Genomic DNA, 72089 nt, shown 5'->3' with positions numbered 1-72089 from the left:
CATTGCTGGCATACTGCACCATCACAAAAGTCATTATATCACCACCAAACTACTTATGTACCCTGCCTGAATTACCCAATTTACATTTCCTTCCCTAAACAATCTCAGCCACATTTAATTCTACAGGACAATGATAAAACAGAGGATCTGCACTTTCTCCCAGTAGTACTTGTGAATTCAAGAATCAATACCAATTCAGACCACAAAAATCCAAAATTTCAAAAAAAAAATCTTACAACACTGCAAAATCAAATAGTAAGAAGTGCAGATTCTTTAAAAGCAACAAATGATTAGGATGTCCAAAAATCTATCACTCATTGAACAATTATATTCAAACGCAAAAAAGTAAAACTACTGTAGAATGTTCAATATGCACAACAAATGGCATACAAGAAAGAAAGGGCAGAAAAGAACACGAGATACTCACAAGTTCCTGCCTTTTGACTCGGAAATATTCAATTTTCTCCCTAGCATCCAAAATTTATTTCCCCAGTTCTTCTACCTGCAAAGAACAAACAGAATCCCATCAAAAAAAGGGGATCACGTCAAAAGGTTGAACCGTTGAAGAAAGAGAAACTGAACAATTATAATGAATGCTATATCAAAAAGAATGAAAAAGGCCATGTGTTAAAAACATGTAAAAATTGCTAATATCAAAGAACTGATCGGGAACTTAAAAAAAAAAAAGTGTAACGAATGTCATGCATTCTATCAATCTAGACTGCACATTCAGACATGACTCAATTTTATAGTGTTTATGGATGTTTGTATGTCAATTGTCCGGCAAAAAATTACTCCCTATTACAAATGTTTTATATCTACAAAATACAGATGGCATAAAGTAAATTTTTACGTCAAATTACCAACACATCAAGCAAAGAATGAACATCCAGCAGCAAAGCATCTCCCAATATGCTTGATCTAGCCTTTTATGTTCAGGAATTCAAGCTAAATGCCACCAACTAAACATTGTGAGTTGGCCAGTGCCACCACCCTGAGGAGGAAAATTAAACAACTTTAACTCCGGTACAGGGATAATACAACCTTTGCAAAGATGCACCAGTTCAGTTACAAGCTAACATATAAGAGAAACAAACAAAAGAAAAAGCTTCAATAAACCACATGGCACCTGTAACTGTAAAACACAAGCCAAAAAATGAATTCAAAGAAAATAGTCCTACCTCTTGGTAGTCCCCATTTCAGAAATAGGTTGTGGGCTTCTTCACCAGTGATTTTCCCATCTCTGTCTGTATCAACTTTCACAAAGAAATTGGTGTACTTCTGAACATCAGTTCAAGTCATCCTAGGACATGTCATATGGAACTGACTAGAAGCAGAGTTCCCAGCTCCTGCTGAAACTCCAGAAGGGCTAGTCTGAGCTGAGACCAGTTGATTTGGTTTGTCAAATGGCTGGGCCTGTGGAGGCTGGCCACCAACCTGTGTACTTGGGCTAGTTGAAGACTGGATCCCAGCAGATACTGGCACAATGGCTGATGAGACTGGTACGCTGCTAGGAGGAAAATTTTGCTTTGGTTGAGATGTAGTTGCAGAAAAACATCATCTCCAAGAGATGAGTCAGGAGCAAAGCCATTCCCAGATATGTTTAATGGTTTGGAATCCTTAGCCGGTGGTCCTGATGGTCTGATTCCAAAACCTGCCTGTGGTCTAGGTGGTAGGGAAGTTGTTGGTCCTGATGTTGCGAGCCCAAATACATCCTGCATTGCAGAGGGAGTGATCCCTGTATTTACAACTTGCGAGGGAACCCCGGTCGTTGCTCCACCTCCCCTTCCACCGACCCAATTGTTTTAAATGCTCTAGTTTTGTGGATGAAGCCAACCACTGAACCTGCCCTGGGAAAGCCTTGTGAAGCAACACCCTGGTGGGTTGGGTACCAAACTTCTGTTACAAAACATAATGAGAAAATTCTTTCATTTAATCAGTATTTAATATCGTATGCCCTCGGTTATCATCTTCTACGGAAATTCCTTCAGCAAACAAATATACAGCTTCAAAAACCTACTTGTCAATATGATCATGACCCAAACAAATATCCCTTATATGCTACAATCCTAACTATTCCATAGTCGTCTTATGCTGTAGGTTTTCACTACTTCATTATTGTAATGCCATATATCACCATTCTGAAGTCTTCTTACCACCTAAGATCGACCGGATAACATAGCTCTCTTAACCCTCACTAACTGTAGTATAAATCCTTCATCTACTTATTTTATACCATTTGGTTCCATCAAACTATTAAGTTTCAACTAAATGAACATGAATTCCACATTTATAATAACACGAAATAAAAAGCCCAGCTCGGATCAGAGAATTACGACATCCCGAGCTCACATTAACCACTTCACCAACAATTAGACTTAAAATTCAAATCAATCTGATTTCGCGCACATTTCCAACAGCATCAAATCCCGATCAACCACTATATTTGCACAAATATAATCATACACACTACAATACACATACAATTATACATATATATATACAAGAACATACATATATACAGAGAGAGAGTACCTGCGCAAGGACCTGTTTGGGAAAACCGGAGCCCTGGAAGAGAGCGACGGCTTCATTGCTACTAATCCGGCCATCACGGTCCAAATCGGCTCGTCGGAATACACATCGAATAAAATTTGGGTGTAAAAAGTTAATTTAAAAACTAGTACTGGGTTTAATAAGTGTTGCCCTAAAAATTAGAATGTTTATCGGCTGAGTAAATGAACTAATTATGTTTATATTGCGAATGAGGTTGTGACAACTCGTGATCAAGCTCGGCTGGGCGAGTATAATAGATATGGCGGTGGTGGTGTGGAATGCATTACTAGCTTTTGCACTTGAGTGATTTCGGCCGAGCAAAAAACGAGTCTTGTCCTTGGATTCCAAAACTAGAAGACAGTGTTGCTTAGTTCATTGCAAAATTCAAGATCTAATACACCAGGTTCGCCCGCTACAGCACAAATATAGGTGCGCCGAATTGGTCTCAAGCTGGTGGTAAGTGGGACGGTTCGTCTCACGTTTAACGTCTAAAAATTGTGTAACAGGTTGTCCTATGGGGTGAAATTTGATTGATTTTTCGTTCCACCTTTTTCCCCTGGAACGACCCGTTTCACATCCGTGGAACACAAATTTATAATATTTTATGACAAAATTTCTCTTTATCTTTTTTAATATTTACATTATCTGTTCCGTCATATTCCGTCCCGTTCGGTTCCGTTCCGTCCCGTCTGCGTACCAAACGGTACCTAAGGGCACAAGTACTCAAACAAGATGAGCGTTTTTATGATGAACGTGGTTCAATCAGTTGAATGACAAAATGCAAAATGCACTGAGAATAACCGATTATAGAACACTTTACTTTCCCAGAAGTTAATGAAATGACTTTTTTAGGCGAAAGAGATCCTTTTGTGGGCTGAAAGCCCACCGGGTTGAGGAGTCATTATTGAGCCGAGAATTATGACTTTCAACTGTTAGCCCATTCTCTGCCCAAGCATGATTTTGAATAAAATTTATTTGGGTGTAGTGATATGAAGCATGATTTTTAATAAAGTTTTCCAAAATTTTTCTATGCACCGACTCCAAGTTAATAGTCTCAAGCCATCATTTGTCTAAGACAAGGTCCAACAAACCCATTTAATTCTTTTCTCTAGTTTTTAAAACTTTATTACAAGTTCTGTGGTATCTTGAAATTCGTATTTTATTTCATAAATTTGGACATTAATACACTAGGGTAAGGTTAAAATCTCACGATCAAGATCGATAGTTTGAGCAATTGACACAAAGAACAATGGAATAGTTTGATGGCAAATACAAATATTATCTTTCCCTCTCAAATAAAAATTTTAAATTTAGACCAAAGGCTGAAAAAAGAAAGGCACAACCCCAATTTAATAATATAATCATCAAATTTGTAACAACGAAAGAATTATGGCGGTCTTTTCTTCAAATAGGACTAGGAAAATTTCAAGAAGCAAAATAAAAATTTGTTGAGCAAAAAGCTAAAGGAAAAAAGAAGGAAGAAAAAGCGAAACATCTACACAAAATGGATGAAATATAAAAGATACATTACAATCTTCGTGATTTAACACAAGGCCCGACTCATCCACATCACGATAAAAAGGCTTTAAATTGCAACCTCCATATTTGCACGTTGCTAACGTGAAGGATATTACCAATTGGTTTGAGGCCAACCTCAAGCAGTAAATTTTTTTTGCAATCACGCGCGCGCGTAGGATGAGTGATGTTTAAGCTGCTCATCTGTGATTAGGCTGCATCCACTTATACATGCATTTCACTACGTAGGATGAATGTACACTTTAAATCAAAGAGACTTGAGACTTGACCGCCTTTTTGGTAAGCCCTCTCCTTGCTCGAAAACACGAAAGAACATATACTTACTGGGACGGGGTCAATGGTGAATCAAGAAGACACATATTTGGCCTGGTTGGTGAGATTGCACTTAGAAGGGATGCCTGCCTATGGTCACCCCAAGCGAAAGAGAGCCAACGTCATAATTTGTGCTAGCTGGGTTGGAATGTTTATGTTCCAAAACCTTAGTGAAGTATTACGTGTATGAGACAAGTCCTTATTACTGCCCGCCTGCAGCTTGTTGGAGATGGATTCTTTTATGACCTCCCATTAGCCTGGGAAAGACAAATTTCACACAAGTTTTTTTTTACTTTCAGGTCAAGTTATGGGCTCTCTTATGACCTCCCGTTAGCTTGGGAAAGACAAACTCCAAATCTTTGGCAATCTCCAGTAGTAAAGGACTATATTCTTAGCTCTTCACGATTTTGTGGTGTGAAATTCACTTGTCCTTCTCTTTTGTACAAATTTTAGAAAGGTACTCAATCGAGAGTGCTTGGAAATTTCTTGAAAGAGATTGGTCATTAAACTGGGAAAATTCAAAACTTTGTAGGTAAACATGGGTAAACATGTCAATTGAATGAGAAACAACTGTTTTTTTCCTTTTTTATAATTACAAGCAATATTCTAAACTAATTACTCTATTCTAACTCTATTCTAAAGTTGGGTTTTCAATGTCACTATTCATGTTTGGTGTGGAAAAGGGCTTCAATTTTGAGTTATTTACCATTTAGCCTTAGCATTCCGTTTTGGGCCTGTATTCACATAAAACAATTGTATTTGGGCTGAAAGTGGGGTAGGGAAATTACAATTTTCCCTGCTTAATTCCTCAGGCCACGAGTTGTGGGCATTTCTGTAATTCGCGCTTAGGATTGGGTTGTTCTGTTGGTCTCAATCAGAGTGGGCTGAGGGTATTTTTGCACAGCGTCAGGGTTTTTTATTTTTTTTGCTGAATCTTAGGAACAGGTGCTTGAGTTGGGTAATTTCATTTCTACTTTTCTTTTTCCCGAATCTGTGATGATTTTCACGGTGATTTTGTATACGCTCCAGAGCATCATAGAACTTTTGGGAACTTTGTGCAAGTCAAGTCAACTAGGACGGTTGCTGAACTCAAAACTGATAATCTCTGCGGGCAACTGCTCTCTCCTCCCTTGTTTGCTTCCCAGTTCCTGGCTCTATCTCTATCTGCCTACTGCCGAGAGAGAGAGCATCGTGACGCATCAGGAAATGTATGATGTGTTTATCAGTTTCAGAGGAGAGGACACCCGCCTTGGTATTACCAGCCATCTTCACGATGCCTTTTCCTTCTTCTGAAATCCTTAGGACATTGTCATCACGACCAGAACTACTCCGTTCAGTTCTTGCAGCTGATTTAGTTGGGTAATTATTCATTATATTATGCACCGGTATTTAATTTTCTTTGCGGTTTACGTTGCTGGATAATATAGAAATGTTGTTGCTAGACATTTGGCATATTTTTCGAAACTATCGAGCTTGGTTGTCTTCAAGGAAGAAAATATCGGAAATATCGGTAGTCCGAAAATACGGAAATATCGATGGAAATATCAGGATAATATCTATATCGATAAAAATTACATGGAAACCACGGAAATTGTAAGAAAAACTTGGAAATTTTTATTGAAACTTTGCAGGATGTTTATTTAGTCAATTATCTATTAGTTTATCACAAAAATTGGAAGGAAATACATTGCATGATGGATTTAACATTATCAAGTTGATTATATAGCGAGCTGACAAATATTGTCAGTGTAGAAAATATGTAGTAATTAATGAAAGAAGTCTAAACACACCATAATCATTTATATATAATGAATTAGTACAATATTTTACACTTTATACATTGCATGGTAAGATACATGAGTGACTTAGTACCACATAGAGTTCCTATGAGGTTCAAAATTTTGACTATCTTCATCATCTCTATGTGTAGAGTGAGTGTATTGTGAAGAGTAGTTATCAAATGATAAATCCCCAAAATAATTTTGTAAGTATTAATTACTTAAAAAAAAAATTAACATGCAAGTATTAATTACTTAAAAAAAATTAACATACGAGTCCACACAAATTTATTTGTTGTTGTATAAATTACAATAATATAAATATAAGTTTGTAAACTTACCTTAAATATGGAACCCTTTGTGTTCAAGCTTTGGAATGGATCTGGAATGGCTTTGAAAATGGTGAGGGAAATAAAATAATAAATAACATTAAACATATTAAAATTATCCTAGGGAATAATTATACAACATTATTTAATTACTTAAAAAAATTAACATGTAATTGTTAACATTACTTAATTACTTACAAAAATTAACATGCAAGTATTAATTACTTAAAAAAATTAACATACGAGTCCACACAAATTTATTTGTTGTTGTATAAATTACAATAATATAAATATAAGTTTGTAAACTTACCTTAAATATGGATCCCTTTGTGTTCAAGCTTTGGAATGGATCTGGAATGGCTTTGAAAATGGTAAGGGAAATAAAATAATAAATAACATTAAACATATTAAAATTATCCTAAGGAATAATTATACAACATTATTTAATTACTTAAAAAAATTAACATGTAATTGTTAACATTACTTAATTACTTACAAAAATTAACATGCAAGTATTAATTACTTAAAAAAATTAGCATACGAGTCCACACAAATTTATTTGTTGTTGTATAAATTACAATAATATAAATATAAGTTTGTAAACTTACCTTAAATATGGAACCCTTTGTGTTCAAGCTTTGGAATGGATCTGGAATGACTTTGAAAATGGTAAGGGAAATAAAATAATAAATAACATTAAACATATTAAAATTATCCTAGGGAATAATTATACAACATTACTTAATTACTTAAAAAAATTAACATGTAATTGTTAACATTACTTAATTACTTACAAAAACTAACATGCAAGTATTAATTACTTAAAAAAATTAACATGTAATTGTTAACATTACTTAATTACTTACAAAAACTAACCTGCAAGTATTAATTACTTAAAAAAATTAGCATACGAGTCCACACAAATTTTTTTGTTGTTGTATAAATTATAAGAATATAAATATAAGTTTGTAAACTTACTTTAAATATGGAACCCTTTGTGTTCAAGCTCTGGAATGGATCTGGAATGACTTTGAAAGGGGTAAGGGAAATAAAATAATCGAAAAGGCTCTGAATGGCTCTGATACTCCTCCTCTTGAAAGAATATCACAATGGCAGCTTTGAAAGAATATCACAATGGCTCTGATACTCCACCTTTTAAAACAATATCGGCACACGATTTTGAATGAAACCACCATCCATGGTCTGAAAAGAATACAAATTATAATTGTAAAAGTGGTCTGAAATTGTCAAAATAATTGTAATACTTGTCGGGAATACTGAGTGAGTCATGTGTCCTCCTGACAGGAGGAACCCACACACACACACACAACGCACGCAACCACACACGCACACAACGCACGCAGACACGACCTCAGTCTCTCTCTCTTCTCCCTTCTCCCAAACACACACACACACACACACAGATCTCTGATCTCTCTTCTCCCTTCTCCGATCTCTCTTCTCCCTTCTCCCAAACACACACACACAGATCTCTCGATCTCTCTTCTCCATTCTCCGATCTCTCTTCTCCCTTCTCCGATCTCTCTTCTCCCTTCTCCCCCCCCACACACACAGAGATCTCTCGATCTCTCTTCTCCCTTCTCCGATCTCTCTTCTCCCTTCTCCGACGCGCACACACACACATAGAGATCTCTCGATCTCTCTTTTCCCTTCCCCTACACACACACACCACGGCCTTCTGCTCCTCAGTCCGACAATCTCGAATCCCTCTTCCTTTTCAGAAACCAGCTTTCTGGGTGTCGCCGCCGTTGATCGTGGCTCTGGCGAAGTCGGAGTTGGCTTAGTCGTCTGTGGCGGTGCGCCGCTGAGCAAGGAGTTGGCTCAATCATCTGGTTCGTCTTCGACTCGAAGAAAACAAGTTTTCAGGTGAGATTCCATTGAAACCCTAAACCCTAAACCGACATCACATATGTTGAATCGTTTATTACCTCTTGCATACGTGAAATTTGAAGTTTATATGTGAAATTGAAGTTAAAAATCGTGTTTTTGCAAGGTTTTTGGGACGAAATCGGCTCAGGAATAGGCACACCATCTCCGGCGTTCTTCTCCGACGTTCGGCTCGGAGTCCGATTGCACCGTTCAAAAAAATATCTCGATATTTGGACGAAAACCATTCGGATACCTATTAAAATATCGTGATATTTCGCCAATATTATCGGCATTTTCTTCCATGGTTGTCTTTGCATTTATCATTGAGATAGTATTTCATGTTTTCACTGACATATGCACGCAGTATCAGGCCAAAACATATCCTTAATATATCTATACTAGTTGCTAGAAGCACTCTCTGTTCTAGATAATTAGGTCATCCATAAAAAATATCAGCAACAATTAATAACATGTTGTTCTATTCCTTGAATTCTTAAAACTATCTGGCTTTCATATGTGATGCATAATATTTATGTCTGACTGTGATATTCTGTTTCTTTTGTGCTCAAGCTATCTTCAACTGCATTAGTTTGCTGGCATGAAATGGCTTATTGTATTTCACATGGTTTAGAAATTTCAGAAATAGAAAACCCTATGTATGTTGTGTTTATACCATACTTAGGGTCTCCGTATTTAGACCTCGTATAAATACTCGGGAGACTTAAATGTAATTATGTAATAAAGGAAGAGGCAAATATGTAATAAGTGAAGAGCCCTTATTCTATAAAAGTGACTCCTTACCCTCACAATTAGAGAGGCCAATTCCTAGGATCCTAAAATGGGACTAAAATGGGACTATGGTTTTGTTGACGATGATCATGGTGCTTGAGATTTCGTTCCCCAGCTTGAAAGAAAGCTCTTCATCCTTTGGTGGGACAAGTTCCACTTGGATCATCTTAAGCCAGACGTTTTCAAGGCTAAAAGAATCTTGCCTGATAGGCAGTGTGCTATCAAACCTTCCCGATCAACCCCTAAATCATCATCATCATCAAAGATTGAAAAACTTAATTCTTTAATCGAGTCCAGCCCATCTTGCTCAAAGAAATATCTAAAAGATAAAGTTCTCAAAATCCTTGAGCTGGACGGTCTAGATGACGAAGAGACGGAATCTGAAGTTGCGTCGTCTCAGCATAACATGGATAAAGACTATGGTGATGATAATGAGGACAACTGCTATGGAATATGTCCTTCTATCCATCCAAAGAAATAAAGCATGAAATGCTTTTCTCTTAATAAAGAGAAGATTAGATGTTGTATGAAATCTAGATGTCAGTTTTTATTCCTTTTTGAATAATTGTCTTATGGTTCCTATAGCTGCTTGTTGGTGTGTGTTTCTTTTTTCAAGAATCTTTATGATGCTCCACGTGAAGCCAAGTCAGTGTCATTGCAAAAGGTGAAGATGTTGCTCATTATTGTAGGCTACTTTTTGATGCTCTGCTACCTGTGCGACACCTGGCATTTGAGTTTGCTTTTAGTTCTCTATTTATAAGGCCTCCGAGCTTAGTCATATGCTTGATGATAAAACTTTCACTTTGTAAACTATATTATTAAGCATCTTAGTGTTCGAGTGTTGTCCCTCTTTTCAACTTTGGTGCTTCCTTGTAAACCTTAAAAATTAATAAATTAATTGTTTGAGTGTTGTCTCTCTTTTCAACTTTGGTGCTTCCTTATAAACCTTGAAAATTAATGAATTAATGTAAGTTCGATTTTCACCTTATGCCTATTTTGTTGTTTTTTATTTCAATATGTACTTATCCTTTACTTCATCTTTGTTTATTTCAATTCATAATTATTGTGTTGTTATCTTTATAGGTATACTTTAGACTTAATAATAAAGTGAAGCAAGATTGAATATTTTTAGGTACATTCATCAAAACTAACCAAAAAAATATTGTACCAAAATATAGGTACATTTTTCAAAACACAAAAAAAAAAAAACAAAAAAAAATTATTAAGCTTAATAACATTATTAAATTTCTTCTATTAAACTTGACATGGATACATTCTCAAATCAAAGAAATAGAATGTACCCATGTAAGTTTAAAAAATGGATTAAAGAAAATATTGAATGAATTTTATATAAAAAAATGGGTACATTTTAGGAAGCTTTATATATAGAGACAAAAACTTTCACTATATTTCAAGTAACTTCACTAGTTTTTAAACATGTCGAGAAGAAACAAAAACATAAAAAAAACTAAAACCCAGCTCAAAAACATGAAAACAATGTTTTAGAATACCAATCATACCCCTAAGTCTTTAGGGCTGTTAATAGAACTCAACCATCACAACTCCAACAAAATTAATATACGTCATAAGCTTAACTCATCATCAACTATTTCTGCATGATCAGTTTTGAAACTATATGCAAAATCAGTTCAACTCGTCATTAACTATTTTTGCAGAATCAGTTCAACCCGTTCTCAATCACTTTTTGCATAATCAGTTCAACTCGTCCTCGACTATTTTTGCAGAATTAGTTCAACTCGTCATCGACTATATTTGTAGAAACAGTTCAACCTGCTCTCAACCATTTTGCAGAACCAGTTCAACCCGTCCTTGACTATTTTGTAGAATAAGTTCAACCCGTCCACGACGATTTTTGCATAATCCGTTCAACCCGTCCTTGATGATTTTTGCAGAATAAGTTCAACCCGTGCTTCACCATTTTTGCAGAATAAGTTCAACTCGTCCTTGACCATTTTGCAGAATCAGTTCAACCCGTTCTCGACTATTTTTGCAGAATAAGTTCAACTCGTCCTCGTCCATTTTGCAAAATTAGTTTAACCATTCCTCGAGTATTTTTGCAGAATCAATTCAACCCGTCCTTGAATATTTTGCAGAATCAGTTCAACATGTCTATAGTATTAGTTTAACCCGTCTTTGACCATTTTTGCAGAATCAGTTCAACCCATTCTCGACTATTTTTGCATAATTAGTTCAACTCGTCTTCGACCATTTTTGCAGACCAAAAGAAACACATTTAATACATTCATTTTCAAAACCAGCTCCCAATACAACCCAATGAAAATACAACAAAATTACAACACAAAGTAAGCTCTATTTCATTAATCCTTGCATACGAATCTTTATTTGTTTCATTAGTAGATATTGAACCTGAAAGCAAATAAACAGAAGAAACAAAACATAAATTATAGTGATCACTTTAAGCTCAGTAACTAGAAAACAAGCAAGCTTTTGTACAAATTAACGAAATAAAATTACATATGTTAGTTCGGAACTACAAAGATGTCACCTTATTTTTGTTACCATAATTTAATCGAAGTAAAGAAAAATGAATTTCAATGTTGTTGTTCTTGTACATATATCACCTGTTTAGTACCGACCTCCTAACTTATAGTAAAATTCAAATTAAGATCCACTTCAACATCTATAAATCTCTACAAATTAGCATACTAACTCATTTCTAAATGAAGAAATCTCTTCAAATATGGGAAGTCTCCTCTACCTTAAAGAATTTTAGTGCTTCATCAAGTGGTCAAGCTCATTGAGAAAAACATTTTTATTTTCTATATTTAAATATAAAGAATTGGTAGACAGACCTACAAGTTAACATTGCTCTATCTAGCTCCTGCAACAATTCCTCAGTTCAAATTTTTTTACTTGGACTCGTTAAATTTTTGAAGATGACCTTGCGACCAATCGTCAAGAATGGTTTGTGCTTCACCGTATCCTGTTTTCTTGATCAGGCACATGCATAAATTGTGATTTTATTAGTGTATGGATGGATATTTGTTGTTTGTTTATTGATGAAATGGGAAAAAGGAAGGGAGAGAGAAAGAAATTGAGAGAGACACACACACACAGAGGGTAGCATGAGAAAGAAAAAAAGAAAATAAAGAGTTTGTTCAAAGAAAAAAAAAAGAAAGAGATAAGGGAGGAGGAGAAAGAAGTGCGAAAAAATACAAAAGATAAAGGGTATTTTTGTAACTTAAACTTTAGAAGAAATAAAAGTAAAAGATGTCATATTTTACATGTATTAATTTTTGTCTCTCCTTGAAATATTTAAAATGTGTTGTCTCAATATAAAATTAAGTATTAAAATATACTTTATCTGTAATTTTTCCTACATTTTATATTAAAAAAGGGTACATTTTTCATATAACAAATTGATATATTTAAGAATGGGTACATATATGATTAAATAATTGAAATTTTTTTATAAAAATTTAATGGGTACAAACTTACTCTAATTTTATTTTTATATTTTGGAAATGTTTGAATTGAGACTTAATGAGGAGTTTAATAAGGGTCTGAGTATCAAAACTCTAAATCAATTACTAATTTTTATTATAAAAAATATGTAACTTACATGTAATTCATTAATATATTAATGCTAAGGATTCTGATTAAAATCTAAAAACTGATAATGTCTTAGTCAATGAACATTAAAAACTAAGGACCATATACTAATTTTTCCAAAAAACATATGAGTTTTAAATCCGATAAAAGAATTAAAAGAGTATAATTCATCTCACAACCTCATCAATGAGAATCTAAGAGTTCGCACACCCTATTCTAAGGTTTAGGTAAAAAATATTTAATTTGGGAAAATAAATAATTAAATTGTTTAATAGTTATTATGATACTTTTTTGGGAGTTTTAACGAAACACTCTCTATACTGTTCACTTTAACGAAAAATCACATTTTTACTCTAAAAAGTCAATCCTAGTAGTATTCACTTACAACCAAGGAAGAAAATATCGGTAATATCGGAAATATCGGTAGTCCGAAAACCCGGAAATATCGATGGAAATATCGGGATAATATCGATATCGATAAAAATTACATGGAAACCACGGAAATTGTAAGAAAAACTTGGAAATTTTTATTGAAACTTTGCAGGATGTTTATTTAGTCAATTATCTATTAGTTAATCACAAAAAATTGGAAGGAAATGCATTGCATAATGATTTAACATTATCAAGTTGATTATATAGCGAGCTGGCAAACATGATGGATTTAAAGGATGTTTATTTAACTGATTTGAGGTGACCCAACCACACACACACATACACGCCACCACACACGCACACATGTTCCGAATCCAGTGACAGTTACTGGGTTCACCCTTTCAACCTCTGCGAGCTTATCTTTTCTTCTCTCTTCTTCTTTTTGTTTAAAAAAAATTATAATAATTGTTCTTTTACATTGGTAACTGTAAGGTTTTAATTTCGATTCTCGTTAAAAACAAGTTTGAAGGATATTATTACTAGTCCATTGTGATGCTTAGTCCACTCCCCCACTCCTTTAATGTAGATACTACTGTTTTTTTTTATTTAAGAAAATTGTTATAACCCCTTTCACAATGAGGGGTACCCAAGAAGAAAAGAGAACCTTTCACACCTTTAAATTTAAAATTTACCAGCAAAGGTCTTAAATCCAAATACACTTTCCTCCTAAAAAATTGTTCTCAAAGAAAAAAAGGCATATGGGCATGCGGTTGCATGTGGTGTTGAATTTCTGATTAGATTACACACGCACACAACACACGCACGCACATAACGCACGCACAGAGAGACTCCTCAGTCTCTCTCGATCCTTCTTCTCTCTTCTCATTACACACGCACACAACACACGCACACACATAACAACCCACAGAGAGACTCCTCAGTCTTTCTCGATCCTTCTTCTCTCTTCTCTCCCTTCTCCCTTCTTCCACACACAGACACAGAGATCTGTCGATCTCTCTTCTCCCTTCTCCCACACACACGCACAGAGATCTGTCGATCTCTCTTCTCCCTTAGCCTCGTCGGCGTCGTCTATCTGGAAACTCTCATTTCTCTCTGCACTGAGTCCGAGACCCACATACACACACGCACACCATCGCACCTGCTTCAGGAAGACACCCATCGTCATCATCAACCTCGTTTTTCTCCCTCTCCTTCTCGTCCCTGCAACTCGGCGAACGCAGGAACTCCGGCGAGTTTCTTGAATTTCTCAAGTTAGGTAAGCTTCGATTTACCTCTTTCTGTTTCACATTGAAGCTTATGTGAAATTTAAGTTCAAAATCGTGTTTTTGCAAGGTTTTTGGGACGAAATCGGCTCGGGTTCGCATAGATCCATCTCCGGCGTTCTTCTCCGAGTGCCCAATTCCTAATCTATCGCGATAATTTCGGAAATATCGCGATATTATCACGAAAACCATTTGGATAGTTATAAAAATATCGATCCCTTTAAAAACCGATAATATCGGCAATATATCGCCGATATTATCGATTTTTTCTTCCTTGCTTACAACACATTTTTGTCATTTTCGTTAAAACTCAAAGTTTTCAAATACTTTTCATTAGTTTTCCTTTTTTTTTATTGGCAAAATTTATTATGATATTTTTTTAACAAACGATGTTATCCACACTAAGGGAGAGGGCTGGGCTAAGCCTCATAATGAGTTAGCAATAATGTGGTTCAAATTCGCCTTCGATGATAATTGTCACACCCCCGCCTGGGTCAACCACATCTCGGCCTGGGTCCGGCCTGGGTCCACCACATCCCGGCCTGGGTCCACCACAGCACGGGTCCGCTCTACCATCGTAGCACGATATTGTCCGCTTTGGGCCCTGACCACGCCCTCACGGTTTTGTTTATGGGAACTCACGAGCAACTTTCCAGTAGGTCACCCATCCTGGGAGTGCTCTGACCCCCTTCTCGCTTAACTTCGGAGTTCCTACAGAACCTAAAGCCAGTGAGCTCCCAAAAAGCCTCGTGCTAGGTAGGGATGCGAATATACATTTAAGGATCACTCCCCTGGGCGATGTGGGATGTCATAATAATCGAATCTAAGACATCTCATTTACAAGTGAAAATGAATTCTACTAAACCTTAGTATTATGATAGTTAACTGTACGTCTAAAAAATGGTAAGTGTCTTTTTACCACAGTGATGGAAATGTATTGAGCCATTCCATGATGTTGTGAATTTGAACTCCATCGATAGCTAATATAATATCTAATCTAACAAAATTTATCATTTGACAAAAAAAAAAAAAAACTATACGTCTAAATGAGCTTTGTTTCACGGAATCTAATGACCTTTTCAAATTTGATAAAAAGATTAACACATATAATGTTGTGGTCTATTTTATCTGACAGAGGGACTAGGGCCGGCGGCAGAGAGAGAGAGGAGAGAGATGTGTGTTTGTAGAATTGTAGGGGAATGTGTGTGTTGTTATCCCTCCTACATTGTGCCTTTATTTATAGTAGTAAAGGGAGAGAAGATATTCCTTCTTCTCCAAGTAATACAAGTTGTAATAGGAAAGGATAACTAGAATCAAATCTTATCTAGGATTTACACAATCATACTTAAACTAGGAATGTTTACAATACTCCCCCTTGAGTGGGTAAATACTCAAGGTAGATTCAGCATCATGCAGAAGTTGAGGAAGTCGACTCGCCAGCACTAATTCCAAGGAACAACGCTTATTCTCAATAAGGTAGGAACTTGCATAAGTAGTAAGTCTCACTAAAAACCCTAAGGCTATGGCAAAAACCCAAGTAGGGACAAAATCCATAGTCTAAGGAAAAATGCGTGAGAAATGCAAAGTCAAAAGAAACGTCTACAGGACGTCATCAGGGATATGACCAGCCCAAGGTGGGTGCCTCGTTAAAACCTAGTTAGGTAGCAAAAACCCAGTGGGAAAAATGCTCCTAATCGTAGGGAAAAAGAGTACATTAAGATCAAACAAGTATCCAGAAGATACTCCCCCTGAGTTTGACATAATTCCAAAGAGAAATAGCAAAGTTACAACTCAGAAAGTTTAAGCATACCAATTCCATGAACAAGCTTCTGAAACGTCGCCTTCGGTAGTGATTTGGTGAAGAGGTCGGCCAGATTGTCTTGTGATCGGATTTGCATGACTTCAATCTTCTGATGCTCTTGTTGTTGATGTGTAAAGAAGAACTTCGGCGCAATATGCTTGGTGTTGTCTCCTTTGATGTAACCCTTCTTGAGCTGTTCGATGCAAGCTGCGTTGTCTTCAAAAATCGTCGTCGGGGCATTAACGGCGGGATGAAGATCACATGAGCTTCGAATATGGCCCACTACTGCTTTCAACCAAAAGCATTCCCGAGTTGCTTCATGTAAGGCGAGAATTTCAGCATGGTTAGACGAAGTGGCAACTAAGGTCTGTTTAGTTGACCTCCAAGATATTGCGGTGCCTCCAACGGTAAAGACATAACCCGTTTGAGAACGCGCCTTGTGCGGATCAGATAAGTATCCAGCGTCGGCATAACCAACAAGGCGAGAATCAACCCGATGAGCACAGGGTGCGGCATCACTCGAGGATTCGTAAGGATAGAATAAGCCCAAATCCGTAGTACCCTTAAGGTAACGGAAGATGTCTTTCACGCCAGTCCAATGTTTGCGTGTTGGTGCATTGCTGTATCTTGCCAAAAGATTAACAGCGAAGGAGATGTCGGGTCTAGTGCATTGAGCTAAGTACAATAAAGCGCCTATCACACTTAGATAAGGAACTTCAGGCTCCAAAATCTCTTCATCATCCTCATTCGGACGGAAGGGATCTCGCTTTGCATCTAGCGTACGAACGACCATAGGAGTACTCGAAGACTTCGCTTTATCCTTATTAAAACGGCGCAACACCTTCTGGGTGTAGTTCGATTGATGTACTAGGATTCCATCCGAACAATGCTCTATCTCGAGACCGAGACAGTATCGAGTCTTACCTAGATCTTTCATCTCAAATTCCGACTTCAGGTGCGAAGCAGTTCTCGCGAGCTCTTCAGGAGTTCCGATGAGATTCATGTCATCGACATATACTGCAACAATCGCAAATCCGGAATGTGACTTCTTAATGAACACACAAGGGCATAGTTCGTTGTTCACATATCCCTGACTAGTCAAATACTCACTTAAACGGTTATACCACATTCTTCCGGATTGTTTCAAACCGTATAGTGAACGCCTCAGCTGAATTGAGAGCGTGTTCCGGGGTTTGGAAATATTTGAACCAGTCAATGTAAGTCCTTCGGGAACTTTCATATAAATTTCCGTATCAAGATCCCCATAGAGATACGCGGTTACTACGTCCATCAGCTGCATATCCAGTTTTTCGGAAACTACCAAACTGATAAGGTATCGAAAAGTAATCACATCCATAACGGGTGAGTAAGTTTCGTCATAGTCAATCCCGGGGCGTTGTGAGAAACCTTGTGCTACAAGACGAGCTTTGTAACGCACAATTTCGTTCTTCTCATTACGCTTCCGAACGAAAACCCACTTGTAGCCAACGGGCTTCACATGTGGAGGAGTAGGAACTACAGGTCCAAACACCTTACGTTTCGCAAGTGAATCAAGTTCGACTTGGATTGCTTGTTTCCAGTTTGACCAATCAGCTCTACGTCGACATTCATCAACGGAACGCAGTTCAATGTCATCGCTCAACATGATTTCAATAGCTACTGCAAATGCTAATGCATCGTCGACAATCATCTCATTTCTACGCCACACATCATCTAAGCTAACATAATAGACCGAAATCTCACGATTCTCGGGAGGAGGATTCGTCTCTTCAAGGACGCTTCCATAATCTAGAATTTCCTCATGAGTTGGGTAAAATGAGTAAGCGATAGTCGGATTCACGGTAGGCTCTTCAGGACCTTGTGCCGTGGTTTTCCTCTTCCGGGGGTGTGAATCCTTTGAACCAAGGGGTCTGCCACGCTTTTGTGTAGGGGCAGATGATTGGCTAGCCGCTAATGTACGTGGATCACCAGAATTGGCGTCCCGGGCTTCCAGGAGGGTAGTCCGTCGTACATTTGGTACATCCATCTTTGCAGGCGTATTCGCAGCTGGAATATGTGATCTTGTCACGCGCGCTAGATCGGTGAAAGCATCTGGCATGCTCTGAGCTATGCTCTGGAGATCTAATATGCGCTGCACTTCAGCTTCAGATTGAGCGGTGCGGGGATCTAAATGAGACAAAGTGGGAGTCGTCCACGATAATTCGCGTCGTTCATTAGGAACGTTGACGTTCTTATCTCCCCCTAACGACGGGAAGACTGTCTCATAGAAGTGACAATCCGCGAAACGAGCGGTAAACAGATCGCCTGTCAAAGATTCTAAGTAACGAATAATCAAAGGAGAATCATATCCGACATAGATTCCCATCTTTCACTGAGGCCCCATTTTTGTACGTAAGGGCGGCGAGATCGGCACATAGACCGCACAACCAAAAACGCGCAGATGCGATATGTCGGGTTCGCATCCGGTGACCAACTGAAGGGCACCAAATGGTTGTGTCGCAACAGGCCTCAGGCGGACTAATTTTGCTGCGTGCAATATTGCATGGCCCCAAGCAGCGATCGGGAGCTTAGTACGTATGACCAACGATCGAGCAATCATTTGTAAACGCTTAATGAAAGCCTCTGCCAGGCCGTTCTGGGTGTGAACATGGGGTACATGATGTTCAACTTCAACCCCAACCGACATGCAATAGTCATCAAAAGTTTTAGATGTGAATTCTCCAGCATTATCCAATCGAATAGATTTGATCGAATAATCAGGGTGGTGAGCCCTGAGCTTGATAACCTGAGCCAACAGTTTGGAGAATGCAGCGTTCCTTGTGGACAACAAGCACACGTGTGACCAACGTGTAGAAGCGTCAACCAAAACCATAAAATATCTAAATGGTCCGCAGGGAGGTTGAATCGGTCCACAAATGTCCCCCTGAATCCGTTGTAGAAAAATGGGAGGATTCGAACGAATCTTGTAGGATGCCCGTGTGAAGTTTTGAGGATACGGCGCATCGCTATTCGTCCAGGATGTCCCAAACGATCATGCCAAAGTGTAATTTCGTGCGCGGTCCCTGTGGTAGGGCCGGCCACATAGTGGCATTCTATGGGGCGTATGGTCGTAGTATACAGACCACTCGGGTTACGCTCCATCTTCTCTAGAATACGCTTCTGGCCATATTCGTAGGAAGTTACGCATAGAAATTCAACTCCGTTTTCTACGTGGGTTTCAGCGTGGTAATTGTTATCTCTAATGTCCTTGAAACTTAGTAACGTTCTTCCGGAACGAGGAGAATAGAGTGCCTCAGCAATGGTCAAGATTGTACCATTGGACAACATTATACGTGCCTTACCGTATCCTTCGATCAGGTTGGATGGGCCTGAGAGGGTTGTCAGAGGTGCATTCTTAGGTACGAAGTTAGTGAAATAGATGCGTTCACGCAAAACAGTATGCGTGGTTGCACTATCTGCCAGACAACTAACTTTCCCACTAGTCATACCTAGAATGAAAAATTAATTTGAATCGGTCACAGGCATAAAAGTTTATAAAAACAAGTATCAATTCAAAATAATTTCATTTATTCAAGGATTAAAAACTTAATATCCAAAATAAATCGCCAACTAATAATCCAAAACATAAAGGAAAATTGTTCAAAATCAACCAAAAACAAGGTGGGGTTCGGCCACTAGGTGGAATTCGGCCCCAATTGTCTTATTTTAACTGAAAAATAAGTCTATGTCTAAGATTCTAATCTTCCATAGGAGTGGTATCCTCCTGAAAGTCAGAAACCTCCATCTTTGTAGTCTCCGGTTCGTCCACTTGCAGGAAGTTTGATTCAAACTTCGTACGACGAGAATGATATGCATCCACAACCTTCTTGGGAGCACGGCAAATACGGGACCAATGGTCCTTGGAACCACAACGATAGCACATATCGTCATTCATTGTGGTAGGTGCTTTGCCCTTATTCTTGAAGTTCGGGGCCTTGGGAGCGAGGTTTGGGCGCTTCTGGGCTTTGTTTCCTTCCTTGGATGGGCCTTGGCTCTGTTGACCTTGGTGGGATGGCTTCTGGCCGCCCTTACCACGCCTCTTTTGGCGTTTTGGGTGCTGATTAGTGCTATAATGTGGTTCAGGCACAGCAGTAGCCCCAGTAGGTCGAGCTTGATGATTCTTCATCAACAGCTGGTTCTGCTTTTCAGCAAGAAGTAAAACAGAGATCAAATCCGAGAACTTAGTGAACTTCTGAGCTCTATATTGTTACTGCAGGACAATATTAGAAGCAGAGAAGGTCGAGTAGGTCTTCTCCAGGAGATCCTCTTTAGTCAAAGTTTCATTACAAAACTTGAGAAGTGATCGGATTCGACAAACTTCATAATTATATTCATTCACAGACTTAAAGTCTTGGAAGCGCAAGTGCGGCCAGTCGTGTCTTGCTTCAGGCAAGAATATGTCCTTTTGGTGATCGAAACGATCAGCCAAAGCGACCCATAATGCACGTGGATCCTCCTCAGCAAGGTACTCAGTTTGTAGAACGTCATGGATATGTCTTCGGATGAAGATCATAGCAGTGGCTTTTTCAGCTTCGCCAACAGGTTTATCTGTTGCTTCTTCAATAGCAGGACGCAAGTTCTTTGCAGTGAGGTGGAGCTTCACATCTTGAACCCACTTGAGGTAGTTCCTTCCAGAAACCTCCAAAGCGGTGAAGTCGAGTTTGTTCAAATTCGACATGGTCCTATCAAAATAGATGGACAAGATGTGGTTAGTGTAATGGAGAAAAATCAATCCATTCACATAGGAGTAGAACATACAGGTTCTAATAGACATGTATTGGTTTAATTTTGCATGAAAAACTTCGGGTTTTCATGGGTGATATATTTAAGTGAAAACTTCGGGTTTTCAAACAAGGCGTGTTTAGAAGAAACTTCGGGTTTCAAAGTAATTATGAACTTCAGGTTCATATATTCCTGCAGGCAAACACAAATATATATGCAAACAAATATGCAAAGAATATATGCAGAAATATTGTATAATGATAAGTGAATTAATTTATTTTTGGTCTTCGGGGCCGAATTAAAGTGTGGGTGAAAATATAAAAAATATAAACCCATTGGGCCTAAAAATAATTAGGCGAATAAAATTTGGGATCCAAAAAAAAAAATATGGAGCAGTGGATGGCTAAAAAAAAATGGTCCGTAAGACATATGCCTAAAAATTTGGGCAATGGAGGGTCTCGAGGTGAGCTGCAGGCTCACGGGGTGGGGAGAGGCAAGGGCCCGCAGAAAACAGGCCCTAAAAAAACCGTGGGCCGCTAAAAGTTAACCCCTGAAAAAAAATTGCACTCGGCTCGCTGCATAAGGGCCCAAATGCGGGCTGGGGAAAAACATATGGGCCAGGAAAACCCAAAAAAAGGTTTGCGGGTCACCGTAGGGGGGCTAAAGAAACAGGCCGGATGATGGAGCCCAATAGGGCTCGGGTGTTGGAACCAAGCACCTCAGTGTGTGCTGGGTGCGTTTCGCCGGAGAAGAACACCGGACCTGTCGCTTCCGGCGGCGGTCTGGGTTTTGTTAGGACTCGGTTTGAGTCATGGTGACCATGTAAACGGAGATTTAAAAAAATCTCGATATTCATTGTAAAACCCTAGAAATTCGAATCGGATTTATAGAAAAATCCCAATGAATCGCAGTCCAATTCCGGTGTGGGACGACTTCTGGTCGTTGTCGACGTGAACAAAACGTTCATAGGGATGGTTGCAGGCCATCTAGTGGTCGATATGGACAAGGACACCGTGATGGTGTCGGGGTTATGTGGGTTTTTTTTTTCCCCGGAGCCTCTGCTCCGTGGGGTTTTTTTTTTTTATGGGGAAGAAGAGGGCTGCAAGCTCTTCTACTTGGTGTGGAGACCCCATCCGCAGGATGGTGGTCACGGGTTCGAAAGAACCCAAGTCCCAATCGCAAAAAAAATGTTTTTTTTTTTCAATTCAATTATATTATATGCATGTATAATTTTAATGAATCACATATTTACGTTGATGCATATGCAAATAATAGTTTCAATGCATGTACATATGTAGGATTCAATTCATGACAAATATCAAATTCACATAATTGTAGCAATTTTGATTATGAAGCATACACAATTTATGTAGAATCTAAAATACGTTAAACGTAAAGTTGGGTCATGCATCATGGTGAATGTTCATGCTATCAGGGCTTGCAAAATATCGAGTTAAAAGCCGTTGTTTGGAAAGAACCTGATTGCGTGATGATATGGATGAACTGGTTTGATGCAGAAAAAATCTCCAACGTCAGATTCCTAAGCGCAGCGGTAGGAGCGTGCTGATAACGTGTTGTGGTCTATTTTATCTGACAGAGGGACTAGGGCCGGCGGCAGAGAGAGAGGAGAGAGATGTGTGTTTGTAGAATTGTAGGGGAATGTGTGTGTTGTTATCCCTCCTACATTGTGCCTTTATTTATAGTAGTAAAGGGAGAGAAGATATTCCTTCTTCTCCAAGTAATACAAGTTGTAATAGGAAAGGATAACTAGAATCAAATCTTATCTAGGATTTACACAATCATACTTAAACTAGGAATGTTTACAACATATAATTATTATAGGCCACTAATTATAAATAAAAAAAATGGTGTGCCGACTTTATCCACATGTTCTATGAAACTGCGATAACCATCACACAACCCAAATAATTGGTAACATAACTTTTCTTAAACACCAATAAATCAACAAATTCATTTATACTTCAACAAAATAATGGAAACTTTCCTTCGGCTACAAAATGCTTCTAACACGACCAAAAATGCTAGTGTTTTAACTTGAAATTTAACCTGCCTTTTCCCATCAGTATTCTTAACAATGATTAAAATATTGTGTTTAGACTATCTAATCATGTTTTCAAGAATCCGTCAATAGTTGAACAATGTGTGCAATACAGCACCCTTTATTGCCAATGTAAACACAAAAAGGATAATGCTTGCATTCTCTTGTTAGGGATGGCTTATTCCTCCACTTGCAAATAACATATCTTCATTGTAAAACTTTTAAAATCAAACCATTTTGTAAATAACGTATCTTCAGCGTAAAAATTTCATAATCGAAACTTTTCTATCTCTTAATACTCATTTGAAAATCATCACTACAAAAAAATCATTTAAATGAGATATTGTTTAGTCAACTAAATGTATCAAATAAGTCAACAGTTTATCATGAATATGATACTTGGTACGTACACCGTTGAATAATTTGAAGCATTTGGGTGGCTAAATAATGTTTTTTTTTCCGAATGATTTTTTGGTAGGAATAATCTTCAAATGAAAATTAAGAGATTGAATAGTTTCGATTATGAAATTTTTACGGAAGATACGTTATTTAGACCTAGTTTGGGAGTGAGGTGCTTAAAAAAAAAGCACCCATGAAAAAAAGCTGTGAGGGTTTTAGGTGTTTGGTAAACTGAAAAAAAAAGGGCTTATTTTGGAAGCTGCTGTGAGAATAAGCTGAAATCAAAGGAAACAACTGAAGCTGCTATTTGTAGCTTTGGAAAACTGGTTTTTTTTCAAAGCACTCGAAGCTACAGTGCTTCTTTAATGAAAAGATCCACTATTAGACTGCTTTTTTTTTCAAAAGCACTTTTACAAAAAAGTTTACCAAACACTCTGCTGATTTATTTCACAGCCGCTTATTCTCACAGCACAACCGCTTATTCTCACAGCAGCTTTTTTTCAAAGCACAGCAATACCAAACCAGCCCTTACAAGTTGGGGATGAGCTCATCCCCATACAGATGATTGCAATTATGCAAGTATTATCCACGCAAGAATGATATTGATTAACCATCCAAGACCTAATGCCGAAACCAGAGTCCCCTCCAATGTGCAAGTAATTGCACCAAGAAAATTTTCAAAATATCAATGGTTTGTTATTATTATTTTTTTCTTTCATTAAGTCGAGCTCATCCAAAAATCGAGTTGAACCAACTTACCAAAATCTTGCAAAGGACCCGAGTGGGGCTGAATTTGAGCTTGAAAAATAATTCAACCAAGGTGCTCAAACTTGATTTAGATAATATTATTCAAGAACAAATTGTGATGTTCCGTCTCTAAATTTATTTATTTATTTATTTTATAGTTTGGAAAGCCCTACTTCTAGGGGCGTTTTAGTCATTTAAGATTTTTTTTTGGTGAGTTTAAAATAGGTGGATTGAGCTGGATCTCACGTGCTAGGTTTAATAACAGGTATGTACTGATGATGCCAGGTGATGATCTGCCCTTCCTTTGTCTTTTTTCATTCAAAATTTAAAAATAAGCTAGTTTTGTTTGTTTTTTAAATCACCGCAACCCCAAATCAGGACTAGCCAAGTGAACTAGTACAATTCCCGATACTCCTTTCTTGCTCGCTTCCCAATTACAAGCTCTCTCTCTCTCCCTCTCTCTCGAAATCTCGTTCATATCTGATATATCCATTCTCATTCTTCGGTATATTAATTATCGAGCACTCGCTTCTTTCTCTTGATCTTTGATAAATTATCAAGAACTCGGTAGGGGTGCATCATTTCCCTCTTGCAGATGTGGTGCAGATCGTCAATATTTCCTTGTTCGTCTTCTGCTGCTATTTCTGCAGCAGGTGATGCTAACAATGTTGATATCCCCCCTCATCAGGAAAAGTATGATGTGTTCATCAGTTTCAGAGGTGAGGACACCCGCCCTGGTATTACCAGCCATCTTCATGCTGCCTTACTTCAGAAGAAAATTGAAACCTACATAGATTACAGACTTCGGAGAGGAGAGGAAATAGGACCCGCGATTCTAGAAGCAATCGAGAAATCTAGGCTTTCGGTGATCATTTTCTCGGAAAACTACGCTTCTTCCACGTGGTGTTTGGATGAACTCATGCATATACTCAAATGCAAGCAAAGATACGGTCTGATGGTCGTACCCGTATTCTACGACATCAATCCATCGGATGTCCGAAAACAACAGGGGAGCTATGCGGTTGCATTTGCTGGACTTGAAAAACGTTTCAAGGACAGTATGGATAAGGTGCACAAGTGGAGGGATGCTTTGACGACTGCAGCCAATCTGTCTGGGTTTGATTACTCAAACAATTCCGGGTAACTAACTCATTCTTTAACTTGTATAAAATAATAAATTTGGTTTAAACTTGTAACAATTAATTTGTGCTAAGATTTGGTAAAGCCTATTTAAGACTAACTATTGCTTTTCAATCAAATCATACATGTATATGCCAGGACGGAGGCAGATCTAATTAAGAAAGTTGTTGATCATATTTGGACCAAATTGATTTGTGAATCATCATGCATTTTGGAGGGCCTGGTTGGAATTGAAAGCCGCATCCAGCAAATAGAATCGCTATTAAGCATTCATTCACAGGACGCTTGCATCACTGTAGGAATTTGGGGGATGGGTGGTATTGGCAAGACCACCCTTTCCGAATCTGTATTTCATAGACTGTCTTCTAAATTTGAAGCCAGTTGTTTTCTTAGAAATGTTAGGGAGAACTCAGAAGAAACAAATGGACTAGATCACTTGGAAAAAACACTTCTTAAAGAGATATTAAAGGAAGAAGGTCTATCCATAGGATCAACTTTTGTTCGAGAAAGGCTCAGACGAACAAAGGTCCTCGTTGTTCTTGATGATGTGAGTGATTCAATGCAAATGGAACGTTTAGCTGGCAATCGTCTACGGTATGGCACTGGAAGTAGAATCATTCTCACAAGTAGAGATAGGAGCACGCTTAGGCAAACTGTTGAAGAGGATAAGATCTACAATGTTGAGGGTTTAAAACCGGTTGAAGCTCTTCACCTCTTCTGTTCATGTGCTTTCAAGAGTAATAGTACTCCTAAAACGGATTATAAGGGGTTGGCAGTAAAGGTGGTGGATTATGCTGGAGGCATTCCTTTAGCTCTGAAACTTCTGGGGTCCTCATTCCTAAATTGCAAGAGCAAAGAAGAATGGGAAGATGAATTGAACAAATTGAAAGAATTTCCCAATGTAAATATCCAGAAAGTGTTGAGACTGAGTTATGATGGATTGGGAAGAAATGAGAAGGAGATATTTTTGGATATAGCTTGTTTCCATAAAGGGAGGCATGTGGATGATGTAAAAAAAATGTTAGCTATTCGTGGATTCTTTGCTTCAAGCGGAATTAGAGTTCTTGTTGATATGTCTCTCATATCAATTCATTCAAAACAGAAAACCCTAGAGATGCACGATTTGCTGCAAGAAATGGGAAGCACAATTGTTCTAGAACAATGTATTGAAGATCCCGGTAAACGAAATAGGTTGTCCAATGATGAGGATATCTATCGTGTACTGAAAAGTAACATGGTAAGGACCCAATGCATTCAATTTCTTTTTCTTTTTATTTCTTTTTTACTAAAAACAAATGGTGAACTTTAGATGATAACACACCAAAGAAAAGCTCATTCAGAATAAAGAAGTCAGAGTACTAAAAATTTAATTATTGATTGAATTTTGTTGTATGTACATTCACATTTAAACTTTGTTCTTATTGTCAGGGAACTCCGATTGTTCAAGCCATATTGGTTAACAGGTCTATGATTGAAAACCTACAGTTGAAACGTGCAGACTTCAAAAAGATGTCCAACCTAATGTGGCTATCTGTGAATGGAGGGTTAGGAATTGTCCGGAAAACATTATTGCTTGTAGACGATTCCTTTCTTCCTCGTTATCTACCCGCTTCTCTAGATCTTCCCAATTCTCTTCGTTATCTTAACTGGGAATTATATCCTTGGAAATCTTTGCCGTCAAGTTTTTCTCCTGAAAATCTAGTTGAGCTTCATATGCCCTGGAGCCGAGTTAGAAAGCTATGGAATGAAGAGCAGGTATATATGCCTATTTTAGTTCTTGATAAAAATGCAGTGTAGAAAGTCTCCCTTATTAATTCTTTGTATTTTTCTCTACTTTTGTTACAGAGACTTGTGAACTTAAAAGTGATCAATCTGCAGTGCTCTTATTATCTAACGGAAGTTCCAAATCTCTCTGGGAGTCCAAAAATTGTGCACATAAATCTTTATTTCTGTGAACGTTTGGTTGAAATTCCTAGGTGTTTTCAACATCTTCATAAGCTTACTTATCTTAATCTTGGACATTGCAAGTGTCTCAAGTATCTTCCGGAGATGCCAGAGACTATTGAATTCTTAGATTTATTTGGCAGTGGTATACAGGAGTTGCTTGAATCAGTTTGGTCTAGAGACCTTAAGAAACTTCCAAGCAACAGGTGTAAGGTGAAAGTCTCTGATTGTTTTAATCTGTGTTCGTGCTTCTCTCTTGGCTAGTTTTATGAGCTTCCCACAGATATAAGTGAATTAAATTTGGAATTTTGCATGAGAATTGTGAGTCTCCCAACCAACATTTGTAAATTGAAATATCTCGAGAAACTCAACCTCTCTAGGTGCCCTAATCTTGAAAACTTTCCAAACATCTTGGAGCCAATGGAATATTTGAAGTCCTTGAATTTAAGTGGAACAGCGGTTAAAGTGCTACACTCATCAATCGAGTTTCTACCTGCTCTCAAAACAATTGATCTAGAGGATTGCAAAAGGCTTTCGAGTATCCCAAAGAGCATTTGTAAGTTGAAATCTCTTGAGCAACTTGATCTCAATGGTTGCTCTGCATTGTATGAATTCCCTCAAATCTTGGAACCAATGGAACATCTGAACTTTCTTAGTTTGAAAGGGACAGCGCTTGAAAAGCTTCCTTCGTCTATTGGGAATCTAATTGGGCTTCAAACATTAGATCTCAGTTGCTGCAAGAAACTTGAAGTTGTCCCAAGTAGTATCTACAGTTTAACCAACCTTAAAACTCTCCGCTTTCGTGACTGTCAGGTACTCAAAGAGTTGCCATCCGGTTCTGTTGGTTTGCTCTCTTTGGAAGTTCTAGACCTCTGTAGCACCCGCATATCAGTAATCCCTGATGGTCTCATTGGCTCTACCTCATTGCAAGATGTGGACTTGAGTGGAACCATGATTAGGAGCTTACCTGCAAGCATCAAACAAGCTTCTTGATTGCATAGACTAAGCTTAATCGGGTGCAAACAGCTTCAATCATTACCAGAGCTCCCAGTGCTATGTCATCTTGAAGTTCAAGGCTGCGCATCGCTGAAGACAATGTCAAGTACAAGGGCTGCGCGTCTCTGAAATTAGATTTTTTTCATTGCCCAAAATTGGAACATAATGCAAGGGGGTTTATTGGGATCAAAGTGAGGGATCTTCAGTACATATCAATCTTCCTCCAGATTGGTATCACACAGGTTTATTTGGTTTCGCTCTCACTGTTATTGTTTCTTGTGTTCCCAACCATGAGCCAGACTTGAGGAGGGTAGTAAGAGCCAGTTTCAATGTTAAATTCCTGAGTGAAAGCCATGAACTGTTCACTTCTGAATTCGGTATCCCACAGGTCAGCTTGAAGTTGAAAGACTACTGTTACGGCTGACATCACATGTATGTGTGGAATAAAGCCTTTATAAGCAAAGAGGTAGCAGAAAAATGCTCCCCTGATGTTTACAGACATGCCAATGAGGCCTCTGTTGAATTCTGCGCGTGAATGTTTTTGACCAACACATTCCCAGTGTGGTGGAAAAGTGTGGTACATGCCCGTTGTATGCCCAAGATGGTGAGAAATTCAAATTTGATCATGTCTTGGTGTCACAGGAACGAAAAATACAAGAAGAAATTTGACAAGGTGATGAATCCTAAGCCAGTGGATCAAATGATGATGAGTCACAAGGCCCGTCCCACCCATGATAGAAACACTTGGAACGGCGAATAGCAGACACAAAAACGAAGCACAACAACTACAACAACAACAACAACAAAGCCTTTTCCCACTAAGTGGGGTCGGCTATATGAATCCTAGAACGCCATTGCGCTCGGTTTTGTGTCATGTCCTCCGTTAGATCCAAGTACTCTAAGTCTTTTCTTAGAGTCTCTTCCAAAGTTTTCCTAGGTCTTCCTCTACCCCTTCGGCCCTGAACCTCTGTCCCGTAGTCACATCTTCGAACCGGAGCATCAGTCGGCCTTCTTTGCACATGTCCAAATCACCGGAGCCGATTTTCTCGCATCTTTCCTACAATTTCGGCTACTCCTACTTTACCTCGGCTATCCTCATTCCCAATCTTATCCTTTCTCGTGTGCCCACACATCTCACGAAGCATCCTCATCTCCGCTACACCCATTTTGTGTACGTGTTGATGCTTCACCGCCCAACATTCTGTGCCATACAACATCGCTGGCCTTATTGCCGTCCTATAAAATTTTCCCTTGAGCTTCAGTGGCCTACGACGGTCACACAACACGCCGGATGCACTCTTACACTTCATCCATCCAGCTTGTATTCTATGGTTGAGATCTCCATCTAATTCTCCGTTCTCTTGCAAGATAGATCCTAGGTAGCGAAAACGGTCGCTTTTTGTGATCTTCGCTAGATTGCTCCGGTCATTAGTGTGGATAAGTATATAAATGGATAGAGATAGGAAAGCAAACACAAGATGTACGTGGTTCACCCAGATTGGCTACGTCCACGGAATATAAGAGTTTTCATTAATTGTGAAGGGTTTACACAAGTATATAGGTTCAAGCTCTCCTTTAGTGAGTACAAGTGAATGATTTAGTACAAATGACATTAGGAAATATTGTGGGAGAATGATCTCGTAATCACGAAACTTCTAAGTATCGGAGTGTGGTGTCATCTTGACTTGCCTTTTCTGTCTCATAGGTAGATGTGGCATCTTCTCTGGAAGTACTCTTCCTCCATCCAGGGGTGGTATCTTTAACTGGTGGAGATGCACAAGGTAATGTATCAATTTCACTTGAAGCTTACTTGTAGTTTCAGGCTTGGTCAAGCGCGATACAAACCATGTAGTAGGAGTCCCCCAAGTCGCCGAGCTAGGGGGTCTGCTGAAAGAGGTGACAGACAAGGTAAGCAATCAAAGCTTCGACTGATTGTTCACCTTCTCCCCATCTTGCAGCAGCATGAAGGATAAAGAGAAGAAAAATGAGAAGAGATGATATGAGATACTTTTGCTTTTGAAGAAGTAACTTTCCACAGGCTTATTCTTGAACTGAACTGGAGAGTTTTCTGGTTTCCTCCAGAGTATAAGGCCGACTGAAGAATTTGAGGGTCAAAACAAGTCCATCAAATCTAGAGTACGTTCCACCCTGCTGATATGGGATACTTTTGCTTTTGACAGAGTAATGGATGTATCGGCACGTGTGCCGATACGCTTGTCTCCACATGCTTCCTTGTATCCTTCGCACTTGCCCTATCTGTTCCTCAAGCAGATGCGGAATCTTCCCTGGAAACATAAGATGTTGAAGATGAGTACTCGAGAGCAACGCCAGGTAAGTAATCAGGTAAGGGGTTCCAGGCAGTCAGTTCCTGGCTGGAAGCTTGATTCCAAGTGCTGACTGATTGCTCTCTTTCTCCTTGTCTTGCAGGTAAAAACAAGGCCAAAGGAAAAGACAGGGAAAAAGCATGATATGGGATACTCTTGCTTTTAACCCTGATGATATGAGATATTCTTGCTCTAGTATAGCTTGTTTGCAGAGGTATTATCGGGGGGAAAGAAAGCTGAATATTTCGAAAGGCTTCGTTGGGAGTGCCCTCTCAGATATGATGAAGGGTTGAGCATTTTTGCAGGTCTACCTGTCCGTTGGGGATGGAGGTCGAAATATATAGGAGTCTCCCTAACAACAAGTAGTAATGCTATTCCTTTACCCTGCTTGGTCATAGCACGGTAGTGGGAGCTGCCAGTTTCACATGTTTTAACTCTGTCAGAGCACTTTGAAAAAGTGGTCTGTGGTATCTGGCTCTCGAGATTCGGAGAACGATGCCTCTTCGATTTTTGAGAAAGCAATCATGCTGGGGGTCTGGCTCTCGAGATTTGGCCTCTTCGATTGATTCGGAGAACGATGCCTCATCGATTTTTGAGAAAGCAATCATGCTGGGGGTCTGGCTCTCGAAGATTCGGGGAGCAGTGTCTCTTCGATTTTTGAGAAAGTAATCATGTTGGGAGTCTGGCTCTCGAGATTCGGAGGGCGGTGCCTCTTCAATTTTGGAGCAAGTAATCTTGTTAGGAGTGTTTTCTCGAATGTGAGTAAAGGTTGGGCATATTTGCTATTCTACCTTGCCACGAAGCACAGAGGTTGACACACAGAGACTTTTCAATTATCCAGCAGTGGTACTGTTCCTTTACCCTTGTGGGTAATAATATGGTAGCTAGACCTTCAAAATTTATGGGTCTAAACTTTGTTAGTGCTGTTTCTTTGCTATTCTTTTACCCTTCTTGGTTAGAACGATGTAGTGGGAGCTGCAAGCTTCACGTGCTCAACTTTGGCAGAGAACTTTGGCAAAGTTATTTGTGGTACCCATGAGCTATTGTTGCGTGTGGGAAGTGGGTGATTGAACAGTTAGATTCATGTGTTTTCTACTTCCCCAGAAGTCTTCGACAGAATGCCCATAATTTTCGCAAAGCTGAGTGTGCATGTGACAGGTGCTGACAAGGCTGGAAAAGTAGGTGCTTCTTCGATTTCTGAGATCAGCCCTCGTGGTCTCTGGGGAGCCCAGCTTTTGAGAAAGCGAGCGCTTCTTCGATTTCTGAGGTCGGCCTTCGTGGTCTTTGAGCAGCCCAACTTTTGAGAAAGCAAACGCCTCTTCGATTTCTGAGATCAACCCTCGTGATCTCTAAGCAGCCCAGCTTTTGAGAAAGCAAACGCCTCTTCGATTTCTGAGCAGGCGCCTCTTCGATTTCTGAAGCTCCGTCGAGTGCAGATTTTTATAGGGGCTGGCATTAAGTTCCAAAGCACACTTGAATCTCCACCAGTAGAAGCTTCATTCTTGCACTTCTAAGATCTTGATTTGTCCGACCTCTTCTCTCTTCAACACCTTTGAAAATGTCTGGCCCCTCCGACCGTCGTTTTGACTTGAACCTTGTTGAAGAGGCAGCCCCGCCTTCTCCAGACAACATATGGCGCCCATCCTTCGTCTCCCCTACTGGTCCTCTTACCGTTGGGGATTCCGTGATGAAGAATGATATGACCGCTGCGGTGGTGGCCAGGAACTTTCTCACTCCCAAAGATAACAGACTACTTTCCAAACGGTCTGATGAGTTAGCTGTTAAGGATTCGCTGGCTCTCAGTGTTCAGTGTGCAGGTTCTGTGTCTAATATGGCCCAACGCCTATTTGCTCGAACCCGCCAAGTTGAATCATTGGCGGCTGAAGTGATGAGTCTCAAACAGGAGATTAGAGGGCTCAAGCATGAGAATAAACAGTTGCACCGGCTCGCACATGACTATGCTACAAACATGAAGAGGAAGCTTGACCAGATGAAGGAAACTGATGGTCAGGTTTTACTTGATCATCAGAGATTTGTGGGTTTGTTCCAAAGGCATTTATTGCCTTCGTATTCTGGGGCTGTACCGCGTAATGAAGCTCCGAATGATCAACCTCTGATGCCTCCTCCTTCTAGGGTTCTGTCCAGTACTGAGGCTCCAAATGATCCCCCTCCGGTGCCTTCTCTTTCTGGGGCTCTACCGACTGCTGAGACTTCTCCTAAGCAACCTTTGTGAAGGCTCCCTCTTGTGTGTTTATTTTGACTCATGTATATGTACATATTTGTAGCTTATCGGGGATATCAATAAATAAGCTTTCCTTCATTTCAACGTATTGTGTTAAATACACCAAAGCCTTCTTCGCTAAGTTCTTTGAATTTTCTTTTGTTGAAGCTTGTATGTTGAAGCTTTCTGAGTGGAGCATGTAGGTTGGGGTAGTGTTCCCTTAATTTCCCGAGTGAGGAAAACTTCTCGGTTGGAGACTTGGAAAATCCAAGTCACTGGGTGGGATCGGCTATATGAATCTTAGAACGCCATTGTGCTCGATCCTGTGTCATGTCCTTCGTTAGATCCAAGTACTCTAAGTCTTTTCTTAGAGTCTCTTCCAAAGTTTTCCTAGGTCTTCCTCTACCCCTTCGGCCCTGAACCTCTGTCCCATAGTCGCATCTTCTAATCGGAGCGTCAGTAGGCCTTCTTTGCACATGTCCAAACCACCGTAACCGATTTTCTCTCATCTTTCCTTCAATTTCGGCTACTCCTACTTTACCCCGGATATCCTCATTCCTAATCTTATCCTTTCTCGTGTGCCCACACATCCAACGAAGCATCCTCATCTCCGCTACACCCATTTTGTGTACGTGTTGATGTTTCACCGCCCAACATTCTGTGCCATACAGCATCGTCGGCCTTATTGCCGTCCTATAAAATTTTCCCTTGAGCTTCAGTGGCATACGGCGGTCACACAACACGCCGGATGCACTCTTCCACTTCATCCATCCAGCTTGTATTCTATGGTTGAGATCTCCATCTAATTCTCCGTTCTTTTGCAAGATAGATCCTAGGTAACGAAAACGGTCGCTCTTTGGTATTTCTTGATCTCCGATCCTCACCCCTAACTCGTTTTGGCCTCCATTTGCACTGAACTTACATTCCATATATTCTGTCTTTGATCGGCTTAGGCGAAGACCTTTAGATTCCAACACTTCTCTCCAAAGGTTAAGATTTGCATTTACCCCTTCCTGAGTTTCATCTATCAACACTATATCGTCTGCGAAAAGCATACACCAAGGAATATCATCTTGAATATGTCCTGTTAACTCATCCATTACCAACGCAAAAAGGTAAGGACTTAAGGATGAGCCTTGATGTAATCCTACAGTTATGGGAAAGCTTTCGGTTTGTCTTTCATGAGTTCTTACGGCAGTCTTTGCTCCTTCATACATATCCTTTATAGCTTGGATATATGCTACTCGTACTCCTTTCTTCTCTAAAATCCTCCAAAGAATGTCTCTTGGGACCCTATCATACGCTTTTTCCAAATCTATAAAGACCATGTGTAAATCCTTTTTCCCATCTCTATATCTTTCCATCAATCTTCGTAAGAGATAGATTGCCTCCATGGTTGAGCGCCCTGGCATGAATCCGAATTGGTTGTCCGAAACCCGTGTCTCTTGCCTCAATCTATGCTCAATGACTCTCTCCCAGAGCTTCATTGTATGACTCATTAGCTTAATACCCCTATAGTTCATGCAATTTTGTACGTCGCCCTTATTCTTGTAGATAGGCACCAAAGTGCTCGTTCGCCACTCATTTGGCATCTTCTTCGTTTTCAAAATCCTATTGAAAAGGTCAGTGAGCCATGTTATACCTGTCTCTCCCAAAAGTTTCCACACTTCGATTGGTATATTGTCTGGGCCTATTGCTTTTTTATGCTTCATCTTCTTCAAAGCTACAACCACTTCTTCCTTCCGGATTCGACGATAAAAAGAGTAGTTTCTACACTCTTCTGAGTTACTCAACTCCCCTAAAGAAGCACTCATTTCATGTCCTTCATTGAAAAGATTATGAAAATAACCTCTCCATCTGTCTTTAACCGCGTTCTCTGTAGCAAGAACATTTCCATCCTCATCCTTGATGCACCTCACTTGGTTTAGGTCCCTTGTCTTCTTTTCCCTTGCTCTAGATAGTTTATAGATATCAAACTCTCCTTCTTTGGTATCTAGTCGTTTATACATATCGTCGTAAGCCGCTAACTTAGCTTCTCTGACAGCTTTCTTCGCCTCTTGCTTCGCTTTTCTATACCTTTCACCATTTTCATCGGTCCTCTCCTTGTATAAGGCTTTACAACATTCCTTCTTAGCCTTCACCTTTGTTTGTACCTCCTCATTCCACCACCAAGATTCCTTTTGGTGTGGGGCAAAGCCCTTGGACTCTCCTAATACCTCTTTTGCTACTTTTCGGATACAACTAGCCATGGAATCCCACATTTGGCTAGCTTCCCCCTCTCTATCCCACACCCATTGGGTGATTACCTTCTCTTTGAAAATGACTTGTTTTTCTTCTTTTAGATTCCACCATCTAGTCCTTGGGCACTTCCAAGTCTTGTTCTTTTGTCTTACTCTTTTGATATGTACATTCATCACCAACAAGCGATGTTGATTAGCCACACTCTCTCCAGGTATAACTTTGCAATCCTTACAAGTTATACGATCCCCTTTCCTCATTAGAAGAAAATCTATTTGTGTTTTTGACGACCCACTCTTGTAGGTGATCACATGTTCTTCTCTCTTCTTAAAGAAGGTGTTGGCTAAGAAGATATCATATGCCATTGCAAAATCCAAGATAGCTTCCCCATCCTCGTTTCTCTCCCCAAAACCATGGCCACCATGAAAACCTCCATAGTTGCCTGTCTCCCTGCCCACGTGTCCATTTAAATCTCCTCCTATAAATAACTTCTCCGTCTGAGCAATTCCTTGCACCAAGTCTCCAAGATCTTCCCAAAATTTCTCCTTCGAACTCGTATCCAACCCTACTTGAGGTGCATACGCACTAATCACATTGATAAGTTCTTGTCCTATTACAATCTTGATTGCCATGATTCTATCTCCTACCCTCTTGACATCTACAACATCTTGTACCAAGGTCTTGTCCACGATGATGCCAACACCGTTTCTCGTTCTATTTGTGCCCGAATACCAAAGTTTAAACCCTGAGTTTTCTAGATCCTTTGCCTTACTACCAACCCACTTAGTTTCTTGTAGGCATATAATATTTATCCTTCTCCTCACCATAACTTCCACTACTTCCATAGATTTTCCCGTTAAGGTTCCTATATTCCACGTTCCTAAACGCATTTTGCTCTCTTGAACTCTACCCTTCTGTCCTAGCTTCTTCACCCTCCCCCGTCTAATAGGATCAAAGTACTTCTTTTGTGTGTCCCGGGTAAAGTTGATAGGAGCATATGCTCCCAAACAACTTTGAGTGGAGTCGTTCGAAAAGAAGTTTCTATGGCCCCCTTGCTCATTTAACACTGCATCCGGGTGCCGATGGAGATACAGCGACCCTTGCTCACTTATCACTGTGCTCGGGCCACACAGCGCGCCACTTACGGGTGACGCCCTAGCTTTAGCGCGACTTTGTTCTGGATTCATTTTCATAAGGATTCGACGTGATCATGGAGTGCCGGCTGTCGACTACCTGACGCCCTCCCCCTCCTCCTTTATCCGGGCTTGGGACCGGCCATGTAAAACATAGGCAGAGTTAAACGAAGCACAACAACTACCTGGCTAAAATGCACTCCAATGATCGGTCTTTTCTCGTAGTCTCCACTGATGTCCGGAAAGGCCCTGAAGACCAAAATAGGTCCGAGTCTCGTCTCGGAGTTTGACTGTTGAATGATGTCCTAAATGGAGAAGACCCAAATGCGTATGTCTCCTCTTGGAGTTTGACTGTCAAATGATGTCCTAATGGCGCTGAAGATGCGAAGAAATTTGATTCACATCTTGGAGTTTGAATGTCCAGTGACGTCCGAAATGACCCTGAAGATCCCAAGGGATCTGAGTCTCTTCTTGGAGTTTGACTGTCCAGTGCTGACCTAAATGGCGCTGAAGAGCCAAAAGGGTTTGGGATGTCATCAAGTGTTTCTGGTTGAGGGAAATATCCAGTATCTTGGGTGCTTCTAAACGGATCAAACCTGGAGAAGGTGTCGAATGAAAGTTCTGATCTATCCTCGTACCTTGGTGACGACTATCATGAATTGAAGGCTGACAGTAGTGTGCTGTGAACAGAATCATCGAAAGCAAAAGGGCGGCTCTTCTGGGAAATCTACCTCATTGTGATGACCCAGTCCTGATAGGGTTGAGGCCGAACTCCCCAGGGTTTGGGAATTATGGACGGTTAAACAGAAATTAAAGAATAAAATGACAATTTACTGATTTTGCAGTGATCATGTTACTATACAGATATGGGGATCAGACGATGCAAAGATGCCTGCTGATGGTTTTGCACCTTGGTGAGTAACATTAGGAGTATTTCTTTTCTATTTAATAGAAATGGAATTTATGGGGGCTGAGAGCTTGAGGATTGAAAAATGTCGTCTTTTGAGATGAGAACTGGTGTTTCTGATACTCCAATTTCAAGGGGTAGTTCAATGAGTACACAGGTATGCACATGTGCATGTGTGTATGTACAACTTTATACATGCATCTACTGAAATACATACGTTTGAGTCTGGTTTTGGTTTCGGATTATGTGCTGGTTGTGGATTTTGGAATAATAATGTCACTGCCTGATACCTATGAACCGTTTGAATGAGGGATTTAAGCTGAAATACAACACTTAAGTTGTGAGCATATGTGAATGTGAATAAAGTGTGAGTAAAATGTGAATAGGCATTTTATGAAAATTATTAGGCTCTGAATGTGTAGTCGTATTGTATAGTGAAGAGGATAAAGTTATTTTTATCTTATACAAACAAGTAAAAGAATATCCTCATTCAAACGAGAAAAGGTTGAATGCCCAGCTTTGTAGATTATTACCTTATGATTGTTAAAAGAAATGTTATTCTGCTCATGCTTCAAGTCCTCACTTATACAAACAATTGACAACATAACAGATACTCTTATCATCAGTACATCACATTATTTTCGTGCCTTAGGTTCATATTCTTAAGAGCTCTAGAGTTTCTTAAGGTTCTTATTCTTAAGGTTTGATAATATTTTGTTAATCACCTAATTTGTCATCACCTAATGTTGTGTAATCGAACTCCAATTTTGAGTGAACATGATTGAAAGCTCAGTTGTAAGAACTCTGGATAATCCAAAAGCTCACTTAAACTTTGAGCTCTGTGTTTATTGGTCTTTTTTTCTGAATTCTATGAAAATTAGTTTTTGATTACACAACAGAACGACCAAAGTGTCATAAAAAACACAGAGCTCTGCAAAGATATGATTTTGCAGCCCAACAGCTTAGAGTTTGTATAGTTTTTGGTTATATTGGAGTTGAATTTTGTATTTTTGTTTATATCGACTCATCACTAGGTCTCTCCTTTTCTTTTCTACTCATTATTCATAGAGATCCCTACTAACCCAAGTGTTTAGAGTCGTGATTTCTATGACTTTTGTGAAGTGAACAAAACAAGCTCCACTCTCAACCTGGTTAGGCTTCAATCTACTAATTAATTAAGGAAACTTTAACGAAAAGTTTCTGGTACTGTTTACTTTAACGAAAAACCACATTTTTACACTAAATAGTCAATCCTGGTACTATTCATTTTACCCTTTATTTTGTCCTTATCGTTAAAACTCAAAGTTTTCAAGCCATTTTCATTAGTTTTCCTATTAATGCCGTCTTTTAATTTATATTACTTCAAGCCTTCAAAATTAATGCTTGATTTCTACCATTTCCTATATTGTTCTATTGCTTTAGGCTACATGTTTAGTGTTAAGTGTTATACATGTTAGGTAGAATGAAGAAGTGAATTAGATCCTCTTGATAATATAGGGGAAAAGTCTATAGGTGTTAACTGGGTTTTTAGATTGATTGTTTGGTAACAACATAAAATCTCAATATTCACCATCTCCAAAATATTTAACATCATCTACTAAGTATTAGATTGTAACCTATTAAATCATTGAAAATAAAGTTCTCTCTAACTGGTATAAACCTATGTTCGGCTCAAAAAAAAAAAACGGGTATAAACCATATTCATTTCCACCAAAAAACTAGGTAACCATACTTTATTCTTATTTTCTTTATAGTATAAATCTGTTGATGTATAAATTAATTGCGTGTATTTTAATATTTCATTTTTTCTACTTTCTTGACAATCAAGAGTAGTGGACTGGAACTTTTGGTGCTCCGATAAACAACTTTTGTCATATTTTCTCAATGTAAATCAAACAATATTCCCTAATACTTTTTGCATGTAAATAACCAAATGTTTCGTAATCTTTTGTATATAAGTTCTACTATTGATCGAAAACCACGTAAACTACTCAAAAACGTTTCGATCTATTTTGTTTTATGTAGATAGTCAAAAGTTTCTACGATTTTTTTATGTGGACTGTATCAATTATAACTTTTGTATGAAAAAATCTTTCTATTGTTTTCAAAGTAAAAAAAATACTAATCTTCTATGGCCAGTCTTTTATATTTTTCAAACATAATCATTCTTATCATTTTAATCCCACCGCAACAGGCGAGCATCAATTTCTAGTTGGTCACTAAACTGGAAAAATTGAAAACCTCGTAGGTAATAAATGTTATGTAAACGCGTCAATTGATGAATGGGAAGCATCTTGCATTTTTTTTTTTAATTACAAGCAATATTCTTGACTAATCTACATTGGGTTAAGGAGAAATGTCTAACCATATGAGCAATCCACCACTTGTTATCTAATGTTTGCTTTTATCTTTAATTGAAGAGTTGCTTATACTTGATACGCTATCGTTACTTTTTTTTTTTAATACAACGATATATTTTACACTAAGAGGAGGAAAAGTTCGGCTAAGCCACACCTTTTATTTTCATTTCTTTGATGAGTTTCTTGGAGATCGACTTAGGATACTCCGCATCATAGAATTTTTGGTAACTTTGTGCAAGTCAAGTTAACTCATACAATTGCTGAACTCAAAATTGATATAGTCTCTCCCGGCAATTGCTTGCTCCTCCCCTATGTTGCACCGACACAGACACAGATACAACGATACGATAAATCTTAAAAAACAGGAACACTAACACAATTAGGACACGACAATTAAAATATAATAAATATTACATCTGAAAAAGAAAAAAAAAACAATACTTCGAATTCATAATATAACAAAATACTCATGCTAGAGAGAAGATGATTGAAGTTAGGTTGAGGTCAGGGACACTTTTAGGTTTTAGTTTCAATATTTCTAAAAATGTCCCAAAATGTTTTTTTAATTTACAAAAAGGTTCATGCAATGTTTTGATCGTATCCAAACCGTGTCTAGAGCATGTCCAAGACGTGTTGGGGTGTCCGATACTCTGACACTTTAGAGTTTTGGAGTGTCTGTGCAACCTAGCTTCTCCCTTGCGCTTTATCTGTCTTTGCTTACTGCCTACTGCCTAGAGAGAGAGAGAGAGAGAGAGATGGAGTGCATCACTACTCTCTTGCAAATGTGCTGCAGATCATTAGCATTTTCCTCTTCTTCTTCGTCCTTTGCTACTGATCCTGCAGCTGGTGATGCTGATGATGTTGATATCCCTTCTCATCAAGAAAAGTATAAATATATTATTTGGTACCTACATCGTTGAATTTTTTTAAAACATTTGGATGACTAAATGATATTTCATATAATTTTGTATAGGCTGATCTTCAAATGAAGATTAAAAGATTAAACACTTTTGATCATAAAGTTTTTACGGTAAAAATGCACACGTTATTTACAAGCGAAAAAATGATAACATCCCCCTAAAGGAGGAACGCAATTATTATCCACACGAAAAGTGATCTTTATTAACCATTCAAGACCTAATGCCTAAACCGCAGTTCCTTTCAATGTGCAAGTAATTGTAGCAAGAAAAATTTCAAAATATCAATGGTTTGTTATTTTGGTTATTTATTATTTTTTTAATTTTTAGGCTAAATTTTTCTAGTGATCCCTATGGTGAGACACTACTTTTAAACCAACCCCTGTGATGAAAAAAGTGTTAATCTTAATCATGTGGTGAAGTTTGTTATCAATCGTTGTCCAAATTAAAATTATTGTCAAATCTCATTCACATGCAAGGGGTAAAAGGGTCATTCCATTCTTTTTTATAATCAACAAAAATAGAAGGGAAAAAACTTGGAAATCCCTCTCCCCAATCTCTCTACCCTTATCAGCCACACTGCCACACTGACCACCAACCACCACCTTCCTCCCTCTCTCTTTCACATAACCCCAGCCATCCCGCCCACCACTGTTCTTCTTAAAATGAAACTAAATTCAATGTCCGCATAATAACTGATATTTTAACCTAAATGCGGTGAAGTACTTTGTGATTTTTTAAAATCTTGATTTTGGACTCTTGGCGTTCTTGAAATGGGAAAGTCTGATAATATGAACCTTGTAATTTTATTGTTTATTTATTTTTTATTGTAGTCTAAAAGTTTCAAAATTTAAAAAAAAAATTATGTTCATATGGTGCTTTATGATTGGTTGATGCAATCAATAAAAACAAAAATAACACTTTTGCCCCTACAAATGACAGAAAAATGAGGAAAAATCCTATTTGGAATATGATTGATAACGAATTTCACCACATGATTACAATTAATAGCTTTTTCATCACGAGGGTCAATTAAAAAGTATGATATCACCAAAAAAATCACGAAAAAAATTTGGCCTAATTTTTATTAAGTCGAGCAAAACATAAGTTCGAGCTCATCCAAAAATTGAGCTGAGCCAACCTACCAAAATCCAGATTTCGGTTTACAAACGAGCAGAGTAGAGCCAAGTATAAGATTGTGGGCCAAGGATTATGTTTTCTTGCTTGTTAAGTTTATGATCACTTGCCCCCTAAAGATTAGGGTTTGATTTAGTTTTCTGTATAAATAGGTTAAAGATGTAAAGCTATTTTGGAGTTGCTTAAATTTTTTAAAAGTAGCTTTTTAAAAAAGTTGGGGTCTTAATTGTGTTTGGTAAATGAAAAAAAATGTGTTTTTTTCAAAATCATGGGTTCAAAACAGCAGAAAGTAGAAGCAATTTTACACATGGTCTTCTAAAAAGCGATGTTTTCATTGAAAGCATGTGAACAATACCAATTAATGAAAATTTTATATTCATAGTCACAGGTTTTTTTTTTTGCTAAATTACTTTTAACACTATAGTTTACCAAACGCGTACTTACTTTTTTCACAAAATTATTTATTCTCATACCCCATCATAAACAATTTAAAAAAAACAAATAAACACAGCAATTCCAAACTAGACCATTGTCTCTTCGAGTGAGGTAGCCTTTTTGGAATAAGTTTTTATATTTTATTTGTTCGTTGCTGATTTTCAACTTAAATTAGTACTTGCTGAAATTAAATTGCATTGGATGGTGTGCACATCAAAGATGAAAGCACCGGGTGGAGCAACAAAGTCAAATTTGTACATAAAACGCGTAAGGCCGGGAATGGTAAGATTCAAGGAACGTAAGGTGAAACGCGTCATCTTTTTTTTATTATTATTTTCTTTAAGATCTGATGTAGTCTCTGCTGGCAACTGCTCTCTCCTCTCTTTCTGCTTCCCAATTTCAAGCTCTCTCTGTGTCTTAATTTGCTTAATTGGATCGTCTCCTCAATTGCAACTTAATAAATCTCATTCACCTCTGATATATCCTTTCTCTTTCTTCGATATATTATCAAGCACTTGGCTTCTTTCTCTTGATCTTTGATATATTATCAAGCACTCAGATGGGGTGCATCATTTCTCTCTTGCGTGTGTGGTTCAGATCGTTAACCTTTTCTTCTCCTTCGTCTTCTGCTGCTGATTCTGCAGCTGGTGATGCAGACGATGCTGAAATCCCCCCTCTTCGGGAAAAGTATGATGTGTTCATCAGTTTCAGAGGTGAGGACACCCGCCGTGGCATCACCAGCCATCTTCACCAGGCCTTAGAACAGAGGAAAATTGAAACCTACATAGATGACAGACTTCAGAGAGGAGAAGAAATTGGACCTGCCCTTGTAGAAGCAATCGAGAAATCTAGGCTTTCGGTGATCATTTTCTCGAAAAACTACCCTTCTTCCACGTGGTGTTTGAAGGAACTTGTGCATATACTCAAATGCAAGGAAAGATGTGGCCAGATGGTTATACCCGTATTCTACGACGTCAGTCCATCGGATATACGAAACCAACAGGGGAGCTATGCGGTTGCATTTGCTGGACTTGAAAAACGTTTCAAGGACAGTATCGACAGAGTTCAAGAGTGGAGGAATGCTTTGACGACTGCAGCCAATCTATCTGGCTTTGATTACTCAAACAATACCTGGTAACTAACTCGTTCTTTAACTTGTATAAAATATCTTTAAACTTGTGACAATTCTTTATTTGTGCTAAGATTTGGTAAAGCCTATTATAGACTACCTAATTATACATATATATGCCAGGACGGAGGCAGTTCTAGTTAAGAATGTTGTTGATCATATTTGGAACAAATTGATTCGCGAATCATCATGTGATTTAAATGGCCTGATTGGAATTGAAAGACACATCGAGCAAATCGAATCTTTATTATGCATTCATTCACCAGAAGCACCCATCGCTGTAGGAATTTGGGGGATGGGTGGTATTGGCAAGACCACCATTGCTGAAACTGTATTTCACAAACTCTCTTCTAAATTCGAAGCTAGTTGTTTTCTTAGAAATGTTAGGGAGAACTCAGAACAAGCAAATGGAATGGATCGCTTGGAAAAAACACTTCTTAAAGAGATATCAAAGAAAGAAGGTCTATCCATAGGATCAACTTTTGTTCGAGAAAGGCTCAGACGAACAAAGGTCCTCATTGTTCTTGATGATGTGAGTGATTCAATGCAAATGGACCGTTTAGCTGGTAAGCGTCTTCCGTATCGCACTGGAAGTAGAATCATTATCACAAGTAGAGATAGGGGGACGCTTAGGCCAACTGTTGAAGAGGATAAGATCTACAAGGTTGAGGGATTAAAACCGGATGACGCTCTTCAGCTCTTCTATTCGCGTGCTTTCAAGAATAACATTACTCCTAGAACAGATTATAAGGAGTTGGCAAAAAAGGCAGTGGATTATGCTGGGGGCATTCCTTTAGCTCTCGTACTTCTGGGGTCCTCATTCCTAAATTGCAAGAGCAAAGAAGAATGGGAACATGAATTTAACAAATTGAAAGAACTTCCCGATGAAAATATCCAGAAAGTGTTGAGATTGAGTTACGATAGATTGGGAAGAAATGAGAAGGAGATATTTCTGGATATAGCATGTTTTCATAAAGGGAAGAATGTGGATGAGGTAAAACGAATGTTAGATATTCGTGGATTCCATGCGGCACGCGGAATTAGAGTTCTCGTTGATATGTCTCTCATATCAATTGATTCAACTTGGAAAAATTCACCTTGGAAAATCGTACAGATGCACGATTTGGTACAAGAAATGGGAAGAACAATTGTTCTTGAACAATGTTTTGAAGATCCTGGTAAACGGAGTAGGTTGTTCAAGAATAAGGATGTCAATCGTGTACTGCAAAATAACACGGTAAGAGCTATATCCCTTCAATTTCTTTCTTTTCTTTTTTACCTAAAAACAAATAGGGAATTTTAGATGATAACATACCAGAGAAAAGCTCATCTATAAAATTTAATTATTGATTGAATTTTGTTGTATGTATATTCACATTTAAACTTTGCTCTTATTGTCAGGGAACTCCAATTGTTCAAGCCATGTGGGTTGACCGGTCTAAGATTGAAAAGCAGAGACTGAAACGCGCAGACTTCAAAGTGATGTCTAACCTAATGATGCTAACTGTAGTGAATTATGGCACTTATCTCGCCGCTTCTCTAGATCTTCCCAGTTCTCTTCGTTATCTTGAATGGCATGGATATCCTTTGAATTCTTTGCCCTCAAAATTTTGTCCTGAAAATCTAGTTGAGCTTCATATGCCCAGAAGCCGAGTTAAAAAGCTATGGAATGAAGACCAGGTATATAAGCCTATTTTAGTTCTTGTATAAAAATGCAGCGTAGAAAGTCTCCCTTATTAATTCTTTGTATTTTTCGTTACTTTTGTTACAGAGACTTGTGAACTTGAAAGTGATCGATCTGACGTACTCATCTAATCTCACGGAAGTTCCAAATCTGTCTGGGAGTCCAGAAATTGAGCACATAAATCTTCATACCTGTGAGAATTTGGTTAAAATTCCTGGGTGTTTTCAACATCTTGACAAGCTTACTTATCTTAATCTTGGAGATTGCACAAGTCTCAAGTATATTCCAGAGATGCCAAAGAATGTTGAATTCTTAGATTTACATGGAAGTGGTCTACAGGAGTTGCCTAATTCAGTTTGGTCTCTCGAAAAAATTTCTTACCTGGATATAAAATTTTGTATGTGTGAGGTACGATCTATTGAGGGTTTTGAGCTTCCCAGGGGTATAAGTAAATTACCATTGGTTGATCGCAAGAACCTTGTGAGTCTCCCAACCGACATTCGTAAGTTGAAGTCTCTCAAGAAACTCAAGCTCTCTTGGTGCTCTGAACTTGAGAACTTCCAGGAAATATTCGAGCCCAAGAAACCTTCGGAGAGCATGAAACCTTCGGAGCCCAAGAAACCTTCGGGACATCTTAATTTAAGGTGCACAGCCATTCGAGAGCTACTCTCATCAATCGAGTTTCTTCCTGCTCTCAAAAGCATTCGACTAAGCGACTGCAGTAGGCTTTCAAGGATCTCAGAGAGCATCCCTAAGTTGAAGTATCGTGACACACTTGATCTCAAAGGTGGCTCTGCATTTTACAAATTCCTTCAAATCTCGAAGCGAATCGAACATCTGAACTTTCTTAGTTTGGAAGGGACAGCGGTCAAAAAGCTTCATTCGTCTATTGAAAATCTAATTGGGCTTGAAACATTAGATCTTGGTAAGTGCTGGAGACTAAGTGTTGTCCCAGGAAGTATCTACAGTTTAACCAACCTTAAAACTCTCAGCTTTCGTGACTGTTCGGCACTCAAAGAGTGGCCGTCCGGCTCTGTTCGTTTGCAATCTTTGGAAGTTCTAGACCTCCATCGCACCAGCATATCAGAAATCCCTGATGGTCTCGTTGGGTCAACCTCATTGCAAAAGTTGGATCTGAGTGGAAGCATGATTAGGAGCATACCTGCAAGCATCAAACAAGCTTCTCGGTTGCATACACTCAGCTTAGGTTGGTGCGAGCAGCTTCAATCATTACCAGAGCTCCCAGTGCAATGTGATCTTGAAGCTCAAGGCTGCAGGTCGCTGAAGACAGTGCCAAGTTCAAGGACAGCACTCACACAAGGTTGGGATAAATACACATATTTTGGGAAACGTAATTTTTTTAATTGCGGAAATTTGGATGATAATGCAAGGAGCAACATAATGGATGAAGCACAGCTTAGAATTATGCGAGAGGCAACTAATTCATCAAAGAAAGATTATGGCATTGTATGTCCGGGAAAAGAAATTCCAAAGTGGTTCAGCTTCAGATATCAAAGTGAGGGATCTTCAGTCCATATCAAGCTTCCTCCAGATTGTTTTCGAACAGGTTTATTGGGTTTCGTTCTCTCTGCTGTTGTTTCTTGTGTTTCCAACGGCAATAATGACTTTGAAATAACAGCTAGGTGCAATGTCAAATCCCCGGGTGAAAGCCATGGACTGTTCACTTCTGGATTCATTGTCGAACGATTCCGTTGGATACCTCCCTGGGTGCAAGCCAACCAACATGATCACGTGTGCGTGTGGGGTAGGCCCTTTATAATTGAAGAGGGAGCAGAAGAATGCTCCCCCGATGTTTACAAACTTGCAAATGAGGCCTCTGTTCAATTCTCTGTGTCTGGACGTGATTTCTGGAGTCCTGATCCCAGTCTGAAGGTGGAAAATTGTGGTATATGGCCGTTGTATGCGGAAGATGTTGAGAAGGTCAAACCTGATCGCTTCTTCACATCGGGGGAACCAAAAATACAAGAAGAAACAAGAGAAGACGAAACTTGGGAAGCCAGTGGATCAAGTTATAAGAATAAAGCAAATGAAAGTGATGATGAGTCAGAAGCCAGTAAATCAAGTGATGAGCCACAACTATATGATAGTGGTAATGATTCAGAAGCCAGTGAATAAAGTTATGATCAGTTTGAGTTATATGAAAGTGATGATGAGTAAGAAGCCAATGGATCCTTTTGGCTGAATGGGTCTTTTTGCCTGAATGCCATATCATTTTGAATTTGTCTATTCATTTTCCTTTTGGATATGTAGGCTTTGTTGCCTAAAGCCCAGTACCGGTTTGGGATTGCTTTAACTTTTTATAAAAACAGCTATGAACATATCTCCAGTGTAAAAATAAGTGCTGCTTTTTAAAGTTCCAGCCATAATAATCAGAAAAGAAGAAGTCAAAAGCTGCTTTTTCTCCACCTCACCTGTTTGAGATCTTCGACCTGCTTAATCCGTCCACCAAATTAAGTTCATCTGCATGCCCAGTTCCATAATCAAGTACATAAAATTAATAAACACACAATTAAACCCAGAAAATCAGCTCAATTAACTCTGAAAGTACCTTATAAAATAGCTCAAAAATCAGAAAATCCACCAAGCCACGAAGAGCAAACGAGTCCCCAGCTCGAAGGGGTCCGCGACAAAGGTGAGACCCTGCTTCAAGTGTGCTGAGAAAGCACCGACTCCGATATCGGTGACCTTCAAGTTGCCGTCCTCGTCGAGGTGGAGGTTCTTAAGCTTCAGTTCTTGGTGGTAGACGCCGCGGCTGTGTCACGTAGTTGAATTTGACATCGTGAAAGTGGAAGTGACGAGTCACGTGGTTGACATCGAACATTCGACAAAAGAAAAAAACTCAAATAGCTCGATAGCTCAACTGCAATGAGCAAAAGATATGAATGACCCAGTTGGACTAAAAACGCCAAATCCTGTGTTCTCGTTTGAACTGAACAACAAAATCAGCAAACACAAAATTTATTTGACATGGAAATGGAAATTACAACAAAATAAGTCCTTAAGTTTAATAATACAATCATCAATTTGTAACAAACGAAAAAACTATGGGGGTCTTCGCTTCAATAGGACTAGGAAATTTCCAAAATTAAGGAGGAAATATATGTTGCACAACAAGCTAAAGGAAAAAATAATGAAGAAATGGCAACCTGCATACACAAAAAGGGATGAAATACAAAAGATACATTACAGGCTCAGTGATTTCAAAGCATAAAACACAAGGCCCGTCCCACCACGCCACGATAGAAAGGCTTTGAACGGCGATTGAATAGCAGACACAAAATGACGCACAACTAACCGGCTAAAATGCACTCCAATGATCAGAGTCTTTTCTCGGAGTCTCCATTGACGTCCGGAAAGGCCCTGAAGACCCAAATGGGTCTGAGTCTCGTCTCGGAGTTTGACTGTCGAATGATGTCCTAAATGGAGAAGACCCAAATGCGTCCGAGTCTCCTCTTGGAGTTTGACTGTCGAATGATGTCCTAAATGGCGCTGCTGAAGACCCGAAAAAATCTGATTCTCTTCTTGGAGTTTGACTGTCCAGTGACGTCCGAAATGACCCAGAATATCCGAAGGGGTCCGAGTCTCTTCTTGGAGTTTGACTGTCCAGTGATGACCTAAATGGCGCTGAAGAGCCAAAAGGGTCTGGGATGTCATCAAATGTTGGAAATCCATGTCCCTGATCAAAATCTCTACTGCTGCGCATAGAATCAAATCTTCCAAGTGTTTCTGGTTGAGGGAAGTATCCAGTATCTTGGGTGCTTCTAAACGAATCAAACCTGGAGAAGGTGTCGAATGAAGGTTCTGAATTATCCTTGTACCTTGGTGGTGAATATCCTGAATTGAAGGCAGACATTGGCGTGCTAGGAACAGAATCATCGAAAGCAAAAGGGCGGCTCTTCTGGGAAAAGCTACCTCCTTGAGATGACCCAGTCCTGATAGGGTTGAGGCCGAACTCCCCAGGGCCAGAGAAGTAGTGATCCTTATTACTCTCCTGATCCATATCCTACATCACACATGATTAAGAGCAGTTACCGCACAATCCAGCACGCCAGTAATAACAACAAATATAAAACCGCAAAAAACAGAAAGCTTGAAAGTGCTACGTAACCAACAAGCTATTAGAAAAGAAACTGGATTCACTGGAACCTAGAATCCATGCCTACTTAAAAGGTGCAAAGTAATGGAAACTTTCCATCGGCTACAAAATGTTCCGTGTGCAATGCAGCACCCCCTGTTGTCAATGTAAACATAAACACGGTCTTGATTAACCAAGACCTAACGCCAAAACCAGAGTCCCCTTTCAATGTGGAATTAATTGCACCAAGAACAATTCCACAACCCCTTCTTTTTATATCTACAGTGACCCAACACTGAAATCAGGAAACTCGGTTTTGTCATATTTGGTTGAAAGACCCGTACTACTAACTGATTTACATGATGAAACCTTCAGAACTGGAAACTTGGTGAAGATAGAAACTATTATTGATAAAATTCTCGGAACCTTCTCTAATAGCTAAACGCAGCAAGCATTAGGACACTTGAGGCTACTCTTGAAACAAAGAATACATGATCACCGCCACAAACAAGTAGGTGGTATTAACAGCAATCATGGAGCACTGCCCGGTCAGCATAAACACAAGGCCAAAGAATTTAGTTCCATAAAATAATAAAGAATACTGAATGTACAATATCGGCTTACCTTGGTGGCACTAACTGCATTGAAACCCCACACCGAGTCAACATCATCATTAGTGTCAAATGTCCCCCATGCTGGTTCATCAAAACCCTTGTCACCGGAAAACACAGACCCAGCACCCCCATGATCATCACTGCAGTGCACATCAAAGTTTAGAATTTCAACAATTTTTGCAGGTATCATGGTGATCTTAAATATGTAGAAAACTACAGATCTAAAACTATACCTTTGAGATTCCTTATCACGGGGTGAGGCATCTGTGCCTGCTGTCCTTCCATAGTTAGAATCTGAAAATTCTCTAGATGGGCTGCTGGCAAATGGACTGTTCGGAGCACTTTTTGCGGACTCCTCTTCATTTTTATCATATGCTGCTCCATTTTCAACAACCTTGTCATCCGCACTCTGAGGCTTTTCTGACTTGACATCAACTTTAGGTGAAGAAGCAGTTGGACTCTCAACTGGAGGAGCTTTTTCCTTCTGAACTGATGATGATTTCTGTTTTGGAGGCGCCAAGACATTTGACACATCAAGGGTGAGCTCCTTGACAAAAGTGAATCCTGAAAAGTAAACTTCTGAATCAGTCACATCGAATAGTTAAAACTCCTGAACAGATTGGGAAACCACCACCAGACGACAAAGGAACTACAAACAGCAGGCAATATGCTCCATTTACCACAAGGTGAAAAGGAAAAAAGAATTTAAGTGCTACCAGAAATTTATCATCTCAGAGCCAATACTGGATCTATAAAACCCATTTTTGGCATATACCTTCATCTTCAAACTTATCCCAATCCTCATCCCAGTCAGCAGCTCCTCCTTGGATGCCAGGTTGCCAGCCTACATAAAAACAAAATAAAATTTCAGATTACAAAATGCATTGTAGCACAAATACCACAGCAGTGAACAATACAACAACAACAAAGCCTTTTCCCACTAAGTGGGGTCGGCTACAGCAGTGAACAATAACGAAAAATAAAATGACGCACTCAAGAAACGGTACACAGAATTCAAACAATGAAATCAAACAAAGCAGAGTGACTAGGAAAATATTACAACGGTGAAAACAAGGGTTTCTCTGTAGGATTTTGATGATTTAACAACAGAATGACTTTCAGCTTCTAGAAAGGCAATGCTATTAATAAATTGAGTACCCAAAGCCAAAGTCCATAAAAAAAAATTTAATGTAAAATCCATCAGATAGTCTGATAAAGAATAAACTAATGGAAGTACTCTTATCATTATTTATATAAGATTCTTAGATTCCCAAGAAATTAGCAAGGAATGAGATCAACTTACCAAAGGGAAGCTCAGTTAATGTTGTAGGCTTTCCGCGTAATCCATACTTCTTGCAGCGCTCATTGAGAGTTTTCACAAGCCCATCAAGATCCAATTGGATGCGATCAACACGATCCTGAAAATTTCAGTTGGAAATGATCTTAGACAAGTTGAGCAAAAGTATGTTTTAAACAGCAAGGTTGTGCAAAAGTACCCGAAGGGTGCCATCAGCATCACCTTCTTGCTCCATCTTGACAATTGCTCTGTATAGCTCCATTTTCTTCTCCTGCATATAAATCACATATGACAATCAGTCCGGTGATAATAGAAAGAATACACCACTAGGGGTATGACCATTCAACTGATTCTATTTTCCCACCCTACTTTCTCTCTGTCATCTGCCATCAATCCCACAGGCCAAAAATACTACCATAAAAATAAATATAAATAAAAAATTAAAAAAATTAAAAAAATCTTTGTTTCTCCAGAATGTAATACTTAGTTAAAAATATAAAAAATAAAAGCATGCCATCTCACATGTACAGGCAATTATGACTCAGATGAACAAAACGAACAGCAAGCAGTTGACACTTTGATCTTTGAATAAGCAAAAGCAAACACACATGGGCACACTAATTGACGACAATTTCTATGTGGTGAAAGGTACCTGTAAATCACGAAACGTGGCTTCTTCAATAGTCAACTTGGAAGCTACATCTCCAGCTTGTTTGTATTTTTCTTCATATTTCTTAGCCAGGGACTCAGCCTAGATTTATGTAGTACTCATTAAGCCAAGACAGTTGCTAAAGATTAATGCAAATATGTGCTTAGGCTCAAGTATCCTACAGCATACCTCACGTCTATCAGCAGATGCCCTTTCTGTGATCTCATTAAGGCGATTGTCACATCTGCTCTTGTACAAGACCTTATACCAAAAAGGAAAATAGATCAGAGCAAATAGAACAAGGTAGTCGCATACAACATAGTTTCAACACCACACCCTATATATGTGAGATCTAAAATAAAGCACTAGCATTCACAATGATGCGAATTAGAATTCAAAAGCTGAAAGTTAAAAACAATCATTTCCTTATGTTAGTAAGTAGATGTCAAATTGCTACAATTTGAGTCCAATGCCTTTTAAAATATTCCAAGCCTACAATAACATAATGAAGCCACCTTGAAATACAGCATAAGCTGTGACCTTTCTCCCAAATTTAAAGCTACATTTAAAGCTATAGGAAAATGATAAAACATATGATCTGCACTTTCTCCCAGTAGTACTTGTCAATTCAAGAACCAATACCGATTCAGACCACAAACATCCACATGTTCAGAAAATAAAACATCTCACACCACTGCAAAAATCAAATAGTAAGAAGTCTGCAGATTATTTAAAAGCAACAAATGATTAGGACATCCAAAAATCTATCACTCGTAGAACAATTATTTCAAATGCAAACAGTAAAACTACTGTAGAATGTTCAATATGCACAACCAACGGCATACAAGAAATAAAGGGCAGAAAAGAACGCGAGGATACTCACTAGTTCCTGCATTTTGACTCGGAAATATTCAATTTTTTCTCTAGCATCCAAAATTTCTTTCTCCAATTCTTCTACCTGCGAAGAAATCAACAGAATCACATCAAAAAGCTTGAAGAAACACAAGCTGAAAATGGAACAAACTTCAATAAGGTATAATGAATGCTATAACAAAAAGATAGTATAATGAATGCCATGCATTAGAAACATGTGAAATGCCAATCATTAAGATTACTAATATCAAAGAATGATCATGAACTTCAAAACCCACACAGCATCCTTACTTAAACTTGATCAAAATCTTCTCAACAGAAATGAATGATATAAAGATCAAAGTAAAATCCACCATCACAAGAATTCCAAGTCTTTGGGACATTTGTTATGATTTGATACTTATCAGGAAGTAACATGCACACATAACTTTGCTGCTCCAGCTAAACAAATTGAGAAACATTAAAGTTCTAAGTACCTTTTTATCAGCTTCGGTTGCTTCTTTGAACTTTGAGTTCAGTGAGTTAATCTCCTCTGTACTCAGTTGATTTACAAGATGTTTCTCCAATTCTGGTACTCTGGGTTTCTGCTGATTGGCCTGATGCCTTTCCTCAGCATGGGAAGGAGCAACTGGCTTTGGTGGCCTTCCTCCAGCCGGGGGTGCCATGTGCCGAGCACGAGGACCAGGCATCGGTTGCTGTTGTTGAAAGCCTTTTAAAGTGAAAAATAAGAAACTATTCTCCATCAAAGAAAGACGTATGATTTAAAAATAAAAATAAAAAATTGATTTGTTTTATGGATGAATACCAGATGCTGGTCTCCAGGCTACATTGCCAGCATTGGAGTAATTATTTGCAGGTTGAGAAATGTTGGATAAATCAAGCATAACATTGCTTGGTAGCACTGCTGGAAGAGGGCGTCCCTCTCTAAACCGCTCCATCAAATATAGTGCAACACAAAACTCCCTGACAGAAAGCATGCTATCATTATCCTGATCAGATAAATCCCACACCTGCTTTAAAACATCTGAAAGATGAAAACAAGAGCATAAAGTTAAGAATGGGGGAACTTTTAATACCCTGAAATTTCATATGCAATACCGACATGTTCTCTTGCAAGATAATGTGGCATGACGGGTCATCATTCTATCGATCTAGACTGCACATTCAGACGTGACTCAATTTTATAGTATTTATGGATGTTTGTATGTCAATTGTCCGGCAAAAATTACTCCCAATTACAAATATTTTATATCTACAAAATATCCATGGCATCAAGTTTTGAAATCAAAATGCCATAACATCAAGCAAAGAATGAACATCCAGCAGCAAAGCATCTTGCAGAAAATATGCTTGATCAAGCCTGTTATGTTCAGGAATTCAAGCTAAATGCCACCAACTAAACATTGTGAGTCAGCCACCACCCAAAAGAGGAAAATTAAACAACTTTAACTCCGGGATAGGGATAATACAAGTTTTGTAAAGATGCATTAGTTCAGTTACAAGCTAACATAGAAGTGAAACAAACAAAAGAAAAGAGCTTCAATAAACCACACGGCACCTGTGCCAGTAAAACACAAGCCAAAAGATGAATTCAAAAAAAACAGTCCTACCTCTTGGTAGTCCCCATTTCAGAAATAGGTCACGGGCTTGTTCACCAGTGATTTTCCCATCTCTGTCTGTGTCAACTTTCACAAAGATATTGGTGTACTTTTGAACATCAGTTTGAGTCATCCTAGGCCATGTCAGATGGGACTGACTAGAAGCAGAGTTCCCAGCTCCAAGTGAAACTCCAGAAGGGCTAGTCTGAGCTGAGACCTGTTGGTTTGGTTTTGCAAATGACTGGGCCTGCTGAGGCTCGCCACCAAACTGTGTACTTGGGATAGCTGAAGACTGGGTCCCAGCAGATATTGGCACAATGCCTGTTGAGACGGGTACGCTGCCAGGAGGAAAATTTTGCTTTGGTTGAGATGTGGTTGCAGAAAACACATCATCTCCAAAAGATGAGTCGGGCGCAAAGCCATTCCCAGATATATTTAATGGTTTGGAATCCTTGGCCGGTGGTCCTGATGGTCTAATTCCAAAACCTGCATGTGGTCTAGGTGGTAGGGAAGTTGTTGGTCCTGAAGTTGCCAGACCAAATACATCTTGTGTTGCAGAGGGAGTGACCCCTTTGTTTACAACTTGCGAGGGTACCCCTGTCGTTGCTCCACCAACCCAATCGTTTGATATGCTTGAGTTTTGTGGATGAAGCCCAACCACTGAACCTCCCCTGGGAAAGCCTTGTGCAGCAACACCCTGTGAGGGTTGGGTATCAGAACTAGATGGAGGCACTGGAGGCCTAATTGACTTAGAATCTTGGGGAATGAAATTGTTCTGGTTCACATTCACACTTGGAGGTAATCCCCTGAAACCAAGATTTTGGGAGGATGTTGGAGTAACAACACCACCCTGAGTAGAAGGTGCTGTTGGAGCAGAATTGAACTGAGATTGTACTTGTGGTCCCCTGAACCCAAGATTTTGGGAGGACATCGGAGTGACAGAACCACCCTGAGTGGCAGGTGCTGCTGCAGCAGAATTATACTGAGGTGGTACTTGCGGTTCCCTGAACCCAAGATTTTGCGAGGGCATGGGAGTGACAGCACCACCCTGAGTCGAAGGTACTGCAGGAGCAGAATTGAACTGAGGGGCAGGAGTTGCTGCGAGATTTATCTTGGGTGCAGGTATTTTAGCTGCAGCCGGGCCATATAATGCTGCCTTCACCATTTCTGGCGTAAGCTCTCGCTTACTTTGTGCCACAGTGACAAGTCTAAGGGCATTGTAAAACTCTGCACGACCAAGGAAACCAGTCTGCCTCTGGTCTGCATGTGCCCATATCTGCAAATAAATATAAGCAACCAATATAAAATAGAACAGATCCAAACTTCTGTTACAAAAGATAATGATAAAGTTCTTCCATTTATTCAGTATTTAACATCTTATGCCCCCGGTTATCATCTTCTACCGAAATTCCTTCAGCAAAACAAATATACAGCTTCAAAAACCTATTTGTCAATATGATCATGACCCAGAAAATTTCCCTTATATGCCACAATCCTAACTATTCTGTAGTCGTCTTATGTTGTAGGTTTTCGCTACTACACTATTGTAATGTCATAAACAATCCTTGGGTAGTCACATCTCACAGTCAATACCCATATAACACCATTTCTAAAGTATGCTTACCACCTAAGGTCGACCTTATAACATAGCTCTCTTAACCCTCACTAACTGTAGTATAAATCCTTCATCTACTTGTTTTATACCATTTCTTTCCATCAAACTATAAAATTCAACAAAATGAACATGAATTCCGCATTTATAATAAATGAAATAAAAAGCTCGGCTCAGATCAGAGAATTACGACATCCCGAGCTCACATTAACCTCTTCACCAACAATTAAACTTAAAATTCAAATCAATCTGATTTGGAGCACATTTCCACCAGTACCAAACCATTACATACACACCATAATACACATACAATTATACATACATACATATATATATATATATATGTATAGAGAGAGAGAGAGAGAGTACCTGCGCAAGAACCTGTTTGGGGAGACCGGAGCCCTGGAAGAAAGCGACGGCTTCATTGCCACTAATCCGGCCATCGCGGTCCAAATCGGCTCGTCGGAAATACGCATCGAAGAGATCCACATTCGCCGATTGATTCTGAGCCGAAGCCATCGCCACCGTCGGATTGCGATTCGCTGAGGATCAGACCATGAAATCAATCGACAGCTCCGCGTTCAGGATAACGTACGCGTGAGGAGCCCCGGGGGAAAGAATCAGAAAACCACAAATTCGGCGGACCAGGAATTCGAAACCCTGAAAACGACGACGTACGGCTGGGATTTGGTTGCCTTTCTTCTCCGATCAGAAGGAAAAACAGAAGCCGATGGATAGACTGAGAGATGCCTAATAGTCCAAGGACAAAACGATCGGCGTTAATCGGTTTATACTTTTGAATTTTTGTGACAAAAATGGTATTGTATTTGTTGTGATATATCAAAACTACCACTGGACCTAATGAGCCCGGCCCATTAGGTACTACCCAATAATGCTCAATCTTGAAAACCGACCCCACCAGAAATGAGGGTTCATGATTAGATTTGATGACGGCCTTGTTGGGAAGGCCATTTTCCAGGCGGCTTCTCATCTTGGAGGAGGGGTCATTTTCATGTTCCATGGGACATATTTTCTTGGGTCAACAACCCAAAGTAAATTGATTTTCTCATCATGTGTCATTTCGGAACTAACTAGTTATCACGAATAAAAGATAACATCATCAAAGATTTTCACATTCTCGTTTTCTCTTTTTGTCCTTATTCTCCTGTTTATGTCACTTAATTGTCTATTAGTTTTGGCTCGTTTGGATGTACTTTAAAAATAATTGAAAGTGCTTTTAGAAAAAAATATTTTAGGGTTCCAAAAGCACTTTAAGTACTTTTTCAAGATTTACTTGCATCTTTACTAAAGAATGGTTTTAAAAACATTTTCACTAAAATCGTTTTCAGTCATTTTAAAAGCACATTCAAACGAGCTCTTTATTAATACAAATGCTAGAAAAAAGGAAGGAGTGCAAAGGTAGAAAATAGCAATGGGAATATTATCTTCCGCATATACTAGTGAGAGTAAGGGTAGACAAAAGTTCACCCCGAACCATTCAAACCTATCAATTTAACATTTTTCGAGTTGTTTGGTTTAGGTTTCGTACTAAAATACTACAATCTTGGACCAGATCGAACTAAATCACAATTAGATTAGTTCAATTCGATTTGACCTATTTAGAAAACGAATAAACTGAACCAAACCGGCAAAAGTAAAATTTTTACGGTTCAAATTGCTTGTTCATATTAGTAAATGTTTTCATCTCACACATTAATATCAATCATTTAGTGCCAAAAACAAAAATCTCCTTTACATTTCGTCCTATCAAACAATGGGCCTCATGGGTTTCTTATTTTTCCAAATGGGCCTTATTTTTTTCTGATGCAAGCCCAATTACCTCGGCCTCTCAAAGCAATGAGTTCGAATCAGAATTCAGAAGCAGACAAAGATGTATTGTCCATCCATTTTCTTGTGGTACACTACATATCTTGTCCTGTTACAACATAAACGACACACAATACGTACAGTTTTCCTTTTACAACGAAACGACACTAGACATCTAACACGCCTGTCGTTGTCCTAATTCCATCGCTTTTGGCTACACAAATCACATCGTGACACGTAAGCATCACGGTGTCTATTTTGTTGCGGCATATGGCTGCATTTCTCTTGAGAGCGTCAACACAACCAATTTACCTTGATAACATTTAAAGTCGGGTTTGTGGCCAGTCATGTGGAAAGCAACGAGAACGTTATGATGAAAATTAAATTTGATGTGAGGGTGCTAGTGCTCAATCCTCATCGCATTGACACACAACTTTGGTGTCGGAGGATGACAAATTTTGACACAACATAATACGAAGCTGACACAAATTTATAAATAAAATCTGCTAATGCTTCATAGAAATTTACGAGGATTATTCCAATATCATCGTAATCAATAAATTATAAAATTAATAATTCTTCACAACTTGTTGCTTGTTCATGTTAACAAATAGGGTAATGTAACGAGCTTGAGTCAAAGAATTGTTAATGGAATCAAATCTAAATATAAGGTTAAAGATTAATGCAACTACTAGGTTAAGGATTACACACGGTAATATAAGGATTTAAAAGAAAGGAGGGAAGAGAGTGAGCGTTGTAACTCTTATCATATATAAAGTTATAGGATTTTTTGCATCAGAAAATAATATTAAACCCTTGGGCTTCGATTGGCACATATGTTTAGTGAGCTACTTCGTATTAAATAAGCACCGAATTATTTAATCTGGCCCCACTTTTTTATACCTTCACACCGACTTGTTTATCTCGTCCCAAACCTCTGTCTTATTAGTCAAGTGCATCTCTCTCGCTCACACTGGCTCACTCCATCCTTCTCTCATGCACTCTTCTTCAACTCTCTCGCATTGCCTGCTATCTCTCGTCTGCTTCCAGGTTTGTCTTCGTTGCCATCTTCTTTTTCTCTCTCTCTTCCTCCCTCCTTCTTTGCACACACACACATCCCACCTCTTTGTTCGCCTTTGATCTCTGACAACAAAATTTTCCATGGGTTGAAGGAGGAAGACTTTCACACCCCAACCCCGAAATATATGTTTTCGAGAGTTAATTATAGTAGGCCCAACTTACAATCATAGTTAATTTATTTTCCATTAATTACATTCCTCTAAGTCAATAATTCAAATTCTTACAAGCAATCCATATTTTCTTAAATGTCAAAACATATCGTGTAGTTTGCTTCAGATTTAGTTGATTCGAACACACTGTGAACACGGAAAATTCCTGAAACGAAAGAGACAAGAACAACGTGCACAAACAAATATTTGTGTTTGATGATTTTGGGTTACAATTTCTCTCTATTTTTATCCTCTGATTCGATCTCCGTAAGGTGTTGATTTGTGGATGTTTCGTTGATCCAAGGGCCGTCGAGGCTTGATCTTGGATGAACGTTCTTCAAGGGTCGTGGACTTGATCTTGAAGGTGGATTTGAGCGGATTTTCAAAGGGGCTTTTGGGCTTGATCTTTGAAGAACAGTGACGAACGGATCTCCAAGGGCTTTTGGGCTTGATTTTGAAGAACAGTGATGAACGGATCTTCAAGGGCTTTTGGGCTTGATCTTGAAGAACGGTTGGATGTGTAGATTTGTCGACGTTTGTTGATCCAAAGGGTCGTTGGGGCTTGATCTTGGATGAACGGATGATGAACGATGATGCTTTCTTCAAGAGCCGTCGGGGCTTGATCTTGAATTGGTGGATGGTTGATCCAAGGGCCGTCGGGGCTTGATCTTGGAAGAACGATGAACGAAGAACGAAGAACACTTTCTTCAAGGGCCGTCGGGGCTTGATCTTGAATTGGTGGATGATTGTTGATCCAAAGGGCCGTTAGGGCTTGATCTTGGAAGAACGATGAACGAAGAACACTTTCTTCAAGGGTCGTCGGGGCTTGATCTTGGAAGAACGATGAACGAAGAACGAAGAAGGCTTTCTTGATTCTTCGGGAACCTGGATGCTTGAGAGCTTCGGAGTTTCAGAGCTTCAGAGCTTCAAGGTGTAATATGAATTGGTTTTTTCCAAATGAATGAAATGGGCTTGTATTTATAGAAATTTCCAAGGCCTAATTTTGAATATAATATTCCAGATGAAATAAGTCGTTTCTGCCAGGTGTTGACACGTGTCCTATTTGATGACTTTTCCAACTCATTTCAATTTTCGTTGAGTCACACGCTACGTGTAAAATTTATGTAATACATGAGCGTTGAAACTTTGATTTATCGGTCAACATTTATTTACCGAAATTTCGATGTCTACAAATGCCCCCACTTCAAGTCGCGTCGTGTACATGTGCTTGTCGCGTGTAGGAGATGCGTTTTGAAGTCCCTTACTGTAGACGTCGATCCAAGGGCCGTCGAGGCTTGATCTTGAATTGGGTTGGAGATTTCTTCAAGGGCCGTTGAGGCTTGATCTTGAATTGGGCTTGAGATTTCTTCAAGGGCCGTTGAGGCTTGATCTTGAACTTTGTTTGAAATTTCTTCAAGGGCCGTCGAGGCTTGATCTTGAAGGTTGAAATTGGACCACAAGGAGCTTCATGTGGTAGATGATCTTTGGTTTTGGTAGTGGGTGAATCGGCACGTATTTTGTTGCGCTTGTTGACTTTCCACAGCTTTGATCTTGAACTGGGTTGGAGGATTTTCTGGATTCCTCCAATTGTTGATTTTCCACAGCTTATTCTTGAACTAGGTTTTGATTCAAGGGTGGTAGACACTTGATCTTGAATCGGACTTGTGATTTCCTCGATGGCCGTCGAGGCTTAATCTTGAATTTGGCTGGAAACTTCTTCAAGGGCCGTCGAGGCTTGATTCTTGAAGGTTGACTCGAACATATTGCAAGCAGGTACGAGGTGAAGGTGACGACTTGTTGCTTTGTTCAATCTTTCTAATTCACACCTGAGCAGTTTGGTCAGCGGTATGATCTTCAAGATTGATGGGCTCTTCTTCCAGTTTGTGACTTGATCTTTAAGGATTTGATTCAAGGGTGGTGAATCGACACGTGCAGCTCACAACGCCTAGTAAGCCGACCCAAGAATTTGAGGGTCAAAACGAATTCACCATCCAGAATGATTGCAACCCTGATGATATGAGATACTTTTGATTTTGAAGAAGTAACGGATGACTCAGCACGTGCTTTGTTGCACTTGTCTCCACATGCTTCAAGGTATCATTTTCATTTCCTTTATCTGTTCCTCAGGCAGATGTGGCATCTTCTCGAGTTCTTCATCTCAGACTCCTTCTGCTGAGTTGACTGTGCATGCTGCATTCTTCTCTGCTTGTTTCTTCAGGCAGATGTGGCAGCTTATCGAGTTCCTCAGTTCGGACTCCTTCTGCTGAGTTGACTGTGCAGACCGCATTCTTCTCTGCTTGTTTCTTCTGCACGTTGTCTCCACATGCTGCAAGGTATCATTTTCACTTGCCTTTATCTGTTCTTCAGGCAGATGTGGCAGCTTCTTTGGAAGTACAGCAGCAGTGGGAGACGAGTACTCGAGAGCAATGCTAGGTAGGCAATCAAGGAAGGGTTCCCAGCAGTCGGTTCCTTACCCTAGTTTGAGTGGAAGTTCCGGCATATTATTTTCTTTATCCTTGTCTTTGTAGGTAGGAACAAGGACAAAGGAAATGACAGGGAGAACGCATGATATGAGATACTCTTGCTTTCTACCCTGGTGATATGAGATACTCTTGCTTTGGAGTCATTGGCTTGCAGAGGTACCCCAAGGAATAAGGAACACTGAGTGACGTGAGAGGCTTCGTTGGGAAGGCATTCTCGGAGATGAAGAAAGGTTCTGTATGTCTGCCTTGCTATGAAGGGTGAAGGTGGACAGTTATAGGAAATTCTTTAGTACCTGTAGAGGTACTATTCTTTTACTCGTGTCGGCAACCAATGCGTGATTGATCAGTATGGCTTCACGTGTTTTCTTCTTTATCAGAAATCTTCGACAAATTGTCCGTAATTTTCGTCAAGCTGAGTGTGCATGTGATAGGTGTTGACGAGGCTGAAAAAGACTGGCACCTCTTCGATATCTGGGATCGGCGCTTCGACAAATTGCCCGTGATTTTCACAAAGCTGAGTTTGCGCGTGACGGGTGCTGACGAGGCTGAAAAAGACTGGCGCCTCTTCGATACCTGGGATTGGCGCTTTAACAAATTGCCCGTGATTTCCGCAAAGCTGAGCTTGCTTGTGATGGGTGCTAACGCGTCTGGAAAAGCAAGATGCTTCTCCGATTTCTGAGCTTGCCTCTTCAATTTTTGAATCGGTATTTTCGAACTCTGAGCTCGCCTCTTCGATCTCTGAAATCCCGTCGAGTGCTGATTTCTTATAGAGGCATGCAGTTCGTTTCAAAGCACACTTGAATTTTCGCTTGTGAAAACTCCCCTCTTATACTTCTAAGATCTTGATTTGTCTGATCTCTTCTTCCTTCAACACTTTGAAAATGTCTGGACCCTTCCGACCGTCGTTTTGACTTGAACCTTGGTGAAGAGGTCGTCCCGCCTTCTCCAGACAACATATGGCGCCCATCATTCATATCCCCTACTGGTCCTCTTACCGTTGGGGATTCGATGATGAAGAATGATATGACAGCTGCGGTGGTGGCCCAGAACCTTGTCACTCCCAAAGATAACAGACTACTTTCCAAGCGGTCTAATGAGTTGGCTGTTAATGAGTCTCTGGCTCTTAGTGTGCAGTGTGCGGGTTCTGTGTCCAACATGGCCCAACGCCTATTTGCTCGAACCCGTCAAGTTGAATCGTTGGCGGCTGAAGTGATGAGTCTCAAACAGGAGATTAGAGGGCTCAAGCAGGAGAATAAACAGTTGCATAAGCTCGCACATAGCTATGCGACCAACATGAAGAGGAAGATTAACCAGATGCAGGAATCTGATGGTCAGATTTTACTTGATCATCAGAGGTTTGTGGGTTTGTTCCAGCAGCATTTGCCTTCGTCTTCTAGGGCTGTACCGCGTAATGAAGCCTCTAATGATCAACCTTCGGTGCCTCCTCCTCCTGGTGTTCCGCCGAGTGGTGTGGCTTCAAACAGTCAACCTCCGACGCCTCTCATTTCTGGAGCTCTGCCGAGTGGTGAGGCGGCACCTGATCGTCCTTGAAAATCCCCTCTTGTAAATTTGATTTGATTTGATTTTTTTTTTTATAAATTATGTATAATGCAAATTTATGTAAAATTTCCAAAAAAATAAATAAAATGGACCTTCTATTTATCTCTATGTATTTGTTTTTTTTTTCTTTTTCTTTTGGTGCTGGATGCACCAAGTTCCATAATTTTTTATTTTTTTTTTACAATTTTTTTTTCTTTCTGCACATGGTGCCCATGCACCACCAGAAACTTTTGATCTGCCATGGGGCTGTTCCCCATCTTTGATCCACCATCCCATTTTCTATTATTATTATTTTTTTTATAAATTTCGATGATGGGCTGGGGAATTTCCAGGGAAGGATGAAGGCGAACTTAGAGCTAGAGCTTGAGGAAGAGCTTCTCGGCCGGCTAGTCGTTTGACAGCGGTCTTTGAAGTTGTTGGCAGTTACGAGGCAAGAGACGGAGGAGGTGGAAGTGACCTTGATGTCGGATCCGGCTGGAACCAGAGCACAGCCACTGAGCCCAACCACTGAGCACAGCCGCTGCACACCCGTTGTACTGCCACCGAGCACCGCCACTGCGCATCCATTGCACTGCCAATCGCTGCAAAGGATTATGTTTAACGGCGGAGATGCTGCCCTATTTGCCATGCTATGCCGACGTGCTTCACACAATTAACCATCCAGAATTGTTAAACATTCCATCTGGGTTTATCACAAAACAGAAGAAAAAAACCAAGATCCATCCATGCCAAACACCAATCTGCCATCTTTTCGGGATCTGTCACGACATCATCAGCCAAAACCTGCTTGGTCCGCTCGCAGATTGGGGGAGAGGAAGAGTTGGCGGAGTCGGTAGATGGAATGGAAGTAGGGACCACGGGGCTGGTGGAAATGGAGGTACAACCATGGTTGGGTGTCGATAGTGGTGTGCTCACGGCTCTCGGATCTGAGGAGGATCAATTGAAGTTGGCGTCGACGCCGAGGCCGAAGGTGGTGAGTGCGAGGTTGGTGAAGCGGTCAACACTGGAGGAGTTGGTGGTGTAGCTGAAGAGAAGCTTGGGGTCAGAGGAAAGAGAGAGCCTCAGCATACTGTTTATCATTGCTGCAGATTCTAGAGAGAGAAAGCTTAGTTTAGAGAGAGAGAGATCTGATAGAGTCATTATACTGTATACAAAAGGTCCAGCTATTGGATCAGCAAACCTTTGTATGAGTGCTTCATGTCCTTGAGCATCCTCAACCATGCGAACGATCTTAAATATCATTGAATTGGAGCCAGTTGAAGATGCTTCAACCCGCAGATGACCATCCCAGTTTATTGTTCCAGCTGAGACAGTAAGGTCTTTTTCCTTGAATACAAGAAGTGATTCTCCTGTGAGCATGGATTCGTCGACAACACTTCTTCCAGCCACAACTCTTCCATCCACAGGTATGGTTTCTCCTGGCTAAACCAACACAGAGTCTCCAACCCGAACCTCGTCAGTTGGGACTTCAACACATATTGCATCAGAGAAAAGTACACTGTTGCTGGAGGAATCATTTTCCGGGGAACCAATTACAAGTCTTGCTTGTGTGTTTATCAGTGACAAGAGTTCATTCATATCACTAGATGCCTTGATCCTTGCCCCTTCCTCGAGAGAACGTCCTAGGAGCACAAAACCAAGAAGCATGACCGGCTCATTGAAGAACGCTGCATCCCATTGAAGCCCAGGGTTGAGAAGCGAAACCGCACTAATTGTAAAAGCTGCGAGGGATCCAAATCCCACAAGAGAATTCATGTTTGGTGCTCCTTTCTTGAAGGCTCTCAGACCATCTAAAAGCAAGTCACGGCCAGGTCCCAACAAAGCTCCGGTAGCTAAACCCGCCTTCACATACGAATTATGCAGCAGCTCCCAAAACGATCCATGAGCAGCATGAATTCCTAGAGAATGCAAAATGTGAGAAGCATGCGATCCGCAGCACAATGCCACTAAAGTCCAAGCTAAAATCACTCTGTTCCTGCTCTTCACCAGCATCTCCTCCTTCTTCTTCATGTGGTTTTGAATTTCTACTGTACGCCGGAGAACTTCGTAGTTGATGTCCTCCAAGACGTCATCGGCATCATGAGCTACGTCTTTCAGATTCTTGACCCAGATTCTGATTGCCATGTTCTGATCCCGTGGTTGGTGGGCAACATCGCCTAAGTACTGTTGAATCTCAAGTGACGATTGACGAAGCTCAGTTAGCTCTTTTTTTAATCCTAGGAAAAGACCGATTTCTGAAGCAGCAAGTGAAGTGACCGACTGCAGTAATCCCTCCACCCGCCCGATAAGGGGAGATTAGAGAGAGGAGGAGGAGAGAGAGAGCTACTGCTTGGTGGTCAGACTGGGAGATGGGATGCTGGGTGGCTTGCCCGAGAAACCGTTGTTTTCAAGAAAGAGTCCGGTCAGGCGGGTCAGGTTGCTGATGGCAAATGGAATCGGACCGGTGAAGTTGTTGGAGCTGAGATCGAGCCTGCTCAAACGCTGCAACTGGGTCAGCCCGGTCGAAAACTCACCCGACAATTGATTACGCTAGAGGTAGAGGCAAAAGTTGTTGCTGAGCTGCAGTTGCGTCGCAAGGGAAGATGAAAGCAGACGAGAGAAGACGAGAGCATACCATTTCCTCTAAAGTTTTGCAAATCTACCTGATCCCAGCGCCTTGAACCCTGATCCCAAATCATTTCCTCTGAAGGCTTTGCGGTGCTCCGACCTAGAGGAGACTAGAGTGGGCTAAGATGAGAGGAATGGGCGAGGTGGCGTGCGCGGCTGCTGGTGTTGACGCCAGGATCGGGGAAGTCGAGATCGGTGAGAACTCCCATGTAGACGGTGTCCAAGAGAGATCGGAAAACCATCTGGAGAAATAGACAGTCATCCTGTTTTCAGAGAGGAAGATGACAAGGTCTTTTGGGCTTCTTGCCGGGTTTGGTCTTGGCATCTGGGCCTGTGAAATAAAAGGAGGCCTGGGCTCCGACTCCTTTTCTCTTGGTGGAGACAAGGCTGGGGTGGCCCAATTCCTTTTTTTATGTTTTGTTTTTATTTTATTATTATTTTTTTTTTTTTTTTGCAGAGACTGTATTCCTCTTTTTTTTTTCTTTTTTTTTTTAAAAACCCTTATTTTTTTTTTATGTGACTGAACTCGAAATTAAATATTCAAGTTGCCTACGTACCCTTCCAAAGAAGAGATCAAGTCTTAACGTAGTTCGAATACATACATATATTTTGGTATTTTCTTTTTGTGCCGTTTGCAGTTTTAACTCATGCAGGCAAGGAGTGTTGGTGTCGTTTGTAGTTTCAACTCGTGCAGACAATGAGCATTTGGTGCCGTGTTGCAGTTTCAGCTCATGCAGGCAAGGAGCGTTGGTGTTGCCTTTTATGCTCATGCAGACCAGGAGCTTAGTGCCACGCAGTTTAGGCTCGTGCAGGCGAGGAGCTTCGTGTCCTACAGTTTAGGCTCGTGTGGACAAGGAGCTTTGGTTCGTGCAGTTTAGGCTCGTACGAACAAGGAGCATTGGTTCGTGCAGTTTAGGCTCGTGCGAACAAGGAGCATTGGTGTTGCCTTTTATGCTCGTGCAGACCAGGAGCTTTGTGCCATGCAGTTTAGACTCGTGCGGGCGAGGAGAATTTGTGAATTTTGTCAAGCAATCCGGGAGATGCGTTCCTCACAATTTTCATAGCAAGGAGTTTTGACTACGTGATTGAAGAAGTCTTCGGGCAAGAAGTCGTGCATCGTGATGGCAACGGACGATTTTTGTGTCGCAATTTCATCATCTTCAACACGTTCACGTTGCTTTGAAGGTTGACAAGAGCTGCTTTGCCCCCTTTCCGATTGGCGGACTTGTGGATGAGACGTATGCTTCTTGTGCAATTTCTTAGGAGTGACTTGAGTCCATCATTCAACTTTGCTTGTCTTGGAGGATGCCCCCAGCGGTTGAGGTGAAAACTTTGAGTCGGAAGAGCCAGAAGTGAAGGTGGTATAGTTTGAATTCACCACATCGTCAAGATCTAGCTCGATGATTCCTTTCTGAGCCAGCTTCATGATGAGATCTTTCAGCACGAAGCACTTTTCTGTCGGATGACTGATGAAGCGGTGGAATTTACAGTACCTTGGACTGTCGGTGCGATTCATCTCTTCTGGCCGTCTGCACTCAGGCAAACCAATCACCTTCTTTTCCAGCAAGTCTTCTAACATGGCAACCACATCAGAGTCAGGGAATGGATAAGTCTTCTCCTCGAGCTCCTTCAAAGTGCGTCTACGCATCTCTTGATCACGAAAAGCTTCGGTTTGAATAGCCTTGCCTCGTGTAGGGATTTTGATGGGAGCTGTGTTGACCGTCATTGCTTCTTTGGTGGATTTCCACGCAGTCTTCTCCAACTTTGGTCCAAGAACTTTGTCGTTCTTGTAGTCGGCGATCGGTTCTTTCTTCCCATTATGGGCGATGCTTAACTCCATGTCATGGGCGCGGGTGGCCAGCTCTTCGAATGTCCGTGGTTTGATGCCTTGAAGGATGTATTGTAAACCCCATTGCATGCCTTGGATGCACATCTCGATTGAAGAGGTTTCCGAGAGCCTGTATTTACAGTCGAGGCTTAGAGTGCGCCATCTGTTGATGTAGTCAATGACTGGCTCGTCCTTCCACTGTTTTGTGCTCGTTAGCTCTAGCATGCTCACAGTGCGGCGGGTGCTGTAGAAGCGGTTGAGGAATTCCCGCTCTAATTGCTCCCAGCTGTTGATGGACTCAGGCTCTAGGTCCGTGTACCACTCAAAGGCATTTCATTTCAGCGAGCGCACAAACTGCTTGGCGAGGTAGTCTCCCTCCGTCCCCGCGTTGTTGCAAGTTTCGACGAAATGTGCAACGTGCTGCTTTGGGTTTCCTTTTCCATCAAACTGCATGAACTTCGGTGGTTGATAACCCCTTGGCATCCTTAGGGCATCAATCTTCTTGGAATAGGGCTTCGAGTAGAACAATGAGGTATGTGAGCTCCCTTCGTACTGTGCCTTGATGGTGTTGGTGATCATCTTCTGCAGCTGCTGGATAGAAAGAGATCCCATGAGTGCCACTGCTTGGTCTAGCTCCGGCTTCCCATCGATTTTCTTCACCGGGGGTTCTTCGTCTCCGCCAGCTCCTCCCTTTAGTGGATCATCCTCTGGGCCGGGTTTATCGCCGTCCTGCGCCTCCAGTCGGTTGACTAGTGCTGCAATTTGCAAGTCTTTTTCTTCCACAGTTCGGGTTAGCCTTGCGATTGCTTCATTCATTTGAGCCAGCTGCTCATCGATTGAAGTTGCTCCAATGGTCATGACTTGCATGGCTGAACTGTCGCTTGAATCGGCATCGGAGAGCATGGATTCGGAGTATTTCCTTGGGCTTTCCCCCCTTGGTGCCTTTAGTGAGGCTAAGGTGATCAAAGACTCGTGCCTTGGGTGCTTTTGTTCCCTTGGCAGAGTTGATGCAGAGGTGAAAGAGGCGGCAGAAGTAGCCCTTGCCATGCTTCGAGTCGTGATGCCCAAAGTGACACCAGTTGCGACGAGGACGCTTTTGTTCTTTGCGCCGGTTGCGGGAACAGTTTGAGCCTTCCTTGATGCCATTAATTTTGGAAGAGCGCTTGAATTTCTTGAACGGAGAAAGAGATGAGAGGCAGAGATTGTCCCACTGGGCGTGCCAATTTGTGAACACGGAAAATTCCTGAAACGAAAGAGACAAGAACAACGTGCACAAACAAATATTTGTGTTTGATGATTTTGGGTTACAATCTCTCTCTATTTTGATCCTCTGATTCGATCTCCGTAAGGTGTTGATTTGTGGATGTTTCGTTGATCCAAGGGCCGTCGAGGCTTGATCTTGGATGAACGTTCTTCAAGGGTCGTGGACTTGATCTTGAAGGTGGATTTGAGCGGATCTTCAAAGGGGCTTTTGGGCTTGATCTTTGAAGAACAGTGACGAACGGATCTCCAAGGGTTTTTGGGCTTGATTTTGAAGAACAGTGATGAACGGATCTTCAAGGGCTTTTGGGCTTGATCTTGAAGAACGGTTGGATGTGTGGATTTGTCGACGTTTGTTGATCCAAAGGGCCGTTGGGGCTTGATCTTGGATGAACGGATGATGAACGATGATGCTTTCTTCAAGAGCCGTCGGGGCTTGATCTTGAATTGGTGGATGGTTGATCCAAGGGCCGTCGGGGCTTGATCTTGGAAGAACGATGAACGAAGAACGAAGAACACTTTCTTCAAGGGCCGTCGGGGCTTGATCTTGAATTGGTGGATGATTGTTGATCCAAAGGGCCGTTAGGGCTTGATCTTGGAAGAACGATGAACGAAGAACACTTTCTTCAAGGGCCGTCGGGGCTTGATCTTGGAAGAACGATGAACGAAGAACGAAGAAGGCTTTCTTGATTCTTCGGGAACCTGGATGCTTGAGAGCTTCGGAGTTTCAGAGCTTCAGAGCTTCAAGGTGTAATATGAATTGGTTTTTTCCAAATGAATGAAATGGGCTTGTATTTATAGAAATTTCCAAGGCCTAATTTTGAATATAATATTCCAGATGAAATAAGTCGTTTCTGCCAGGTGTTGACACGTGTCCTATTTGATGACTTTTCCAACTCATTTCAATTTTCGTTGAGTCACACGCTACGTGTAAAATTTATGTAATACATGAGCGTTGAAACTTTGATTTATCGGTCAACATTTATTTACCGAAATTTCGATGTCTACACACACACCCGCCGCACCCCACCGTGCGGTTTCTCCTGATTTAAAGTCCAAATCCCTATATTTTTGGGATGTAATAGGAAGAGGGAAGGTCGTGTAAGGGTTTCCAAGTGGTTGTTTGATGTAATCCACCGGAAAAATGGGTGAAAACCCGTCGAAAATACGTTTGGGTGCCGATCGGGTCGGGTTACCAAGACCCGGGTCCCAATTCTCCGTTTCTCTTTTCTCTCATTTCCCTTCCCGGTTCTCTCTCCCCATTGGTCACCATCCCCCAATTCCTTCCTCCTTTTCCTCATTTCTATTATTTTCTTTTAATCACAACCATCCATCATTTATTTTTCTCTTCAATCACAGTCACACATGTGGCACAACTCATGGATCCAGATTTCTGGAGCCTTATAAATAGAAATCAAATTACCAAAATAGCCTTGATTTTAAACGTTAATAACTCTTTCGTTATAACTCTGTTTCACGAACGGTCTGCGCCTACGCGTTCATGAGATCGGGATCTATTCAAAATTATAAATTGTGACCTCAAAAGGTCTACGGATTTTAAATAATTAATTCCCAAATTTCAAACTTCATAACTTGTTTAATTTAAGACTAAACTCAATAAATTAATATAAATTCTCGATTCTTTCCACATATTCCTGATGATGAATATGTAATTCATGTATTTAAAATTTTCAAGGTGTTACAAAGACGATGATTCAAATTCTTTCGATCTGGGCTCCGACGACTAGAAAGACGACAAGGAAGGGAGCTAGGCTTTGATGAGGAGGGGGATAGCAATTCAAATATGGCCTCTGATGAGGAGGGGGATAGCAATTCAAATATAGGTTTCTAGTTCTCGACCTTGGCTGCTACTCTTCTACAGTCGGTCGCCGATGGTGGGATTGATGTGTAGGGAAGATGGTGAAGAAAGGAAGATGTGACTGAGAAGTAGGGCTGGGTTCGGTTCAAATCGGTTCGATTTTTTGCCAAAACTGAAACCGAACCAAAAATTCGGTTCGGTTCGGTTTTGGTTTTTTTTTTTTTTCAAAAAATGAAAAAAAAAAATCTGATATGAGAGTAGGCATTAGAATTTATGGCCATAATGTTCTATGTTTTGGTGTCACTGAGACTTCGAATGCTAAGAAAATGAGTCATTAAGTATACCATGGGGTTTCAAGATATTATAACATTGGTCATGTATTAACATGCAGATACGTAAATTTTCTAAAATAATGAGCTTTATGTACCCATATTTCTGTTAAAATGTAGTTTGGTGCATGTTTGTATGCAGTTATGTGATATTATTATTCTTGTGGTGATGCTTACTTGTTTGATTCATTGTCATTGTAGGTAAATTACTATGTCCAGTCTCACATCCAAATGAATGAGTACAGAGATCGTGTTGTATTGTTCAGTACTTGAGAATGTTTAGTTTTATCTTTCTAACAGTGAATTCTTTTAGGAGCCTGATTTCTCCCCCTTTTTGTTGTAGCCTCCGCAACAAAGAAGTATGGACAATATATTGGAACGTGTGTGAAGATTTTAGATATGACTGGTTTAAGGCTCTCGGCATTTAACCAGATAAAGGTATCTCTTGCTATAACATGAGCATCTATTTGTTTGCCATTTGTTTTTCTTTTTAATTCATTTTGTAAGGACCCGTGAGATTGACACTTTGTATGATTTGTTGATGCAACTTTTGACTGTTATCTCTACAATTGATGACCTAAATTATCTAGAGAAGACATATACATACTATATCGCCAATGTCCCATGCATATTTTCCGCCAATTGGAAGGTTTGTATCCTAACAACTCACAGCACATTTGGACTTACAAATTGGGTTTAGAAAATAATATCCAAAACAGATAATTAAATAAAAAATTATTAATTTAATTAATTCAGTTCGGTTCGGTTTCTAGATCACTGGAATCGAACCGAACCAAAAGAATTCAGTTTGTTTTTTTCAATTCGATTCAGTTTTTTCGTTCGGTTCGGTTTTTGGTTTTTTTTCGGTTTTTATACCCATCCCTACTGAGAAGAGTCCTAGGTTTTTTATCTTCCTTTTTTATTTTTTAAATTTTGTCTGCAATGATGTTTAATTATTTGTATTTATTTTTTTCTGTTTTTCTCTTCTTCTTCTTCTTCTTCTTTTTCTTCAGTTTTTTTCTTTTTTTTTTTCATTTTAACAACAATTATTGTGAATTTTAAAAAAAAAAAATATTATAGTCCGACGTATTATCCGATGCACAAATTAATCTCATACAATACCAAATACCCAACTAATTTAGTCAGTATTATCCGACGACTATTTATCTTATCCGACTGAAATAGTCAGTACAGTCCAAGCTGCCAAATGAGGTCTTGACTAATCTTAATAATTGCTATTAGGTGAGTTTCTAATTATCAATGGCCATACTCCGCCAATGCCTCCTCCTTCGCCTCCTCCCCCTCCTCACCACCACTCCATTTCTTACTTGAGAATGTTTAGTTTTATCTTTCTAACAAGGGATTCTTTTAGGAGCCTGATTTCCCCCCTTTTTTGTTGTAGCCTTCCTCAACGAAGAAGTATGGACAATATATTGGAACGTGTGTGAAGGTTTTGGTTATGACTGGTTTAAGGTTTTGGATATGATTGGTTGAAGGGTCTTGACATTTAACCAGATAAAGGTATCTCTTGCTATAGCATGAGCCTCTATTTGTTTGCCATTTGTTTTTCTTTTAATTCTTTTTTTTAACCCCAAACAAAAAACGATAAAATAACACAACTCCTCTTTTCTTCTCTGTTC

The 72089-nt window shown here is 39.9% G+C and overlaps 3 protein-coding genes and 2 long non-coding RNA genes across 5 annotated transcripts; 3 read left to right on the top strand and 2 right to left on the bottom strand.

The window, feature by feature from the left end:
- The first annotated feature begins 24563 nt into the window (after positions 1–24563).
- Positions 24564–27700, top strand: LOC139188989 (disease resistance protein RUN1-like). The gene is made up of 4 exons (XM_070807177.1): positions 24564–25343; positions 25482–26580; positions 26772–27098; positions 27189–27700. The coding sequence occupies exons 1-4, from the start codon at positions 24799–24801 to the stop codon at positions 27549–27551; spliced, it is 2334 nt and encodes a 777-aa protein (XP_070663278.1). The 5' UTR covers positions 24564–24798; the 3' UTR covers positions 27552–27700.
- Positions 27701–42265: 14565 nt separating this feature from the next.
- LOC103445225 (disease resistance-like protein DSC1) lies at positions 42266–47015 on the top strand. Its single transcript, XM_070807174.1, has 4 exons — positions 42266–43089; positions 43208–44321; positions 44486–44764; positions 44856–47015. The coding sequence occupies exons 1-4, from the start codon at positions 42515–42517 to the stop codon at positions 46902–46904; spliced, it is 4017 nt and encodes a 1338-aa protein (XP_070663275.1). The 5' UTR covers positions 42266–42514; the 3' UTR covers positions 46905–47015.
- On the bottom strand, positions 46578–47639 carry LOC139188991 (uncharacterized). Its single transcript, XR_011572446.1, has 2 exons — positions 47338–47639; positions 46578–47249 (listed from the first exon to the last, which is right to left on the bottom strand). It is a non-coding gene; the product is annotated as an uncharacterized lncRNA (long non-coding RNA).
- A 92-nt stretch (positions 47640–47731) lies between these two features.
- LOC103445223 (actin cytoskeleton-regulatory complex protein PAN1-like) lies at positions 47732–56318 on the bottom strand. Its single transcript, XM_070807175.1, has 13 exons — positions 55877–56318; positions 53908–55171; positions 53103–53321; positions 52774–53006; positions 52308–52382; positions 51614–51685; positions 51428–51526; positions 50975–51046; positions 50782–50896; positions 50254–50322; positions 49712–50042; positions 49489–49618; positions 47732–48792 (listed from the first exon to the last, which is right to left on the bottom strand). Exons 1-13 carry the CDS (start codon positions 56024–56026, stop codon positions 48088–48090), a joined length of 3534 nt encoding a protein of 1177 aa, XP_070663276.1. The 5' UTR covers positions 56027–56318; the 3' UTR covers positions 47732–48087.
- A 1959-nt stretch (positions 56319–58277) lies between these two features.
- On the top strand, positions 58278–71016 carry LOC139188376 (uncharacterized). Its single transcript, XR_011571775.1, has 2 exons — positions 58278–58384; positions 70793–71016. It is a non-coding gene; the product is annotated as an uncharacterized lncRNA (long non-coding RNA).
- Positions 71017–72089: the final 1073 nt, after the last annotated feature.

The sequence above is a fragment of the Malus domestica genome, chromosome 10 (genome assembly GCF_042453785.1).
Source record: "Malus domestica chromosome 10, GDT2T_hap1".
Lineage (NCBI taxonomy): Eukaryota > Viridiplantae > Streptophyta > Magnoliopsida > Rosales > Rosaceae > Malus > Malus domestica.
Note: the sequence above shows the minus strand (reverse complement) of the source record. Positions and strands in the feature narration are given on the sequence as shown.

Coding starts and splice junctions, on each gene's coding strand:
- LOC103445223 (XM_070807175.1), bottom strand. CDS start 56,026: ATGGCTTCGGCTCAGAATCAATCGGCGAATGTGGATCTCTTCGATGCG. Junction 51,686..52,307: donor GAGTCAAAATGCAGGAACTA/GTGAGTATCCTC, acceptor TTTTGGTATAAG/GTCTTGTACAAGAGCAGATG. Junction 51,047..51,427: donor CCACGTTTCGTGATTTACAG/GTACCTTTCACC, acceptor ATTTATATGCAG/GAGAAGAAAATGGAGCTATA.
- LOC139188989 (XM_070807177.1), top strand. CDS start 24,799: ATGTGGTGCAGATCGTCAATATTTCCTTGTTCGTCTTCTGCTGCTATT. Junction 26,581..26,771: donor GTGTACTGAAAAGTAACATG/GTAAGGACCCAA, acceptor TCTTATTGTCAG/GGAACTCCGATTGTTCAAGC. Junction 27,099..27,188: donor AGCTATGGAATGAAGAGCAG/GTATATATGCCT, acceptor CTTTTGTTACAG/AGACTTGTGAACTTAAAAGT.
- LOC103445225 (XM_070807174.1), top strand. CDS start 42,515: ATGGGGTGCATCATTTCTCTCTTGCGTGTGTGGTTCAGATCGTTAACC. Junction 44,322..44,485: donor GTGTACTGCAAAATAACACG/GTAAGAGCTATA, acceptor TCTTATTGTCAG/GGAACTCCAATTGTTCAAGC. Junction 44,765..44,855: donor AGCTATGGAATGAAGACCAG/GTATATAAGCCT, acceptor CTTTTGTTACAG/AGACTTGTGAACTTGAAAGT.